This window comes from Ictidomys tridecemlineatus, chromosome 11, assembly GCF_052094955.1.
Source record: "Ictidomys tridecemlineatus isolate mIctTri1 chromosome 11, mIctTri1.hap1, whole genome shotgun sequence".
NCBI lineage: Eukaryota > Metazoa > Chordata > Mammalia > Rodentia > Sciuridae > Ictidomys > Ictidomys tridecemlineatus.
In genome coordinates this window covers 54,150,063-54,222,151 of record NC_135487.1, presented here as the reverse complement: position 1 = coordinate 54,222,151, position 72,089 = coordinate 54,150,063, and the positions used below count along the sequence as shown (strand labels likewise).

Below are 72,089 nucleotides of genomic sequence, written 5' to 3'. Positions count from 1 at the left end.
CATGATTCTTCAAAAACTTCTAGAATTAATAAATGAATTCAGGAATGTAGAAGGATATAAAATTAACACCTATAAATCAATTGCATTCCTATACATCAGTGATGAATGAACTGAAAGAGGATTTAGGAGAACTACCTCATTCACAATAACCTCAAAAAAAGAATAATAAAATATTTGAGAATCAATCTAACAAAAGAGGTGAATTACATTGAAAAGAATAGAATCTTAAAGAATGAAGTTGAAGGCCTTCAGTGAAGCAAAGATCTCTCATGTTCTTGGATAGGCAGAATTAACATTGTCATGATAGCCGTACTACCAAAAGCACTACACAGATTTAATGAAATTCCTATTAGAATCACATTATATTCTTCTTATAAAAGTGGTGAAAGAAGGCATCCTTATCTTGTTCCAGTTTTTAGAGGTAAAAATCAGTCGTGAAATTCATTTGGAAAAATAAGAAACCTGGACTAGCCAAAGTAATCCTTAGCAAGAAAAGAGAAACAGGAGGCATCACAATACCTGACCTTAAATTATACTACAGAACTATAGTAAGAAAACCAGCATGGTACTGGCACCAAAACACAAATGTAGACCAATGGTACAGAATAGAATACAGAGAGACAAACACACATAAATACAGTTTTACGAAAAGAGTTTATGTCAGTAGTTTCTTCTTATTTCATTATCCTATTGATCTTCTTATTTCATTATCCTATTACAATATAAAAAAGTATTAAAACCCCCCAAAGCTTTTATTTATCTTGTTCATATCTATCCATATTATGTCTAATAGATAAAAGGTAAATATTAATTTAAAAACAATAAATAAACCACTGTCAACATAAATAGTATAGTTTCCATAACAAAATAAATATAGTGAGAGGAATGACATTGTTTTAATATTTTTTTAAGCTTCTTCGAAGTCTGACTTAATCGAAGTTAACTAGGCATATCCACTTCAGCATCCAAGGAATTACACTATGCAAATTTAGCTGGGGGAAAAAAACCCCAACTCTACCTAGAGTTTAGTTGAAAAGAGGAATATTTTAATAGCATTTTCAGATTATTATAACTGATCTTTAATACTACAGCAAAATGCAAGTGGTAGTTACGTCTAAATTATTTGCAATGGGTAATCTGACACTATGTGAATTATTGTCACATTAAATTGCATTATTTGATTTATAGTCTGAACTTTTTACTTATATATGATGCTGTAAGATTAAACATCAATCATTTGGAAATATTGGTTGATATTCAGCAGTCAATGATTTCTGTGGGTTATCTACATATAGACACATTTAATGAGATAGAAATCATCAATAAATCATATTTGTTATTGGACTCAGCAAAAAGTTTTCAAGTATTGTGAAGTGGACAAGTTCACACTGTTGGATAAAATTCTGTCAAAATTCCAATCTTTCCTGAAAGCTCAAATTTTATCATTGACAACAAGAATTGTTCATTATTTTTTCATAAAGTGACAGATTCATTTTGTTCATTTGTTGTGTGTGAAAATAGCTTCCAGATATGAAAGTCTGGATAACCACAATTGGTCCGTCTATTGTTCCATGAAGAAAACAGTTGAATAAAATCCCATAAGTGCTTTTCCTTAAGACAGTCACTTTACTTTAGAATGTGAAATTGTTTTCTTTGTATAGTTTCCAATTTATAATTTAAAAAAAAAATTAAAAGTAATCTAGAGTCAAATTTCATTAAAACTTTTACAACTTCTTTAGATACAATCTTGATTGAAACTGGCATTTAAAAAAAAATTTTTTTTTTAGTTGTAACAGTGTGATGGCTATAACAGCTGGTTGCCACTGCTGGCCTAGAAATTTTATTTTCCATAATGTCTTTAACCTCCTAATTGGCTAATAATTGTTTATTCTGAAATTCAAAAATGCACCTTTTGCCTTTTTATAAAAATACATGGTTTATCCTGGAATTTTAAAATAATGACTTATTTGATGATAAGAAGTTTAAAGATGTTTTGAGAAACAATGGTAACAAAATAAAAGCACTGAGAACAAACTGAGCCTAAAAAGAAAATGTTTGGACCTTAAACCTACCCCTTTAGAAACTTCTAGAATATGTACGTATACATCCCATTAGCCATCATCTTCCAGATAGCCTTTTGAAACTCCCATGGTATGCTTAGAAGAGTGAAAAAGAGGAACAACATCTTCAGTTATTATTAAATTGTTTTGACTATCTGGACCTCCTTATAGGGTTTTCAGGAATATTCAGAACCTTCTAGATTAAACTTTGAGCACTGTTGGCTAAGAACCTTCTGGAAAATTCAGTGAGTTAGAAAATGCTACATTATGGTGTGCTAAAATAAGTTTCCTAGTCCTAGTTTTCACTTTTTTTTTCCTGGTAAGAAATTCAGGGCTTTTCAAATCCACATTTAAACAGAAAGATCCTTTTTAGTCCACCAAAAAAGAGCTCTGCATTACAACCTTGATTCAATGCAAGAGCCAGCTGAGGTGAAGTCACCAGAGGCCAACCACAGAGGCCAGGAGTAAAGCACACCCCAAAGTCTTCAATCACCACAGCTTTTGAATTGTTTGATCAGGCCCCCTCTTATGGACCTTCATCTATCACTTTTATGCCTATCTGTGTTCCTTTTTTTGAGATTTTTGTTTTTGTGTAATGTTGCCGGGTGTTCTGTCCTCAATTTCCTTGTCACGCAAGAGAAGGAAGTGTTCCATCTGATATGAAGCCATGTGTCAGCACCTGTTCTCTGGGTTGATTTGTTCAGCATTTCCATTTCTGTTTTTCCAATACTGCAAGGGCTTTTCTGTCAAGAGCAACAACAACACATCTGTACTCTGTGCCTGTTATTCTTTTTCATGGATGTCAAAATCCAGGGTCTGATGAGTGGCCTTGAGACTTAGCCCATCACTTGTGGAGTGTTCTTTTCTGATGCCCAATTTTTTGGTTAACTGAATTTGTGGTTAGGCTTTGCTGAAATATACAATTTGTTTTTGTCCATGTGGGTAGATAATATAGTAGCAAAATGGAAGTGAATTTCTCCCATGCTTAGAGATGATTATGTTCTTACTATGCAAAAGGACATCTTGTTTTAGGCTCAAATGCTAGAACATCAACATAATCCAGTGCAATTCTATCTTAAACAGCAACCATGTACTGAGACTTCACTAGTGACAGGCCTTGTGTATACACTGGGATGTTATCTTTGATAAATAAATTTGGAAACAGGTAACACAGGAAGATTGGAGCACCTGACTTGGTGAGGGCAAGAGGTGTTAGGCTTTTGTGGTATGTGAGTTAGTATAATCCATAAGTTTTGTTGTGGTTGTTGTTTTGTCATAGTGAAAGATGGCAGTTGAAATTTTTCTAGGCAGATAATCTATTTTATAATTATGCAAATTACTTCTAACTCATGTGGCCTTAATAAGTGGCTTTAAGAATCAGGATATGTAAGATTTTAACTTTCATGGGTCAGTATAACATCTGGTACATTATCCATTAAGTATTGTTTTTGCCCAGAGAAGTATACAAATGCAATACTAGCAAATGCCAGCTACAGACTTTGCTGTACTGACCAATTAGTACTTAATTCGGTTTTGTAGGCAAAGTAGAATAACATTTTTCTTAAATCATAAGGAAATATCAGACATATCAAAATTGAGGAACATTTTAAAGGATATTGGGTCTCTTAAAAAATGTGAATGTTATAAGACTAGGATCAGAGCTCAATGGTAGAATACTTGCTTAGCACATGCAAGGCTCTACCTAAATTTGATTCCTTGGGGGGGGGAAATGATATAGAAGAGAAAAGGAGCCTGAGCATCTTTACCAGATTAAGGGATTAAAGAGAAATGACAACTAACTTGGTGCTTGATCATGGATTGGATTTTGTAATGAATAAAAAAGAATTCTACACAGGATAATATTAGGATAATTTAGAAAAATTTAAGTATGGAATATATATTATTTAATAGTATCAAATGCTATCTTTCCTGACTTTGATATGTAAGAAAATATCCTTGTTGTTAGGAGACACATTATCTATGCTATACTTTTATTAGTAAAATTCACTATTTTTACACTTTTTTCTCAAGTGATTGCTCAATGAAATCATGTGTATATTACATGTTAACATACAGATGTGAATACATGTTTTCATGAAGAGAGAGAGAAGAGGAAATGTGATTGGGTACATTCAGAATCGTATGGCCATTGGTGAGACAGATTAAAAAATATGGCAAAATATTAACAATGGGTAAACATAGGTGAAGAATTGTGCTTGTGTGTTGCTTTCTTATAATATTCCTGAATTTTTTTTTCTTATTAAGACTTAAAGTTGTAAACAGAGTAATCAAAAAACAATCTTCCTTTTCTCTCTCCCCCAGGGTGGAAGGACTGGAAGGGAGGACTTATTGGGCAGGACCTTGGAAAAATAATTTCTCCTTTTTCTTTGTTTTTCAATCAGATATCTTGTCCTAAAACTGTTATAGCAGCTGACATGCTCCTGTTGTGGAACTTTGCTGAGGTTCTAGCTGTTAATCTTTAGTGCCAAGACTTGGTAGGTAGCATTAGAATATTTTTGCCAAATTCAAGAATTAACTATTATTGCACAATTATACCTTGTAATAGATTTTCCCTGTTACAAAAATTTGAAGCTTGATTTTAGCAGCCAAAGTGGCACATCCTCAAAAGTGTGAAAATATTTTGTTCATAATTAAAAAACTAACGTGGTCCCTAATTTTAAAGACAACATTTTATTTGGTAAAAGTAAAGAAACAAATCAAACAAATTATGGGAAATCCAAAGGCTCCAAGATTATTTAAATGCATTTTGTTTCTAAGTATCACAAAAAGGTAGAACTGGAATATTTAAAACCATTTTTCAGTGTTCTTTTAGAACTGAAGCCAAGAAAAATAAATGAATAAATGAAAGAGAGTAAATGAAAACAAGCTAATTAGCTGGAAGAAGCAGTATGTTTCTTTAAAAGAACTAATAAAGATATTAGAAGACACATTATTCATAGATGAAAAAGAAAATGAGATTTTAAAGACTAGAAGGAAATGGTAATCATCCCTATCTAGTTATTCTTAAAGAGGATGTTAGAAAACAGGGAGATGTTATAAGCAGGAAAGGAATCTGGGAAATTAAGTAACAAACAAAGAAAATACTGGGAGTTCCCATCACCTTCTCAGAAAGAATTAGGTTCCAAGAAGCTATTGAGGGATGTTTTTGTATATTTGTTTTAATAAGTTACACATGACAGTACAATGACCTTGACATATCATACATTTGAATCAGATGGGATATAATATCTCATTTTTCTGAGTATACAGGTTCCAAAATTACATTGGTCATGCATTCACATATATACACACAGTAATAAAAATGTCTGTTGGGGAGGGGTTGGGGAGATAGGAAGGATTTTTTTTTAAAGCAGCAATTGAAGCTTTCACAATGAGAGCAGTTATGAATATTATCCTACACACAACAGCTAAAGTAGGAAGCAACAAAACAAAGTTAGATTTCACAATGAGAGCAGTTATGAATATTACCCTACACACAACAGCTAAAGTAGGAAGCAACAAAACATAGTTTTGAAATGAAAGATCCAAAAATTCCATTAAATAATAAACTTGGAAAGTTGCCGGGTGAACCTCACAGTGACAACATTATTGTGGGTAGCATGCAGCCATTGAGCATGCCTGAAACTTTGTCCCCCAAGTTTGGAAATATGACTTTGAATATAGTCCCAGCTAAGAAGAAAATAAAAAGCAGATGAGAGAAGAAAAAAAAAGTCAATAAATTTATTTTAGACCTGGGATAAATACTGGTCCAGTGGGGAAATAATATCTGGGTAAAATTATCCAGTAGAAAAAATACTGACAAAATTTATTTTTTTATTGGTTGTGTGTGGTATGCCCAGAGCTCATTGACATCATGTATTTCACTACAGTACCATTAAGAAGACAATGGCAAGATGAATATATACAAAAACAAGTGGGTAAAATGAATGAAAGCTTTTGGCTTCATTATGTGCTAGGGGAACTAAAAGGCCAATCCAGGAAGCATATTAAGCTATTATAAAACAACTTGGCCTTCCTAAAACATGTGTTTCGGAATAGTCAGGGGAAAAAAAAGAATAAAACAGTAGGAGCAAACCTCATTATTACATAAATAGATTTAACAGAAAACAAGACCTAAACATGCAAAAATAAGAAAAAAGTTATTAGATAAGCACACAACAAAGGCCTTGGGTCATCACTAGATCTTGGAACAACAGGTGTAAGAAAAAATCAACAGGGATTTTTCTCCAGGTGTCTATCAAGGATGATATCGAGATGGAACAAATGTGAGGGATAGGAGCACATTTTCCAGAGAGCTGGTTTCCCATGTGAGAATACAGTGAGGTCTCACACACCATTGTCCATTAGCACAGCACAGAAAGCATAGAGAGACTTTTCCCTACCTGTGGTAATTTATGTCACCCTTGGATGACTGTCCTGATTGTTTTCTCCCAGTTGAATTTTTGTTCATAACTTGTGTTATCAGGATGACTGTCCTAATATGCTTATCATCCAGAAGTGGACAAATCAATCTTCACTTATACTTAAATAACTTCACATTTCTGCTCTAGGCTCTAAGAAAATTATTTTGACTCTAGAAGCTAGGGATAAACTTTTCTTATTTGTTTGAAAGATTACAGAAGCTGTAATCAAGTATTATTTCAGAGGTTTTCTGCTTCTGGACTCACTTTCCCACTGGAAACTACTGTGAAGCTGGAAATTTTATATGAAATAATAGCTTCAGCTATTCAACAAAATGCAGCATAAGACTGTGATTCCAGAATAAAAGAAACATCAGGTAAGACCCTAAGGCACCCTAGTTTTCTCTCTGTTGGTACTGTCCATTGTACAGCACTGGGAGACAGAGTCCAAGCCAATCACCTACTTTCATTAAGCTGGTAAGACAAAGACCAGAGTTTTGAATGCTGAAACACATAGAATGTGTTGGACATGACCCTGGAGAGTAAAGTGATGTGCAGAATAGCCACAAACCTACAGTGGTACTCTAATGTCTTTGGTTAAACACTAAGTTGCATATGAACTAAGGAAATCTCCTTAAGGGCTGGAAAAGAAGGACTACTGAGGAATTGCAAGCTAAATGGAAATCCTTGTTATTATATGGTACAAAGTAGAAGTTTCAAACAGATAAGTCAGAGACCTCAGTGAGCACCTCAAAAATTAAGATAGTATGGTAGAAGACCAGTAGGACAGCTCTGGTCCTAAGGTAAGAGATATTCATGACCTATTCTAAAAAAACAAAAACAAACAAAAAAACCTGTAAACATGTCCCCACAGAATCAAGCTGATTTAGTAAATTAATGGGGCGCCAGAACAAAACACAGCACTCTTTAATGAAGATAACATGATCAATATTATTTATGCCATGTTATCAACATATGTAGCAAACAATAAGTTGCTACAAATGCAAATAAATGGGAATATGTTATAACCAAGAATAAACTAGTAATCAATGTAAACAGACACAGAAAATAGAAATGCTAAAATTAAGAATGACTTGAGAGAACTATTATAAACATTTAAAGAATTAAAAGAAATAATGAACAAAATGAGTGAAGAGCCAGAAAATGTTAGCAGAAACAGTGATGTCATAAAAATGGAAATTCTGGTATTAATATATTTTTGACACAAGAAATTGAGTAGACAGGGTATTGTAAAGAGAAATGTTAATAAACTTGAAGACAATTAAATGTTACTTATTTTAAATTAATAACAGAAAAAGCTGAGGGGAAAAAAGCAATTTCTAGCAGTTAATCATAATGGAATTGCACTTCTAGAAGAGACATAGTTTGTGGCATAAAAATTTAAAGAAAACAATAGTAGCACATTTCAGTAGCACAATTCAATGAAGAATTTCTAACCACAAATAAAAAGGAACTAACTGAATCCTGAAAGAAAAACATACCTAGGTAAATTATAGTAACACTGTTGAAAGATAGAACTTTAAAAACATCTAGAAAAAAATGCATATTACATGAAGAAAAATAAGAGATTGGTGAATATCAGTCAGGGATAATGCAAGGCAGAAGACAGTTAAAAGACACCTATTAAATTGCTAAGAGAATAAGAACAAATCACTGCCAACCCAGAATAAAACAATCTCTGAAAAAAAAATTTTAAACATGAAGGCAAATAAGGACTTTTTCAGACAAACAGAAGCTGATGGAATTTATCTTCAGCACATCTAATCAACAGAAATGCTAAAGGAAGTTCTTTAGTCAGAGGAAAAATAGCGTTGGAAGGAAATTAAGATATACGCAAAAAAGTCTAAAACTTTGAAAATGATAAATATGTTGGCAATATACGATATTTTTACTTCATATTTTGTTTTACTTAAGAGATAATAAGTAGTTTAAAGAAAAAATAAAACTAATTTAGTGTGGGAATTATAGCATAGAGAATGAATTATATGATAACAGTGGGGTAAAGATGGGAGGAGAGTAAATAAAATTACACTGTTTAATATCTTGCATGATCTATGAGGAGGTATAATATGAATCCATGATGGGCAGTGATAAGTTAAGGACCCATACACATTGCCTAAAACATCTAGTAAAATATAATAAATAAAATAAAGAACAATATTTAATAAGCTAACAGATGAAATACATTTGAATACTGAAAAACTTCAATTAGAAATGAAGGCAGGAAAGGAAAAGAAAAATCAAATCCAATAATAAGAAATCAAACATTAAATTTTGATTTCAAATTCAATCATATGAATGATTATAGTAAATCTACTAAACACTTCAGTTAAAATACAGAAAGTGACAAGATGGATTATAAAAAAAAATAATGGCTAAATATTAAAATATTGTTCTTACAAGATGCCCTTTACATGTAAGCACATGGTTTAATCAGGGTTCTCCAGACAACCACAACCAATTGACTCTATCTATCTGTCTAGATCTTATGAGGAATTGTGTTGCCCAATGATGGGGGCTGATGAGTTCTATATTATTTTTTTTTTCTGCAAACTGGAGGCCCAGTAAATCCTGTGGAATAATCTAAGTCTGAGTCCAAAGTCCTGAGAACCATAGTACCTGATGATGGTAATTATAGTTTAAGGACAGGAGAAGACCAATGTCTTAGCTCAAGCAGGCAGGAAGCAATAAAGAGCAGATTCTCCCTTTCTCTATTTTTTTTGTTCTATTCAAGATGTTCGTGGATGGGTGAATGTCCAATCTCATTGGGGGTACGGCAATCTGCTTTAACAAGTCCCCAAATTCAAATGTCACTCCAAAATGCAAGTTGGAAATTTTACACTATACCCAACAACTGAATATAGTATGCATTTTTTTTCCTAGTATGCTTGGTAGATTCAACAAGTATATTGTTTTGTATACTTCACAATAAAACAAGTTTCAATGAATTTTAAAAGATTTAAAGGACAAAATATATTTTTTATAACCAAAATAAAATTACATGAGAAACCAATGACAAGTTAATATGGGAAATTTCCCCATATGCCAAAGAATAAATCCCATGTGTTATTAGGATGTATTTTTAATTAAATAAATATCAGCCTGGGAACAGGCAACATGGCGGCCGGCGAGGAGGCAGCTCTTTCAATACCTCCGCAGTAACGGGATCAGAGAGACCCATAAATACACCTACATGCGACGTGCTGAAGAACTTCTAGCAAAATTCCGCTGAAAGGAGACCTATCGGGAATTAGTAAGTCTATTTGAGGGGTCAGTTTGCCTCAGACGAGTGAATCTCTGCAATGCGGACCAGGGGCACAATCCCGCCGGCCGCCGCCGAACTGCCACTGCCCACGCGTTGCAGCGAACATAAGAATGGCCGCGGCCTGACTGGGTCCCCACCGGCCTGGCTCTGTGAACTGCCTCTGGCGGTTTGGCGCTGCAAACGACTCCCCCCCCCACCGCCAGTTTGGCGCTGCAAAAGACAACCCCCCCTCCTGTGAACAACTCCCTCCCACTGGGCTCTGCGAAAGGACCGCCCACACGGCAAAGGGACAAACGGGCCCCGCCCACCCGGCTCTTCGAAAAGCCCTGCCCGCACAGGGGAATCAGGAGTGGCACAGGACCCACCGCGCAGAACTCCCGGCTACCGCTCCCACCAGTGCTGACAACTGAGGTATCTTACACCAGCTTCCAGGGGCGGGGCTACCAGAGGACAAGCAAATTTGCTGGGGGTTCTCAGCCCCAAGCTCTACAAACTTAGGGTTCGAGGGAATGGCAAACAGGGAGAGTGTGCCCAGGCGTCCATGAAAACAGGGCTCACAGGAGCAGCAGACCTGGTGTGTAGCCAGTATTATGATGAGCGTTACCGGTGAGCGGGGCCTAACTTGAGGAAAAGTGGGGAAGTGACTAGATACAAGAGAAGGCCCTAGGCACTCAGGATTGGAGACCCACCCAGTCTGGGAGGAAAAGCTGCTGCACAGAGACAGGCTCCCGCCTACTGAGAGGAGAAGCTTAGCTCGGAGGGCACAGCTCCACCTAATGGAAGAATAGTGAATCGAACTCTAAGACTGCATTTATTAAATTTTTGTTTGTTTGTTTGTTGTTGTTGTTTTTAAAAAATTTTTTTAATTCATTTTATTTTATTTTTAAATTTTAATCCTCATCTTTATTATTACTATTATTATTTTTTTAATTCTTTTTAATTTTCCATTTTTTCTTTCTCTATCTTCTTTTCTTCTGTCTTTTCATTTCTTTTCAATTCTCTTATTCCCCCTTCCTTGAATTCTACCTGCTTACTCTCATTCTCTTTGGTGACTTCTTCCCTTCCCTGCTAATACCTTTCCTCCCAAGCATCAAATAAATTTATAGGAGTAAACAGTAACCCAGCAGTCAAACAGAACAAGAAGCAAAATGAGCAGCATGAAAAAGCAAGGAAGAAAAGGAGTACAAACAATGCAGGACAGCCTAAATATTCAGGAGGATCTAGAGTCATCAGAAAAATGGTCATATAAAGAACTCAAGGAACACCTTAGACAGATGGAATGGAACCTTAAAGAGGATACAAGACAGCAAATTCAAGCAGCGAAAGAACACATTGAGAATGAATTACATAAACAGATAAAAGAAGAAGATAAGCATCTTTATCAGGATATAGAAATTATAAAAAAGAATCAAACAATAATCTTAGAAATGAAGGAAATTATAAACCAACTTAAAATCTCAAATGAGAATATCACTAATAGAGTGGAGTAAATAGAAGCCAGAACATCAGATAATGAAGACAAAATATATCATCTTGAAAAGAGTCTAGCCAACTCAGATAGGCTGGTTAAAAATCGAGAGAAACATACAAGAGAAATGTGATAATATAAAAAAAAATTAAGAGTCATTGGGATAGAGGAAGGGATAGAGATTCAAACCAGGGGAATGAGTAACCTACTAAATGAAATAATTACAGAAAACTTTCCAAAAATAAAAAAGGAAACAGATATACAAATTGTAGATGCATACAGGACACCGAGCATACAAAATCACAGTAGACCAATGCCAAGACACATTGTTATGAAGATATCCAATATACAGAACAAAGAGAAAATATTAAAAGCTACAAGAGAAAGGAGGCAGATTACATTCAGGGGTAAACCAATAAGGTTAATAACGGATTTTTTATCACAGACGCTGAAAGCGAGAAGATCCTGGAACAACGTATTTCAAACACTGAAAGACAATGGATGCCAACCAAGAATTCTGTATCCAGCAAAATTAAGCTTCAGGTAGGACAACAAAATAAAAATCTTTCACGATAAACAAAAACTAAAAGAATTTGCAGCCAGAAAACCCGCATTGCAAAGCATCTTGAGCAAAACACTACACGACGAAGAAATGAAAAACAATAACCAAAGCCAACAGTGGAAAGTACCTCAGTAAAGACAGACGGGGGGGCGGGAAAGCTAATCATGGAGAAACAAACTAAATTAAAAAAAAAGAGAGAGATAAATAATCAAACATGGCTGGAAGTACAAACCATACATCAATAGTAACTCTAAACATTAATGGTTTAAACACTCCAATAAAGCGACATAGGCTGGTAACATGGATTAAAAAAACAAATACAACAATATGCTGCCTCCAGGAGACACACCTGACTGGAAAAGACATACACAGGTTGAAGTTGAAAGGTTGGGAAAAAATATACCACGCACACGGTCCTCGCAAGCAAGCAGGGGTGGCCATCCTCATATGGAATAAAATCGACTTCAAGACTAAGTTAATCAAAAGGGATAAGGAAGGACATTATATACTGTTAAAAGGAACCATTAAACAACAAGATATAACAATTATCAATATTTATGCACCAAATAATGTTGCTGCGAAGTTCATAAAACAAATTCTCCTCAAGTTCAAGAATCAAATAGACCACAACACAATAATTATGGGTGACTTCAACACACCTCTCTCACCATTGGACAGATCCGCCAAACAAAAGTTGAATAAAGAAACTATTGACCTCAATATCACAATCAATAAACTAGACTTAACTGACATATATGGAATATATCAACCATCATCAAGTGGATATACTTTTTTCTCAGCAGCACATGGATCCTTCTCAAAAATAGACCATATATTATGCCATAGGGCAACCCTCAGTAAATATAAAGGAGTGGAGATAATACCATGCATTTTATCTGATCATAATGGAATGAAACTGGAAGTCAATGATAAAAGAAGGAAGGAAAAATCCTACATCACATGGAAAATGAACAATATGTTACTGAATGATCAGTGGGTTACAGAAGACATAAAGGAGGAAATAAAAAAATTCTTAGAGATAAATGAAAATACAGACACAACATATCGGAATGTATGGGACACAATGAAAGCAGTTTTAAGAGGGAAATTCATTGCCTGGAGGTCATTCCTCAAAAAAAGGAAAAACCAACAAATAAACGAGCTCAAACTTCATCTCAAAGCCCTAGAAAAGGAAGAGCAAAACAACAGCAAATGCAGCAGAAGGCAAGAAATAATTAAAATCAGAGCGGAAATCAATGAAATCAAAACAAACTATTGAAAAAATTAACAAAACTAAAAGCTGGTTCTTTGAAAAAATAAACAAGATTGACAGACCCTTAGTCATGCTAACGAAGAGAAGAAGAGAGAGAACTCAAATTACTAACATAAGGATGAAAAAGGCAATATCACAACAGATGCTACAGAAATACAGAAGACAATTAGAAATTATTTTGAAAACCTATATTCCAATAAAATAGAAGATAGTGAAGACATCAATAAATTTCTTAAGACATATAATTTGCCCAGACTGAGTCAGGAGGATACACACAATTTGAACAGACCAATATCAATGGATGAATTTGAAGAAGCAATCAAAAGACTACCAACCAAGAAAAGCCCAGGACCGGATGGGTATACAGTGGAGTTCTACAAAACCTTTAAAGAAGAATTAATACCAATACTTTTCAAGTTATTCCAGGAAATAGAAAAAGAGGGAGCTCTTCCAAATTCATTTTATGAGGCCAACATCACCCTGATTCCGAAACCAGACAAAGACACTTCAAAGAAAGAAAACTACAGACCAATATCTCTGATGAACCTAGATGCAAAATTCCTCAATAAAATTCTGGCGAATCAGATACAAAGGCACATCAAAAAAATTGTGGACCATGATCAAGTAGGATTCATCCCTGGGATGCAAGGATGGTTCAATATACGGAAATCAATAAATGTTATTCACCATATTAATAGACTTAAAGATAAGAACCATATGATCATCTCGATAGACGTAGAAAAAGCATTCAACAAAGTACAGCATCCCTTTATGTTCAAAACATTAGAAAAATTAGAGATAACAGGAACTTACCTTGACATTGTAAAAGCTATCTATGCTAAGCCTCAGGCTAGCATCATTCTGAATGGAGAAAAATTGAAGGCATTCCCTCTAAAATCTGGAACAAGACAGGGATGCCCTCTATCACCACTTCTATTCAATATAGTTCTCGAAACACTGGCCAGAGCAATTAGACAGACGAAAGAAATTAAAGGCATAGAAATTGAAAAAGAAGAACTTAAATTATCACTATTTGCGGATGACATGATTCTATACCTAGAAGATCCAAAAGGGTCTACAAAAAAACTACCAGAACTAATAAATGTTCAGCAAAGTGGCAGGATATAAAATCAACACACATAAATCAAAGGCATTTCTGTATATCAGCGACAAAATTTCTGAAACGGAAATGAGGAAAAACACTCCATTCACAATATTCTCAAAAAAAAAAATTAAATACTTGGGAATCAACCTAAAAAAAGAGGTGAAAGATTTATACAATGAAAACTACAGAACCCTAAAGAGAGAATTGAAGAAGATCTTAGAAGATGGAAAAATATACCCTGTTCATGGATAGGCAGAACTAAAATCATCAAAATGGCGATATTACCAAAAGTTCTCTATAGGTTTAATGTAATGCCAATCAAAATCCCAATGGCATTGCTTGTAGAAATAGATAAAGCAATCATGAAATTCATATGGAAAAATATAAGACCCAGAATAGCAAAAGCAATTCTAAGCAGGAAATGTGAATCAGGCGGTATAGCAATACCAGATTTCAAACTATATTACAGAGCAATAGTAACCAAAACAGCATGGTACTGGTACCAAAACAGGCAGGTGGACCAATGGTACAGAATAGAGGATACAGAGACTAATCCACTAAGTTACAACTATCTTATATTTGATAAAGGGGCTAAAAGCATGCAATGGAGGAAGGATAGCATCTTCAACAAATGGTGTTGGGAAAACTGGAAATCCATATGCAACAAAATGAAACTAAATCCCCTCCTCTCACCATGCACAAAAGTTAACTCAAAATGGATCAAGGACCTTGATATCAAATCAGAGACTCTGCGTCTGATAGAGGAAAAAGTTGGCTCTGATCTACATATTGTGGGGTCGGGCTCCAAATTCCTTAATAGGACACCCATAGCGCAAGAGTTAATAGCAAGAATCAACAAATGGGACTTACTTAAACTAAAAAGTTTTTTCTCAGCAAGAGAAAAAATAAGAGAGGTAAATAGGGACCCTACATCATGGGAACAAATTTTTACTCCTCACACTTCAGATAGAGCCCTAATATCCAGAGTATACAAAGGACTCAAAAAATTAGGCAATAAGACAACAAATAACCCAATCAACAAATGGGCCAAGGACCTGAACAGACACTTCTCAGAGGAGGACATAAAATCAATCAACAAGTACATGAAAAAATGCTCACCATCTCTAGCAGTCAGAGAAATGCAAATCAAAACCTCCCTAAGATACCATCTCACTTCAGTAAGATTGGCAGCCATTATGAAGTCAAACAACAACAAGTGCTGGAGAGGATGTGGGGAAAAGGGTACTCTTGTATATTGCTGTTGGGACTACAAATTGGTGCGGCCAATTTGGAAAGCAGTATGGAGATTCCTGGGAAAGCTGGGAATGGAACCACCATTTGACCCAGCTATTGCTCTTCTCGGACTATTCCCTGAAGACCTTAAAAGAGCGTACTACAGGGATACTGCCACATCGATGTTCACAGAAGCACAATTCACAATAGCTAGACTGTGGAACCAACCCAGATGCCCTTCAATGGATGAATGGATTAAAAAATGTGGCATCTATACACCATGGAGTATTACTCAGCACTAAAAAATGACAAAATCATGGAATTCGCAGGGAAATGGATGGCACTAGAACAGATTATGCTTAGTGAAGCTAGCCAATCCCTAAAAAACAAATACCAAATGTCTTCTTTGATATAATGAGAGCAACTAAGAATAGAGCAGGGAGGAAGAGCAGGAAGAAAAGATTAACATTAAACAGAGACACGAGGTGGGAGGGAAAGGGAGAGAAAAGGGGAATTGCATGGAAATGGAAAGAGACCCTCATTGTTATACAAAACTACATATAAGAGGTTTTGAGAGGAATTGGAAAATAAACAAGGAGAGAAATGAGTTACAGTAGATGGGATAGAAAGAGAAGATGGGGGGGAGGGGGATAGTAGAGGATAGGAAAGGTAGCAGAATACAACAGTTACTAGTATGGCATTATGTAAAAATGTGGATATGTAACCGATGTGATTCTGCAATCTGTATTTGGGGTAAAAATGGGAGTTCATAACTCTCTTGAAACTAATGTTTGAAATATGATATATCAAGAGCTTTGTAAGGTTTTGAACAACCAATAAAAAAAAATTAGCCTGGTTCAGTGGCATGTGCCTGTAATCCCAACAGCTCAGGAGGCCAAAACAGGAGAATCATGAGTTCAATGTCAGCCTTAGCAAAAATTGAGGCACTAAAACAACTCAGTGAGACTCTGTCTCTAAATAAAATACAAAAAGTGGGGCTGGGGATGTGGCTCAGTGATGGAGTGTCCTTGAGTTCAATCCCCTGTACCTCCCAAAATAAATAAACAAATTTTTTTAAATATCAAAATTTATACTAATAAGCTAAAGCTTATCTTTAAAGAAAAATTTATACTAAATGCTTACATTAAAAAATATTAAAGACTTCAAATCAGTAATTTAATTTCTGCCTTAAAAGTTTGTTTACTAAGTTTTTTTATGTAGTGCAAGGGATCAAATCCAGTGCCTCACACATGCTAGGAAAGCACTCTACCACTGAGTCACAACCCCAGCTCTACCTTAAAATATTGAAAAAAGAAAATTAAATCCAAAGTGAGTAGAATGAAGGAAATAATTAAGATGAAAGTGTAAACCAATGAAAAGAAGTTAAAAAATTAATAGACTGTTTGCTACAATGCTTTTAAAAAAGACTTAAATTATTAATATTAGGATTGAAGCAAAGGATCTGCTTCCAGTACCTAGAGTTGTTATTATTAAACAGGCAAGAAAATGCTAAGAAAAATTATATGCTAATGTGTTTAGAACTTCATTAAAATGTACAACATTATTTGAAAGAATAGAATTATTATAGGTGATTGAAGGAAAAACTGAAAATATAAGTGGCTAATATGTGACAAATAAATTATATTTATTACTAAATATTTTGAACATGCATATAAAAATCTTTAACAAAATATTAGCATATTGCTTCCAACAATAAATAAAAGGATAATATACTGTGTCTAATAAAAGAAAAATTGATTAACCATTAAAAAGTCAGTGTAATTCAAAATATTAAAAGAATAAAGGGGCTGGAGTTGTGGCTCAGTGGTAGAGCACTTGCTAGCACGTGAGAGGCCCTGGGTTCAATCCTCAGCACCACATAAAAATAAGTAAATAAAATAAAGTCATTATGTCCAACTACAACTAAAAATAGATAAATAAATATTTTTATAAAAGGATAAGGAAGAACTCTGAATATCTCAATAAATGTAGAAAAATCCATTTGATATAATTCAATAGCCACAATTGAAAAAAAACCCTCTGTCACCAGTTCTAGTTAACATTGTACTGAGGATTCTTGACAGTACAGCAAAGCATGAAAAAATAGTTAAAGCATGTTTTAGTCCACTTTTTTGCTGCTGAGACCAAAAGACCTGACAAAAAAATTTAGAGAAGGAAATGTTATTTGGGATTTATGGTTTCAAAGGTGGAAGTCTGTAGACAGCAGACTCCATTCTTCTAGGCTGCAGGGAAGGCTGAACATCATGGCAAAAGAGTGTGGTGGAAAAAAAGATATGTCAAGAACTATTTAATGTTTTGAACAACCAATAATAAAAATTAAAAAAAAAAAAGAAGCTCAGGACATAATGATCGGAAAGCAGAAAGAGAGTGATTCTCACTAGGACAAAGTATAGACTCCAAAGGAACATCACTTGGGAACATCCCCAGCCACATCTTACCTGCCTAAAGTTAGTATCCAGTTAATCTCTATCAAGGGATTAATGCATTGATCATGTAAAAACCTCTCATCACTAAATCATATCATCTCTAAACTTTTTTGCGTTATCTCTCACAGAAGCTTTTGGGGGACATCTAATATCTAATAGCAAAGCAGTATAGATTACAATAAAAGAAATTGTGCCCTTGTGAGTAGAAAAATATATGGTAGCTATAAAACCCCCAGTAAATATAAAAAATAATAAATCTTAATAAGTGATTTTATCAGTGATTTCATGATCTAACTTTAAAACCAAAAAAATCATTTTTAAAAAACTATAAAGCAACAGGATGGAATTTTTAAAAATATGATTAATAGCAAGAAACAATACACATGCTTTGGGATAAGTTTACTGAAATAACTCACAATTTCTATACTGACAACTGTTAAATATTGTAAGAAAAATTAAGGAAACATATATATATGTAACAATAACCTCAGAGATCAAAAGATTCAATAATATTAAGATATAAATTATTGTCATATTGATTCATTAATTCAATGCAATCTGAATCAAATTCCCAACAGACATTTTTTGAGGGTGGAGAAATTAACAAACAGTAAACAAAAATGGAAATGAAAGTGCAAAAAGTCTTGGATAACCAACACAATTTTGAAGAAGAAAAAAAGAATAAGTAATTATTCTTTGTGATTTCAGGACTTTTTGTAAAGCCATGGTTATTCACACAGTTTGATATTAGCATAAAGATAGAAATTGACCAATGGAATGAAATAGCCCAGAAACTGAGCCAGATTTATATATATATACATATTGTATGTGTGTGTATATACATATATACATGTATATATGTATCATATGCATATACATATACCAATTTGTGAGAATACTTCAATGTAGAAAGAAAAGTCTTTTTAGAAAGTATTAATATGATGATTGGAAAAATATAAACTAAATTTTTACTTCATAGACTTAAGTATACAAGCTAAATATTTTAGATGAAAACATAAGAGGATATGATTTGGGGGAAAATAAATGTGTTTTAGATAGCCATGATAGTGCAGAAAACAATAACCATTAGAAAATTAATAAATTATATTTAACTTAAAAAGTTAAAATATCTTAATCAAAAGGGAAATTAAGAAAATGTATAGGCAAATCAAATCATGTATACATACAATAGTCAGTATGTATACATGCCCACATATACGTGCATATACGTGGTGCATATAATAGAAAAGAATCCCTACAATGTAGTAAAAAGTAAACTAACCTAATTTAAAAGTAATTTAAAATCTGGAGATTTTCATCACAGAAGAAGATATCTGAATGATCAATATGTATTTGAAAAGGAATTTAACTTCATTATTCACAAATTAAAATGATTAAAGTAAAAAGTCCAAAGGCATCAACAGTGAAAATATGGAATATCAAAGTATCTCACATATTCCTGGTGTAAAAATAAAATGGTACAAGCATTCTGAGAAAATTGCAATTGTCCTTTTACCCAACAATTTTATCCCTGAGTATTTATTCAAGAGAAATGAATATGTGTCCACAAAAACACTTGTACCCTAAGAACATTCATGATAGTGTTATTCATGATAGCCAAACCTTGAACCAGTCCAAATGCCTATCTACAGAATGAATGAACAAAATTACAACTTACTCATATAATGATCTATTAGCCAACCACTCGAGAGACGTGGACCACTCAAAATGTGCAACATGTTCTGTGCCGAGAGAAAAGAGTTATGCACAGAAGGAGAGACTTTGTTCATTTGATTCCTTTTTACATGACATTCTAGAACAAACAAAACTAACTTATGAAGAAATAAATCAGGGGGCTGGGGATGTGGCTCAACCTGTAGCATGCTCACCTGGCATGCGTGGGACGCTGGGTTCGATCCTCAGCACCACATAAAAATAAAGATGTTGTGTCCACCGAAAACTGAAAAATAAATATTAAAAAAAGAAAGAAATCAGAATACTAGTTGCTTTGAAGAGGGGAGATTATGAGTGGAGTGGATGGGGTACAAAGAAACATTTCGGGGTGATAATTATTGATGTCTGTCTTGATAGACGGTATAGATCATAACCTGAACAGTTTCACTTATTTAAACTCATAAAATGCTTACACTTAATATCTGTGAATTTTACTTATATTAACTATATTTCAATAAAAGTTTTTAAAAGAATTAACTTCCACAAAATATTAATAAATGTGCTCTGATCAAAATAGCGATAGGTACACTGAAAATAAGTTGAGGTCCAGCTAAAGTAAGGATCATAGTAATTTGCCCAATAGTGCTGTTCCAATTGTATTTCATCTCTGCATTTTAAATTAATACATAGAAAGTTGTTTGCTACTATATGAGCCACCCACAGCTGATAAATTTGGCTTTTACGTTGGATGATGCAACTGAAACAGAAAAGATTGTTATGTGTCTGAAACATGCTGAAATCTTAGTGATATAAAGCCCTACATTTACAGGCAGAGGCAGGGTTTGGGGGCACAAATCAATTAGCTGAGTAAATGATGGTAGGATTATGACTCCATGCAGTTCATTTGCTAAGGAATATTAGTTAGCTATGTATTGCTAGAGGACAAAGTCCACATATGGAATGAGTGAATGTTTGATTTGTAAGGGGAAAAAATGGAAAGAACCATTTAAAGTGAGATCTTGATAGTTTGAGATATGTTGAGATGGTATGAAAGGTATACCTTAAGTGAGAGTTGGTTCCATGAAACAGTGCTTTTGCTTTTCTGAGAGTCTAAGACCTGGTTTGACTTTCTTTTTTTTTTTTTTTTTTTTAATTGATTGTTCAAAACATTACAGAGCTCAAGACATATCATCTTTCATACATTCGACTCAATTGAGATTTGAACTCCCCAAATACATAATACAGACTCACTTCTGTTACATACTCACGTTTTTACATAATGGCATATTAGTGACTGTTGTATTCTGCTACCTTTCCTATCCCCTACTATCCCCCCTCCCCTCCCCTCCCCTCCCATCTTCCCTCTCTACCTCCTCTGCTGTTGTTCAGTTCTCTCCCCTTTTTTCCCCCCACCCCCTTTCCCCTCATAACCTCTTATAATTTTGTGTATCACTGAAGGTCTCCTACCATTTCCATATGTTTTCCCTTCTCTCTTCCTTTCTCTCCCCCCATTCGGGATAGAAGAAGGCACAGAGATTCAAACCAAAGGAATGGTTTGACTTTCAATGAGTGCACTTTGTGAATAATATAACCAGAAGCAGGAAAGCAGTCGTACCCTTTTCCTTTAATCTTTTAAACTATGACTGATTTAGAAGCACACCAGAAAATATTAAACACTATTCAACTAAGTGAAAAGAACCAGTCTATAGTAGATGGTACAAAATATTTATATTGAACAAAAGTCAAGAAAAAATATATGCATGTGGGAAGCAGAGTGAAGGAAAGTGGCCCCCACATTTATTATGTTGGAGAAGGGAGAAATAGAAACCATCTTCTCTCTTAGAAAGAGCCTGAGGATAAAGCATGTTTCATATTGGCCAGGCATTTGAAGATGATACCCCATCCACTGTTCTAAGTTTTCCCTTTATCACAGTCATTAAAAGCCTGAAACAGCATTTGTTGAATAATCTTGGGAAATGTTTGATTTGGGAAGGTGGAGGAAAAAGAGTAGCCATTATTTTTCAGTAGCAGCCAGAGACTGACATACAGATTTGACAAGACAACAGATGTGGAAATTTGCTACCAGATTACAACTATCTTCCTGAGAATATCTCACCTCAGCTTGACAGGAAGTCCTGATTAGTGATAAGACCTTCTATGTAATCCATTATTTTCTGGATTTCTTGAAAATCTGTCACTGGTACTCATGTCTTTACTACTCTAGGAATTCCATAATTAAAAAATCTTCCAATTCTGTGTATTTAATCCCTATTACTTGACATATCTCATATGATTTCTGTCTACCTTAGCAAAGCCTAATTAAACCTAAGAGAAGTATTATGGACTGCAACATCCCTGATAATTCAGAAACCTTATTTTATGCCATCTACTAAGCTATTGGCTATAATGGTGCATCCAGCAATGGTTTGATCCATGTCCTTGTGATGTTTTAATTTAGAGGGGAAAATCAGACGACAGAAACTAATTTTAAGAGCATCTCAGATGATTCTAATGTACAAATAGTATTGAGAGGCACAGCTGAATTTTATCTTTCCATCAAACCCACTTTTCATCCTGAGCTCCCCCATTTTACTTGTTTGTATGGGCTATCATCTGAATGTTCATGTTCTCCCAAATTCACATTCTGAACACCTTCTCCATGGTGATATTTTTACACAGTGGAGACTTGATGAATTGATTACATCATGGTGATGGAGCCCTCGCAAATCGAATTAGTGTTTTTACAAAAGAAACCCCAGGGAGCTGCCTTGGTCCTTTCAACATGTAAGGACACAATGAGAAGGAAAATACACTGGGTGACTACACACTATATGATTTTAGTCCTAAGCAAAATAAGGGTGATCTGTTTGCTCAATAGCTGGACGTTATGAAGAGAAAGAGAGATTCAGAGGTGACATTTGGATTTTAGCAAATATGGTCAGTTCAGAAGAAAATGTAATGGCCTTTTGGACATGTCTTTATTCAGCAATGGACTTGTCTTCATGTATGACTAAGTATTAAACATAAATGCCAAGGCTTAGTGAGTCTTTCTTTGGCTGAAATCTTGTAGAATTTTCTACTTTTGTGGATCACATCTATGAATCATAAATATCTTAAATCTGTTTTGGAAGCTGTGATTTTCCATTGTAAGGGAAGATCTAACTTCAGTTGGAAAAATGTTCCAAAAATCAGTTTTAATGAAAGCCATAAGTAATACAGAAAAATCATTTTAGATCCCCATTCAAGGTTTTTCTAATTCTTTCAGGTGAGCAAGAGTTTCAGAAGTAGACTTGTTAAGATAAAACATTAACCCTTTGAGAGGATTTATATAGGAATTCAGTGAATCAACACAATCAATGTTGTTCCTAACTGTGCTTGTTAAGGTAACGAGAAACTTAGGATTCCCAGAATGCTTTCCTACACTAGAATTAGGAATAACACAATCATTAGCCAACAGCCTGTTATCAGGGGTGTTAATATAAGTTTATAGATGTTGATCTCGGAAAAAGTGAGTTCTATTATGTTTTCCTACAAATATATATATATATATATATATATATAATCTATTAATTTTCCATTTAACATCTCCATTTCTCTCTAAGTTATACCAGGAATTTTGTTTGTGGCTCACTACATCACTGGCTATTATGTACAACCTGTCCCATTCACAGAAATACTGAAATATACTATAGTCTCTTCAGAGAAGAAAAAATACGCAATAAAGACTGCACAAATATGTCACCACAACACAATATCCAAAGGGAGATGTTATTCATTCAACATTTAGTAGCAAACAACCCTGTGCAAAGTCTGTAGCAGAGTCTGTGGAAATAGACAATGGAAATATAAGCATAAAACATGATCTTGGCATCATAAGCTTTAGTCTATTAAAGGGAATCAGCATTTAGTAGTGAAGTTCTCTCTTCCCTTCTTTTTCAGGCAAAAGTCAGATGTTAATAATAGTTCAATGCCTCTTATCTCTTCTAGATAATTTCCATTTCTTCCCTTACAGGTAGTCTTACCAATAAATTTCTTGATCGTCGTCTAATTCCATTTTGGGTCTGCTAATTGGAGTTGCAAAAATAATGCTAATTTATATTCTGCTATTAAGGGTAAAGTATTTTAAACATATTTTATCAAGCTGGTTTATATTATTGTAGGATTCTTCTGTAATCTCTTCTATTTTCTTTCTATTTGTTCTGTGGATTATTTTGGGGTGGTGGGGTATTTGAGATTGAACTCAGGGACACTCAACCACTGAGCCACATCCTCAGCCCTATTTTGTATTTTTATTTAGAGACAGGGTCTCACTGAGTTGCTCAGTGCCTCACTTTCCTTGAGGCTGGCTTTGAACTCTCTATTCTTCTGCCTCAGCCTCCCAAGCCGCTGGGACTACAGGTAATGCAGCCACCACATCCAGATGTTCTATAAATTATTGAGAGAAGAGTATTAAGTCTCTTTCAACCCTTTAACTCCATCAATTTTATTTATGTGTTTTAAAATTAGTTGTTATGTGTGAAGATATGTTAGATTATATGCTGATTTTTTTTGATGAATCTACTGCCGTTTGTCATTATGCAATATTTCTATTTATTCTTGGCGCTATTGTTTGTATTGAAATGTACCTTGATATTAGTACAACCACTATATATTTATTTTAGAATTTTCATAATATTTATTTTATGTTCTATTACTTTTACCTTATCATTATCTATGTTTGTGATGAATTTCTTTTGTTGATAACATACATTGTGGTCATGTTATTGTATTCCATTAACCTTTATCTTTTAGTTGGAATGAGTGTACCTTTTATATTAACTGTAAATATTTCATCATTGGAATTAAATCTCCGATATTATTGTTTTTTTCAAGTTCTTCCATCTGTCCTTTCTTCTTTATTCTTCTAATTTTACTGCCTACTTTTGGATTGGATTTTTTTCCCGTGATTATATTTCATCATTGGCTTATTAGCTATGCTGTTTTGTTCCCAGAGTTTTCCCTGGGGTTTACAACATACATGTTTAATTTATTTCAATTTACCTTAAAACAATATTTTATCACTTCATGGGTGGTGTACAAACCTTACAACAGTATTATAGTTCTGCTTTTTCTTCTCCTCTCATTTCTGCTCCCATCATCACACATTTTAATTTTACATATTTAGATTTTTACTTGTTATGGTCAATTCTATTTTTAGAGTGATTTAAAAAATGAAAAAATATCTTTTATATTTACCTTCAGCTTTGTTATTTGAAAGTGTTTTGCATTTATTTGTTTTGATAAAAGTTTCTTTCTGAGAATATATCCCTCTTGCCTGAGAGACTTCCTCCTACGTTTTGGTATCATAGGTCTTGGCAAAAAATATTCTATGTTGAAAGAAAAACTATTTTTTTTTTGCCTTTTGAAAGATGTTTTCACTGAGTGTAAAATTAAATATTCGAAAATTATCTCAATACTTTCAAGATGTCAATTCTTTGTTTTTCCTCTTACCTCTCACCTTCTCTGGTGAGCAGTCTCTTATAATCCATATCTCTTTTTCTTTTCACTGTATAGTATATATCCTTTTCTGTGCCTATCTTTACTCTTTTCTGTTCTTCTTTGAGGGGTGGAATTTCCTCAATATTCCTGTCCTTCCACGTGGCAGCAAACCTCTGCCTAGTCTCTGTGTGAGTCATACAGGTGAAAGTTTTGCTTCTCCTCCAGTTGTAGGAACTCCCTGTTAGCGCTAGGGGATTTAGGCAAGTCTTTTGCCTACCATTTTCCCATGGGAATAGAGTGTCTTCCTACACTTGAATCAGCAGTGAGGAGTCTTTACCAAGTCTTAGTGTTGACAGGGGGTTCCCACCCTTCTCTCCTACAGCAGTCCTTTGTCCATTGAGAGAGAAGTCAAGCAGGGGATGGAGCTTTGTGATTTTCCTTTGGTGGGATCAGATCTCATCCTGTGTACTTATACCCCAAAGGGAAACTCTCTCTGGAATCCTGACCTTCCCCCATTCAATGCCAACTTCCTTAGCATCTAGGCCTCATGGAATCCATACGAGGATGCTAGCCTATATTAATGTTTTTCAGTACATTAACATTTTAGCTGATTTTTCCTAACTGCTCTTGTCACTGCAATGTCATTCATATATTGGCAGTCACTGGTGGTCCATGTCCAGTGGTCCATCTCTCCTTGGTGGGACCTGTTCATCCTTGTTTTAGCTACTTGGTTATTATACAATTTCAAATTTTTCCAGTGAGCTCCAAAAAAGTTATGATTTTTTATTGTTTCTCTTGAATTTTCTTGTTTTTAACACAAAACACTGCCTTTTCTATCTTTCTACATTCTAGCTTTATAAAAATAATTTATCCTGGGTTAGAAATAATTGGCAGTGATAGTATTGAAACATAACTCTATTGTTTTATTTTAATAGACTTGGTTTTCATTAATAATAGCATTAGATCTGTGAGTTGGTACTTTTTAAAATACACAAATTCTGAAAGTCAGGTGCAGTGGTGCAGGCAAGAGGATCACAACTTCAAGTCCAATGAGATCCTATCTCAAAATAAAATTTTAAAAGGCTGGGGACGTAGCTTTGTGGTAGAATACCCTTAAACTCAATTCCCAGTAAAGCACCCGCGCATGCACATGCGCATGCACACACACACACACACACACACACACACACACACACACACACAGAAGTTCTTAACACTGTTTCTGTGTTTCTTGTTTCATTTGTTACAGTAAAGTGAAATGTGTATTTCTGGGGAAGGCACAGAAAAGGCACACACAGTTCTTGGTGTGAAATTCTTGAGAACAATATGTAACAGGTACATTTTGTTATTCACATTGTTCACCTAAGAAAAAAAGAGAAAACAATACTCTGTAGGATGGATAAAGAAGGCGTTAAGACTTAAAGAAAAGGAAATTGACTAAGGTTTCCCAGAATAATCACAATTAGTGAGGAGGCAATAAAGTAAAGATGTGAACTGAAGTGGTCAAGAAAATGCTGGCACCAAGCCTATGATATCTGTATGATTTTTTTCTTTTCTTACCAGCAACACATGGGGAAGAAAAGTATACTCAGTCTCCTTCTGAATTCACTAGCAGAAAGATAGTAAATGGATTCCCAGTATGTAAAATGCTTTTAATATCTGGTCTTTCTAGATTGCTTATTGTACCATAAACCTGGAATTCATTTATATACAGGGCATAGCCCACATGAAAAATCCATGTAAGTTATATTATTTTTGAAGTACAAGTATGAGTTATTCATGAACAAAAATGACTCTTGCAATAATAAGCAATGTCTTTGTGTATTGCTCAGAACATCAAAACCTGAGAAGATCCCGAAGGACTTGGGGAGCTGTGAAGGTCATCTCAAATCTTTCCAAGGGAACAGAAACACATTGCCTGTTTTTTGCTCTCATCCATATCCTTTTTAATTACTGGAAAGTTAATTATCAAGTAAGATATCTGATTCCAATGAATAACACTTTTAAAATCTCAATGGATATCTCTGATTTTAAAGTACATACACGTTCTACCGTGTGATAGTGCATAGATTTGCCTAAGACATGATTAGGGTTTGAATAAGAATTATTGAGTCAAAACTCAGAATTCATGCTATTGTATCACCAGTTCTTTAAAAATACATCTCTCTTTTCTCTAAAGTTTGAAAAGCTATCTAATAATAACAAAATAATAATAATAATGTCAAAATTCCAGGAAATCAAAAATATCTGGCTAACAAATGCAAATACAACAGGAGAGAAGTGTTTCAAATTGTTTCAAAGTACAGAGGACAAAGAACATCAAGTAAAACAGTGGATTTTTCTTGTGTACAAGATATTGATGCTGGCTCTTATGGAATGAATCATTAATCTGATTTCAATAACAGCAGGTACAGGAAATGAGGCACTGTCTTAGGCACTTCTTTCTTTGTAGTTTTACTACAATAAACATAATACACATACAAAATGATAATCTCTCTAAAATATTGGCCAGTGCTTGACCTAAGCACAGACAACATCAGACTTTGATCAGCTAGACCCTACCCTCTGAGTCACCAGAAGTCTGATCTTACGCAGCCTTTCATTGTGATTGGCTCAGACTGAGTAGAACTGAATCTGCAGATTAAAGTTATCAAATTTATGAATCAGAAGGAAGAGCTATTCAGAGGAGGTCTGATCACAAAAACCAAGGCTGATGAAAGACTTAATTGATTTACAACTAAAATTTAGATCTCTTTATGTGTTTCATATTATTTATACTTTAAAGTGGGATCATTTGCTTTTCACATCCATTCGTTAATATTTCTTCAAATGCTTCAGGTACCTAAAATAATGTCTTTAATAAATTACTCTGGAGGGTTATTTTCAATATTGGTTATATATAGTTCTGTATAGTTAAAGAAAAATTATTTTGTTAATTTGAATGATTATAATTTTTTTCCCCAAACTAAGTTGAATCTGACACATATAAACTAGGAGACATCTCTAAATTTAGTTAACATCATTCCTTGTTTTGAGGGCATTCATTTCCAATTACATACATACATACGTCACCATTAGAAACCCTCATACCCTGACCCATATTTCTCAGCTCCTAGCTTCACATATGAGAATCTTTAACACTGATGAAATCATTCAGTCTGCCAAATAAGTTCAAAAGCACCTCAAGCAGACAGACCCACTGGTACTGAACCTGTCTAGAAGGGCTTGAGAGGGGCAAGGGGCAAGGTTGCCTGTAGGAGCACAGCAGGACAGAGGGTGGGGACTTGGTGTCATCCTCCCCTGGAGACTGATGTTGAGGGCGCAGAGTCTTGCTTTTTGTTTTCTCATTTAGTGACGGGGCTTCTGAGTAGTTCCTTTGCCAGAAAGATAATAATCAGCCAATATTTTGACAATCCCTCTGGATAACAACCAGTTTTCCTCTCTGAGTCAGAAGACCTTTTCAGATGTCTTGAATAAGCTCATAGGAGAATCCTGTTTTAAATCTCCTGATGCCTTTAATTGGTTTCTTATCAGGAAAAGGGAAGCTTGACACATTATATTTTCTAACCTTAAGAAATTTTGCTCATAGTCTTTACCAATCAATTAGGTCAATAGAAAAAAACTACTAAAAGCTGTATGGTTCTGTAGAAAATGAAAGTAAGCTGCAATTAGAAGATCAGTTGTTTTCTATTTACTAGCTTTTTGATTTCAAGTCAATACCTTGACTTGTCTCAGTATCATTATTTATTTGGGTGTGTGTGTGTGTGTGTACTGAGGATTGAACCCAGGGGCACTCAACCATGAGTCATATCCCCAGCCCTATTTTGTATTTTATTTAGAAACAGGTTCTCACTGAGTTGCTTAGCACCTTGCTTTTGCTGAGTCTGGCTTTGAACTCTGGATCCTCCTGCCTTAGCCTCTGGAGCCTCTGGAATTACAGGAATGTGCCACCACACCCGGCTACATTTTTTAAATCTCTAAAATGGGGAGAAAATGTCTGGTGTACATATACCACAGGGATGTTGTAAATAGCAAATGAAAGAATGTGCATGATACTCTTGGTGAATGGATCGTGTATAAACATATTTAATGTGTCTAGCTGTGTATTCACTCATACTATCCTTCGAATCCAACATTCATTTTTCTCATATGTTCCTAGTTTAGATTTTTGCTCAATTAAATCATTCTTTCTCTTACAGTAAGGATGGAAAAGAAATTTTGTGTCCCATGTCAACATGGTAAGTGATAATGACTGCCTAAAATATATATTGAAAAGAATTCTTCATTTGTTCTTTCTAGATATATATGAGAGTAGAAGGTATTTTGACATATTATATATACATAGAATAAGTATAATTAATTAGGATCCCATTCTTGTGGTTGTACATCATGTGGAGTTACATTGGTTGTTTATTCATACATAAAGATAGGAAAGATGTCTGATTCATTCTACTATCTTTTCTATTTCCACCTCCCCTCCCTTCCTTTCATTCTCCTTTGTTTAGTCCAGTGAACTTCTAATCTTCCCCTTCCTTTTTGTGGGTTAGCATCCACATATCAGAGAGAACATTCAGCTTTTGTTTTTTTGGGATTGGCTTATTTCATTTAGCATGATAGTCTCTAGTTACATCCATTTACTGGCAAATACCATAATTTCATTCTTCCTTATGACTGAGTGATATTCTATTGTGTATATATACCATTTTTTCTTTGTCCATTCATTGTTGTTAGATACATAGGTTAGTTCCAGAGTTTGGATATTGTGAATTGAGCTGCTGTAAACACTGATGTGGCTGTGTCACTGTAGTATGCTCATTTTAAGTCTTTTGGGTATAAACCAAAGTGAGATACCTGGGTCAAAGGATGGTTCTCATTCCAAGTTTTCTGAGGAATCTTTGTACTGCTTTCCAGAATGGTTGCACCGATTTGCAGTTCCACTGGCAATGTATGAGTGAACCTTTTTCTCCACATCCTTGCCAATATTTATTGTTACTTATAGTCTTGAAAATTGCCATTCTGACAGGGATGAGATGAACTCTCAGTGTAGTTTTGATTTGCATTTCTCTTATTTCTAGTGATGTTGAATATTTTTTCATATACTTGTTAACCATTTGTATTTCTTCTTCTGTTAAGTGCCGGTTGAGTTCCTTATCCCATTTATTGATTGGGTTATTTGTTTTATTGCTGCTACTTTTTTTAGTTATTTGTGCATCCTGCAGATTAATGCTCTCTATAAGGTGCAGATGGTAAATTTTTTTCTCATTCTGTAGCTCTCTGTTCATGTTCTTGATTATTTCCTTTGCTGTGAAGAAGCCTTTTAGTTTGATACCATCCCATATATGGATCCTTTTTTTTTTTTGTAATACTTTTTTTTAGTTGTAGATGGACACAGTACCTTTTCATTCATTTATTTTTATGTGGTGCTGAGGATCAAACCCAGTGCCTCACCTGTGTGAGGCAAGCGCTCTACCGCTGAGCCACAACTTCAGGCCCCATGTATTGATTCTTAATTGTCCTTCTTACATTTAGGAGTCTTATTGAGGAAGTCACTTCCTAAGCTGACATGGTATAGAGATGGGCCTACTTTCTCTTCTAGTAGGTACAGGGTCATTGGTCTAACACCTAGGTCCTTGATCCATATTGAGTTAAGTTTTGTGCAGGGTAAGAGATAGAGGTTCAATTTCATTCTGCTACATATGGATTTCTAGTTTTCTCAGTACCATTTGTTGAAGAGCTGTCTTTTCTTCAATGTATGTTTATGGCACTTTTGTCTAGTATGAGATAACTGTATTTATGTGGGTACGACTTTGTGTTTGTTCCACTGGTCTTCATGTTTTAGTGCCAATACCATGCCATTTTTGCTTCTATAGCTCTGTAGTATAATTTAAAGGTATGGTGATGTCTCCTGCTTCACTTTTGTCACTAAGAATTGCTTTTTGCTATTCTGAGCCTCCTATTTTTCCAAATGAATTTCATGACTGCTTTTTCTATTTATATGAAGAATGTCATTGGAATTTCTATAGGAATTGTACTTGATCTGTATAGTGCTTTTGGTAATATGGCCATTTTAACAATATTAATTCTGCCTTTTCGAGAATATAGGAGAACTTTCATCTTTTTCTAATTCTTTCTTTAGTGTTTTGTGGTTTTCATTGTAGAGGTGTTTCATCTCTTTTGTTACATTGATCCTCAAAAATTTTATTTTTTAAGGCTATTGTGAATGGGATCGTTTTTCCTGATTTTTCCTTTAGTTGATTCATCATTAGTGTATAGGAATACAATTGATTTATGGGTATTAATTTTATATCCTGCTACTTTGCTGAATTCATTTATGAATTCTAGACCCTTTCTGGTGGAGTGTTTTGGGTCTTCTAAACATAGAATCATGTCATCGGCAAATAGGGATAGTTTGAGCTTTTCTTTTCCTATTCATATCCTTTTAATTTCTTTCTTTTGTCCAATTGTTCTGACTAGAGTTTTCTGGGACTATGTTGAATAGGAATGGTGAAAGAGGGCATCCCTGTCTTGTTCCAGTTTTTAGAGGGAATGCTTCCAATTTTTCTCCATTTAGAATGATGTTGGCCTTGGGTTTATATTGAGAAGAATTTTGATGAAGTTTAAGTTTAAATATTCATAGTAACTAATATATTTCCTATGGAGAACAATATAGGAAGACCAGTAGCCATGGTCCACATTTGCAATAATTTCCTTAGAATTCCAGATTATTATTCCTATAAAGTAGACATAGTCTTTTTATGGTAATTAAGAATACAGCCTCTTTGAATGACCATAATAAGTTTCTGAGGCTATTTTTCCTTTAATTTTGAAATAAGAAAAGTACAGTGGACAATAGAGTGATCTATCTGTGAATGAACTGAAAAGAAAGATAAAACTTAGGTTTTCTGACCAGTGAGGTAAAAATGTCTCACTTGCCTCACTCAAGAATAAAATATTTTCATGAAAAAAGACTGTTCTTCAGTAAAGGGAAATGAATATATGTGTGCATCTCCTGTGAGAACCTCCTAACATGTTGTCAGGGACTATGAAGAACAAATTAAAATCACTGCCATTTTTATGATTACAAATTAATGTTAATGTATGCTAGGAAGAGAGATCTGAGATGCTCTTCCCCAAAGTGAGAAATTGAAGGAAAAATATGACAATGTAGAGTTTGGACAACTAGCTCTTAAAATGAGCTATTAAAAAATGGGCCATGCTAGTATACAGACAAAGATACAGTGAACTCTTGATCTAAAGATTAAATGACCCCAAAATATCTGGTTAATGTATTCACCCTATTAATATTCATTCATTCATCTATTCATTCAACAAATAATATGTGAGCACTATATGTCACAAAGTGTGGTCAGTGATGGTAATGCAATGATGAATTAAGCAAGCCTGGATTTCCTTGATTCACAGGAATTACATTTTCACAAACTATCATCAACCAGATAATTACATTTATGGGAATAGCTTCAAAGGTCATATTGCAGGGTGCTAAGAAGATTTCAATGGAGGGCTTTAATTCTCTGAAAGTAAGCAAAGTTAAAGCCAAAAGTTTGTAGTGCCTAAACATGTGAAGGGAAAGATTTAGGAAACATTTTCTAGTTAAAATAATTTTTATATGAGGGGCAAAGAACTAAAATAGCTAACATCCCTAATTAAGCCAGTTTAGACTTTAAGAAAGTAATGACAGATGGATAAGCAGGTTAGTTAGAAACTGAGTCCCCAAAGTGATAAATATTTTTGATGCTGGTATGTTCTGCATTTTCACCTAAGACTAGGAGATTTTCAGTGTCTTATCGCTAGGTTGACTTCAGTGGCATGATTCTTCTGTTTGGATTCTCTTTGTTCCTCAGGCCCCTCGGGAATGAGTCATAAAATCCTCATATATAACAGGAATATGGAAAAGGCTTTCTATATTCCTGTGACACAATGGCTACCACCTAGGAATCTGTCCATGCATCATCCTTCACACACATAGAGATTATCAAAGAGAAGACAATAAAACCCTGTAGGGGCAGCCAACATCCAATGACTGGTAGACATGGTCATAAAGATCTCAAGTTGGGACAAGTCTAAAATGGCTTCCCTAGCTTCAGAGATCCCTGCAGAGTCAACTGATCCCCTCAGTGAGATTGTCTTGAAGCCTACCGCCTCCCTCAATCCTGCCTCCTTCCTATTCCTTCCACAAGTAGTGGATCCAGGTACTTCTTACTAAACTTCGAGCAAGCTAATCTCTGTGCTATAGGCTAATTTCTGTCTTCACCCAAGTCATATGTTGAAGTCCTAACTCCATATGTGACTGTATTTGGGAACAGGACTTTAAGGAGGTAATTATGAAGTCATAAGAACAGGTTCAGAAAAGAGCTCTCATTGGAACCCTACTATGCTAGCACCGTGATCTCAGACTTTCAGACTTCAGAACTCGAAGAAATTTTCTGTTGTTTAAGCCATCCAGTCTCTGGTATTTAGTTATGGTAGCCCAAGCTAACTACATTCCATCTCAGTGTCTAGTTCACAATATGCAACAGTGACCCTTTTTACCACCACGGACTTTACCGTAAGAATGGTTCCTTGCACTCAAATGAAAGTGATAGCCCTCACTGAAACAAAAACAAAAAAATTGTATACATAAAGATTTCGATATCTTTAAGTGGTGACTTGAAACCAAAGCTTTCTATTTAAAAAGAATCTTCTCCACCCAAATTACTGGAAGAAGATAACTGCCTGGTGAGCATGAGGCTATTCATCATATTCATGACTCAGGGAGATGGTGCTGCTGGGTCCCCAGAGTTTCTGGCAGGTGGAAATGGAGAGATTGTCATTTCCAGTATGCCATGTCCCCAGTGGAGCTGAATCACTTGAAATTCCAAACACCTGCATTGTCTTCCCTAAGGCTTCTTACCATCAGAATGCAAGGCACTGCTGAGCTCTGAGACAGAAGATAAGGAAAGTCCACTGAGCCAAGGAAACAACAAATAATTTGGTGGAAGCCTCTGGAAATCTAGCATTTCCAGTCAAAGTGAGGAGAAATAAATGTTTTACTCTAAATTATTTGGGGGTATATATGGGAAAGGAGAAAAACCTGAATCTTGCCTTCTAATCATGACTTCCTCACATGAAATTTCTGAGCAGATATACACAAGGATCAATACCACAAAAAGTACTGGTTCATCATTAAAGCTGAGCTAGCACTTGCCACTGGGATAAAAACTTTGGTTTGAACTAATTTGATCCAGCTGAGACTACTGGAAGCTAAACCAGTGTCTCATTTCCACCTTAAACCCAAACCCAAATTTTAGTATTATGTTTTCTCTAATTAGAAGAAAGGTAGAAAGAAATGAAAGAGATCTGAAGGAGCCTGAGCATGCCTCTGCTCATCCTGCTGCCTCTGGAAAGCCACCTTCTACAGTACTCTATCTGACACCCTATAGAAACCCTTACCCTTCCAGACCACTGAATGAAGATGTTCTGATTTCCACAGGTGGAGTAAGTTACTCCTTACTTTGCCCTTTTACCTTAAATACGGCCGCACTGTACATTTCAGTATCTTTATAATTTCTCATTGGGTTCTTTTAATCACAGCAGAATTTCTTAGGGGATAGTAACATGCCTTGTTACTCTGTCTGTAAGCATATCAGGGGACCTGATGAAGAATAGGTGCTGTATATTCAGGTACCTGAAAACACGTCTGGATCCAATGGTTCCTTCCAGCCTCAAGGCCCACAAAACACACCAGTCTTTCACCTACCCCGACTGCCCCACCCCATCCACAGTACAAGACTCCCTGACCTACAGACATGCCTTGGAGAGCCATATCTCCAGCATGCGCTATGCCTGAAATGTTCCCCCAATGTCTTGAACTGTGAAAATCTTCACTTAACCTCTGAAGCCTTTTTCACACACCAGTTCTTCCTGTCAGTCTCCTTTGCCTCCATATCAACTCTCACTGATACATTTTGTTGGTACATTACTCTATTCTTTCTTAGCTTTCCACTCTTAGAAGGTAGAATTCAGGTTGCACTCCCTTCTCTGTCCCTTCTCTGCACTCAGACCAACACATGACTTTCTGCTTTTGTCCCCAGTGAATCTACTCCACCTTTTATATCCTCTGTGCACAAACATAGGAAGCATCTTAAAACTCTTTGCCTGTGACCATTCTCTATGTCTTTTGGCCCCACTGTCTGTGTTCACTACTGTTCTCCTAGCCCAGTGCCATGCCCGTCTTTTTTCCCTGGAGGGCTCTGTTTCCTCTTGATCATCCTGTAGTTTCACCCATGGTCACCACGGATCTTCCTTCTACTCTAGACTCCTGGATGCTCTGAAGGCAGAGGCTCTTTCTTACTTGCCTTTCTCTTTCATTAAGCAAACACTTCCAAAGGCCTAGCATGTGTGGGCTCTATTCTAGGTTTAAAGACAGAAATATAAATAAAACTCAGTTCTTTTCATAGTGTTTGGCATACTGTAGAATTTTCAGATATATTCATGAAATAAATGAACGACACAAGGAATTAATAATTTTAAAATGCACAGATTACTGTCTTTCTCTTTTATCTCATCAACTTTCTCTTGGATAAAATTGGCCCGTGGCCCACATTTATATAATCAATTAATTTTTAGCAGTTTTCAATTCAATGAGAAATGAGTCTTTTCAACAAATCATCCTGGGCCAACTGAATTTCCAAAATACAAATATTAACATTAACCCTTATCTTATATGGCACAGACAAAATATAACTCAAAATGGATCATAGAACTAAATTTGAAATCGAAAACAATAAAACTGGAAAAAAAACATGAAAGAAAATCTTTGTGACCTTAAAATTAGGTATTATACAAAATGCACATAACATAAAAGAAAACAAAATAATCAACTGAATTTTTCACTTCACAACAACATAAAGAAAATGAAATTATAAACCATGTACTAATGAAATATTTGCAACACATATATAAAGAAAAAAAGTACCTGTTTGAGGGATATAGAAAAAGAAAAAAAATTACCATATAATAAGACAAAGCACTTCATTACAAAGAGAACAAAAATTGAAAAGAAATATTACAAAAGAAAGTGTACAAATTGCTTAAAAGCATATAAAAGAGAATTAACATTACTAGGTCTCAGGAAAATTCAAATTAAAAACAATGAGAGACTATTACATGCCCAATAAATCTGATGAAATTAAACTTACTGAACATTCAAAGTGTTACTAAAATTGTGGAGCAGCTAGAACTTACAAAACTTGTTGCAAAAAGGGTATAAACACTCCAGAAAAGTTTCTTTTTAAAAAATAATTACTTTATTTATTTTTAAATTTTGGTTTGTTATATATGACAACAGAATGCATTACAATTTATATTACACATATGGAATACAATTTTTTTAAAATCTCTGGTTGTACACAAAGTAGAGTCACATCCTTCGTGTCTTCTTACATGTACCTAGGGTAATGATGACCATCACATTCCACCATCTTTCCTGCCCCTATGCCTCTTTCCTTCCCCTCCCTCCTCTTTTCCCCTTTGCCCTATCTAGAGTTCATTTAATCCTCCCATCCCCACCCCTACAGCATATTATGGATCAGCATCCTTAAATCAGAGAAATCATTTGACATTTGGATTTGGGGGATTGACTAATTTCACTTAGCATTATATTCTCCAGCTTCATCCATTTACCTGCAAATGCCATGATTTTATTCTTTTTTATTCTGAATAATATTCCATTGTGTATATATACCACATTTTCTTTAACCATTCATCTACTGAAGGGTATCTAGGTTGGTTCCACAGTTTAGCTATTATGAATTGTGCTGCTATAAACACTGATGTGGCTGTGTCCCTGTAGTATGTTGTGTTTAAGTCCTTTGGGTATAGACTGAGGAGTGGGATAGCTGGGTCAAATGGTGGTTCTATTTTCAGTTATTCAAGGATTATCCATACTACTTTCCATATTAGCTGCACCAATTTGCAGTCCTAACATATGAGTGTGCCTTTTCCCCCACATCCTCTCCAATACTTATTGTTTGTATTCTTAATAGCTGTCATTTTGACTGGAATGAGATGAAATCTTAGAGTAGTTTTGATTTGTATTTTTCTAATTGCTAGAGATGTTGAACATTTTTTCATATATTTGTTGATTGTTTGTATATCTTCTCCTTAGAAGTGTCTGTTCAGGTCCTTGGCCCATTTATTGATTGAGTTATTTGGTTGCTTTTTTTTTCTGGTGTTAAGATTTTTGAGTTCTTTATATAGTCTAGAGATTAGTTCTTTATCTGATTTGCATGTGTTAAGAATTTGTTCCCAATTAGTAGGCTCTCTATTCACCTCACTGATTGTGTCTTTTGCTGAGAAGAAACATTTTAGTTTGAATCCATCCCATTTATTAATTCTTGATATTCTTGCACTATAGGAGTCTTATTAAGGAACTTGGAGCCTAATCCCACATGATGGAGATTTGGGCCTACTTTTTTTTTTTAATAGACACAGTGTCTCTGCAGAAATGTTTCTTAAAACTTAAATTGTAGAAATAAAATAAAGATGAAAAGTTAAGACACAGACCTAATATTCTTAGCATGTATTCAAGGGATGAAAATAATACATAAAGGTTCCTAGAAGTTTTATATAACATTTATTTATTAGAGTTGAAAACTTTAAAATACATCAATGTCCATCAACAGGAAAATGTTGTAAACAGTTGTGGCATATTTGTGCAAAATAATGGAATAGTATCCAACAATGAAAAGACCTATTGATACCTACAACATGGTGAACCTGAAAATCAATGTGCTGAATGAGAGAAGTCAAACCCAAATGAGTGAATGCTGTATGAATCCATTGATGATGAAATTCTGGGAAAAAAAGGGTAGAGTGGAGGGAGAGAGAGATTACAAAAGGATATTAGTAAACTGTTGGAGTGATAAAAATATTAATTTTCTTGATTGTGATGATGGTTTCACTATAAACTTGTGAAGATTCAACAACTTGTACCTGTACATGTGTGCACTTTATTGTATTTTAAATAGATCTCAGCAACTTGGGTGGAAAATCCTCAGTGGTTCCCTATCACCAAAGAGAAAGGTTAAAATCTTAATCACAGGATAGTGTATGATGTATAAGTCAAGCCCCTGCCTCATTCTGGCCTCATCACCAGCCACTTTCCCCATACATTTATGTTTGAGTATGACTAAATTGTATCTTATTCCTTAAAAACTTCCCTTCTTTGCCACTTGTTGGACTCATGCTTTTTCATAGGTTGTCTCCTCTGGAAAGCTCAACCATTTTCCAATTACCTGGAAAACACACACACATAGAAAACTATTCATCTCTCAACACTTAGCTCAGTACCTGTCATATAGTACTTGCTTCCTAAGAAAATGCCCAATAAATTAATGGGCTCAGATGTCTCTTCCTCCATGAAGCCTGCTTTGACTTTCTACACACATTCCCTATTGTTAATCACTCAATAATTCATTCATACTACTTCTACTCCTTGCTTGCTATGGGTCCCAAGCCTGTTTTCTGACTTGGGAACTCCTTGGGGACTGTCATATGCAGAATTTTAAGATGCCCTCGAAATTCTTTTTCTGTGGACACAGAAACTTTCTCCTAGTATTCAAATGCTAATTTAGATGTTGCTATGAAAGAGGTTTTGCAAATATAATTAGGTCCCAATTCGACTAACCTGAAAATAGGGTGATCATTCAAATGGTCCTGACCTAATTATTTGAATTCTTTTAATGCAACGGCTTCTCTCTAGCTGGTCACAAAAGTGGAAGTGATAGATTTGAGCAGGAGAAGAATTTGATATACCACTGGTAGCTTGGAAATGGGGACACCAAATGGCAAGAATTGTAGGAAGCTTCTAGATCTGAGAAGATCCCCTGCCTGACAGCCTGGAAGGAAATTGAGACTTCAGGGCTCCTATCCCTCAGAACTGGATCCAGCCAACTATCTGAGTGAGCTTCTAGGTAGTTGGCTAAGTGAGCTTCCCCACAGTGTCCAGGGAACTCAGCCCAGCTGTCACTTCCATTTCAACTTTGTGTTACTCTGAGCAGGAAGCCACTCACATTTGTGTCAGACTCCTGAACTACGAAATAGTTAGCTAATAAATAGGTGGTGGTTCAAGCCTCCAATTTTGTATTAAATTGTTATATAGCTACATAAAAATAATGTAGGGAAAGAAATTACATTTAGTTTCTCTTTATAATACATGACTCTTTATTAAATTCTCAAGTCTGTTTCTAAAAGAATAGAAAGAAAACTGAGAAAATGAGAGAGGGAAAATGAAGGTAAGAAATGAAAAGAGAAAAAAAAAGAAGAAAAGAGAACATTTAACTTCCAGAATAGTGGCTCTCAACCTTAGCTATAAACTATCATCCTATGAACAGCTTTAAAAACCTCTAGAGCCTGGGTCTTACCTCTGGTAATTCTGACTTAATTACTCTAGGTACGGTTTGGGCATGAGGCTATTTAAAATATCCCCAGGAAGGTGCCAAAAAGATTGAGAAATGTTGCTCTGGTGACTCTTTCATGAGTTGTCGTCCAGGGAACTGTAGCTCTTTTAGTACTTCTGTAGATGAAGGACCCAGTGGAGATTGGCTGGTTCCTCAAGGTCAATTTCTTGATTCCTAGATTTTCCTATTCTACAGTTAGCTCTTTCCAGGATGTTACTGCACCTCACTGCAGGAGACAGTCATTCTCTCCATTCACATGATCCTTAGTTTAGATTTAAATAATAATTCCTAGGTATTTTAATAACTTCTCATCTTCTTTCATATTGTAGCCTTCTTGAACCGTGATGATAACATAGGATTTTTCTCTGCTGGGTTCCCAACTATAATCTATAGAAGTAGCATCAGTAATTTTCTGGATAGAAAAAGTGAATGTCATTTTTTGACTACTGTCCTTACCTATCACCAATAGTGAAAAACTTTACTAAGGTGGTTTTTGTTTAAAAATAAATTAATTTACTTGTTAATCCTTGAAGAAGCACGATATAATAGAAAGCAGACCACACTGGGATTCTAGACTCTAATTCCAGCACTACCTCTTATTAATTGAAGGATATTTGCAGAATAATTAAACACTATTAATGATAGTGCATCATTATGAAGATGAAGGAGTCTGTATTTAGCTTATAGAATTGATATTAGATTCACAATATGATTACATGAAGATTTGTTTATTACAACAGCTTAGATGCAGAATCATCCCTAAGTCTTTGCAAAGAATTGGTTTCTGGATCCTCATGGATACCCAAATGCAAGGATGCTTGAATACCTTATATACAATGTAGCAATATTTGCATATCACCTACATATATCCTTCCAGAGCTTTCATTCACCTTATATTACTTCTAATATCTAATGCAATGTAAATATTATCTAAATAGATGTTATTCATACTGTTTAGAAAAAGGTGACAAGAAAAGGTCTGTACATGTTCAATACGGATGTGACTTTTTTCTGAATATTTTCAACCTGTGGTAGATTGAATCTGCAAGTGCAAGACCTGCAAATGTGAAGGGCTGAATTATAAGTGTGTGTGTGTTTGTGTGTATGTGTGTATACACAACACACACATATATTCAGTTTCAACAAATTCCCTTGAATATCTGTTATCTTGCTGGCACTGCAATGGTAATTTTTTTTTCAAAAAATAAGTGAAATATTTCTGCAAATGCTTTTCTTGGTATGGGCAAGAAGAATAGATGAATAGATGCTCTTTAGCTTGCCAATAAAACCAGGATGTGTAGTTTAGGTTGTGACGAATTACCTTGGGATACCATGAACTTGTAAACAGCAAAGCCTCTTAAATATTATCCTTGAGACCTAGAGAAGGTAATGCCAATATCATGCAACAGGGAATCCTTCATTCTTGTCATGAAAACTAGCAAGGGAAGGTACCAGCGGCTGGAAACCAGTGTTCCTAGAGCATCCACATCCAGTAGTTGCTGAGGCACAGGTAAAAAAGCCTGGTCTGTTTGGCCCAGTTATCAGGTTACCGTGCCAATCAGATGCTCTGGTCTAAAGTGGCTATAAGCCTGGGTAAGGTATTAAGTCAGACCACAGTGTTGCTTTTAGATCAAAGTTTCTCAGGGACAGCTAGGCTGCTCAGTTTCATTCCTTCATTCAGTCCTGCTCCTTGCATCAGGGTTAGCCTTGAGAATCTCCCCATCTGAACATACTATACAATAAACTACATCTGAGAGCCTTCTTCCTAGAGAATCCAAACTTTATCATTTGAAAAGGGGTAGGATTTGGAGGAAGGGAACACAACATAAAGTCAAAACTCTAAAACCTAGTTTTTAGATTTGGTGTCTAAATTTGTGAAATTTCAAATGGTTCTACTGCTTTTTAGTATGCATTGGGAATTTTTGCAGTTCGTCCCCATAAAATGTTTATAAATGTTACTATTATTATCCCCAATCTGGAGATAAGAAAACAGATTTATAAAAGCAACTTTTATTCACACTCATGAGTGAATCCTGGTGTGTCAGAGTCTGAAGGTTGAGCTATCATAGAAGCAGAATTCTTCCCAAGGTGAGAGACTTGGAAAATCTTCCCTAATTCAAGGAAGTAAAACCCTGCCTGGAAACCTGTTATCTCTCTTACAAAAGAAATTGTTGTTTAGCCACAGGGGACTTTGGTAATCACTGGTGCTCAGAGCTCCTGAGATTAGGTAGGACTCTCTTCACTACAGGCTCTGGGAAGGGAGGGCTCCGTTAGTCATGAAGAGGTGATATTTGACAAGGACCCAGGATCTGTGAATTATTTGACAAGCCATATGCCGCTAATTTTGATTCCAAAATAAAATATGTCAAAGGTGCACTCCAGGCAAATGCACATGTCTTATTACCCTGTGGGACACTGGTCTTGCTCGCCATATGGAAACTTCAGAATTACAGAACCATGCCAGTTTGAGGAATGAGAATGACTTTGACTTACACTGGGCAGGTAGATATGAGTGGCCCAGATCAAAAGCAAGATGGTAGTCTGCCTTAGTACCTTACGCAGGACATATCTGTTAGGGTCTGTAAACAAGTCAAGATGGCACCTGGCATTTTGCCAGAGGAAGTGGTTTGTGAAGTAACGCCAGCGAGCCATTAAGTGTGGAGATTCCTTATTGGTGGACTGCTGTATCTAGTTTATGTTAATTAAGATAAGCTGTGTGGAATATATATATACCCCTCCTGTCCTACAATAAACGGCTCCCACTCCTGCTGTATCAATCTACACAAGTTCCTCATCACCCCCCGGTTATTTTGCTGCAGCCGGACTGCAGAATATATCCAAATCTTGGCTTTATAAATTTTACCACTCCAGTCATGAAAAAAGACCATGGAAGACACAGATCCAAAGAAACCTACAACCCAGACCAGCTGGCCAACCCCCTACCTTTCCCTCACACCTTAGCTAACAGTGTAAACTGAGCTCCATTCATATTTTTCTATATTGGCTACACAGTTGGAAGGCACTGTTTCATCATATTTCCATGTGAATCAAGGGGAGGTAACAGAAAGAAACAATTCATGGAGATGAGATTCTGCCACCTCCAAAAAGAGATTCGCACAGCACAGAAAATGTTTAACCCCTCTGTTTGGCTCAGTGACCCAAGAATGAAGAAATGAAAAGAAAAAAAATGGAATTTCTCTCATTGGCATTCCTGCTTAGGAGAGAAGAAAGAGTGGTGCTCCAATAGGATCAGGAAGATGGTACCCCACAGGGGACAGAGACATAAGATATACCTCTGGGAAGTGATTAGAAACAGACAACCTTACATTTAGCAAAAAAAGGAGGTCTGAGTTGACTTCAGGACTGTCTGTGTTTCTACCTTCATACTCCTCTTCCTTCTCTCCACCTCCCTTCTCCCTCTTCCTTTATTCTCACCCCCTTACTCTCTTGTTTCCTCACTTTCTTCTCTTCCTTTTCTTCTTTCTTGCCTTAACCCAGTTCTTTCCTTCCAAAAGTATAACTTAATATATCTGAGGAGGAATATTTTGTAGAAGATAAGACTGGAGTTAGAGTAAGAAGAAAACTTGCTGCGCGTATTGAACGTGAGGGCCAGGATAAATAACATTCTGGCTTGCCTCAGTTTCCTTATCTGAAAAATGCAGGATAATTTTGGCAGCTACCTCCATAGGTTTCTTGGAGCGTTGAATAAGAGAATATACATAATTTTGTATAGTTCCTGGTTGAGAAAAAAATCATTTCAGGTTAGTATCTATTACCTTTATTTTGAATACTGAAAGTGGCAGCAGTGGTCTTATTCTGTCACTGGACTAGGTATTGATGATAGTGGACTGGTTCTAATATACCAATAATGCAAGAGGGAAACATAGAAACCGCCACATGAGGTTTCTTTCTTGGTCTTCTCAGGTCTCAGACAACATCACTGCCTCCCTGGGAAAAATTAGTTATTTTATGATTCAGCAATGATTCTTAACCTTGCAAGTCAGCAAAACCCACAGTGCTTTAAAACCCCCTTCCTTGGGTCTGTGATTGCTTACCCCTCCCTCCTGGGAATCTGATTCCATTTCTGGGGTGGATGGAGACATTGTTATTTTTTTTTTAAAGAGAGAGAGAGAGAGAGAGAGAGAGAGAGAGAGAGAGAGAGAGAGAGAATTTTTTAATATTTATTTTTAGTTTTCGGCAGACACAACATCTTTGTTTTTATGTGGTGCTGAGGATTGAACCCGGGCCGCACACATGCCAGTCGAGCATGCTACCGCTTGAGCCACATCCCCGACATTGTTATTTTTAACAATCTCCACAAGTGGTTACAATGCAGACTTATAAATGTGCTGCCAGGAGTTGACCAAACCAGTGTGGGTAATGACTAAATGTCTTTGGAGGCAAATCTTCTTTGAGAAGAAGCAGTTTTTTTTTTCTGTTGCTCTGTCTGTAAGTTCTTTGGCCAGGAGGTATTGCAATACCATGGGCTTTGATACCAAAAGATGGGGATTTTTTTTTTCCAACTCTTAAACCTTCTCATTTCTTTCCTGTGCATCTGTGAAATACCAATAAGAATAGAATGTATATCATAAGATCTTTATAAAGAACAAACAGTTATGCAAAGTGACCCTAGAAAAGTAGGCAGAGTTTTATACATCTAGGGTCTTTCAGACTAGAAATGCATTTGGATTTTATATTTTTTATTATTTCTATTCTCAGAAAACTATGCATGAAAAATCAGGGACTCTAGCTGAAGGAAGGTTGTTATGGTTTATATATGAGGGCTCACCAATAGCTCTTGTATAAGACAATGCAAGAAAACTTAGAGGTGAAATGGTTAGATTATGAGAGCCTTAATCTAATCAGTGCAGTAATCTCCTGATGAGAATTAACTGGGTGGTAATTGTAGGTAGGTAGGGTGCGGCTGGAGAAAGTGGGTCTATGAGTCCTGCCCTTGGGTTTTATATTTTGCCGCAAGGAAGTGGAACACACTCTCTCTCCCTGCTTCCTGGTGAAGTACCCAGCTGCTTTTCCTGGGCCACACACTTCCACTATGATGTTCTGCCTCACCTCAGGCCCCGAGGAATTCAGTCAGCTGTTTATGAACTGAGACCTCTGAAACCGTGAGCTCCCAAATAAACTTTTCCTCCTTAAAATTGTTCTGGTCAGGTCTTTTGGTCACAGCAGTAAAAAATAATAATAATAATAATAATTAATTAATTAAAATAAAATTTTAAAAACCTGATTAAAACATAGAATTAAACATGTTTACACCAAAGGAGTAAAGTGGCATTTACAGTAATGAAACAATTCCCTCCAACTCTTTGACAAGATACAGAAGTGAAGATTGTACTTTAAAAAATCCCAGGTACATGTCTTTAAAATTTGTTGACTGTAGGAGTAACTTAAATATGAAAGTAGGGCATAGCAGCTCTCATCTAGCCTACAATATATTACCCCCTCCAATACCCCTACACATACTGCCAACCACCTTTGTTTGGCACATTCCCATGGTAACTGCCATACTATTTAACTCATGGATTGTATGGTTAATTTAGTGATATAACATTTTCCATGTGGGTTAAACTAGACACAAAAAAGGTTCAATAGCTTAGTCATGAAGGATAAAATTTCATGGAATTTTCAATAGTTTCCCTCAACCATGTTGCTTCATAATTTTAAAATAGATTTATTGCTGAAAATCAAGAGTTTAGCTCAGAATGGTACTTGAAATGTACTTGTCTCCTAAGGGAATTTTTTTTCCCCAAAAACAGCAGTCTAGCTGTAGGCATATTTTCACCTCTTACAGAGGAGTGATGGGATACAGCCAGAGGCCTGGCAGAAGTGTCAGGATTGCAAATGTGGAGCTGAATCCAATGCTAATGAAATATGGATGTGGAAGAATTTGAAAGCATTTACCAAATGATGCTAATAAGACTAGGTATTTCAAAATCACCTGGGATAACTTTGAAAAAGTACAGGTTTCCAAAGGCTCATCTCCTGCCCATTACAAAGATTCTGATTCCATTGGCCAGGGGAGAGGTTTGGAAATCTATATCATTTTTAAAGCTTCCTGGGCTATTCTAGTCTTCTCTGCTTTCATAATCACCTCCTTTTAGCAGTGCATACCATAATATGGTCTCCAAACTATTTGCATAGGATTAATCAGAGAAATTCCTGAAATTTCAGATTCTGAGGTCCTATTTCTGTCCTAACAGAGCACAAAGAAGGGTTATATCATCTAAGACATGAATTTTTGAGAAATATTCCCTAGTCAGTCTTATAAAATGGAGAAATTTTGCTATATAGCTGGATTAATTAAATACTATTTTTAGAAGTAAGCAGTAGAAAAACCCTGAAAAATTAGATGACTTGACCAAAGACACACAGTTATTCAGTGACAGTGTGTAGTCCTTCTCGAATGTTATGGGAAGGTGAATCATCTGTGCTCAGAAACATTTGATGAGCTTGTATATAACTGGTTGCAGTTAGATGTGAGAATTAGGAAGGAACCAACTAGATGGAAATCTACTGAAAAAGAATTTTTTTAAAAAAATGTTTAATAGATTTTTTAAAAAAATAAATGACAATGAATGTATTACAATTCTTATTATATAGAGAGAGCACAATTTTTCATATCTCTGGTATATTCACACCACTTTCTGTCTTTATACCTGTACTTTGGATAATAGTGGTCACCACATTTCACTGTCATTAATTACCCATGCCCCCTCTCTTACCCTCCAACCCCTCTGCCCTATCTAGAGTTCATCTATTCCTCCCATGCTCCACCCCCCACTATGAATCAGCCTCCTTATATCCAAGAAAATATAATTTGTTTTTGGGGATTGGCTAACTTCACTTAGCATTCTCTTCTCTAACTCCATCTATTTACCAGAAAATGCCATGATTTTATTCTCTTTTATTGCTGGGTAATATTCCATTGTGTTTACATGTCACATTTTTTTTATCCATTCATCTATTGAAGAGCAATAGATTGATCCCATGGTTTAACTATTGTGAATTGTGCTGCTATAAACATTGATGTGGCTGTGTCCCTGTAGTATGTTGTACCTTGCTCTTGGATAGGCAGAATTAATATTATCAAAATGACCATACTTCCAAAAACACTCTACAGATTTAATGTAATTCTGATCAAAATTCCAAAGATATTCCTCATAGAAATAGAAAAAGCAATCATGAAATTCATCTGGAAGAATAAGAGACCCAGAATAGCTAAAGCAATCATAACCCAGAAGAGTGAAGCAGGTGGCATCACTATACCAGAACTTAAACTATTCTACAGAGCAATAGTAACAAAAACAGCATAGTATTGGCAACAAAACAGACTGGTAGACCAATGGTACAGAACAGAGGACAAAGAGACTAACACACAAAATTACAATTATCTTATATTAGATAAAGGTGCTAAGAACATGCACTGGAGAAAAGACAGCCTCTTCAACAAATGGTGCTGGGAAAACTGGAAACACATATGCAGCAAAATGAAATTAAACCCCTATCTGTCACCATGCACAAAACTCAACTCAAAATAGATCAAGGAGTTAGGAATACAACCAGAGACCCTGCATCTAATAGAAGTAAAAGTAGGCCTTAATCTCCATCATGTGGGATTAGGCCCCAACTTCCTTAATAAGACTCCTGTGGCACAAGAATTAAAATCAAGAATCAATTTATAAATGGAATGGACTCAAACTAAAAAAGCTATTTCTCACAAAACAAACAATCTGAGAGGTTAATAGAGAGGCTCTTGGGAGCAAATCTTTACCACTCACACATCAGATAGACCACTTATCACTAGGGTATATAAAGAATTCAAAAGCTAAGCAAAAAAAAAAAAAAAAAACTCAATCAATAAATGGGCCAAGGACCTGAAAAGACACTTCTCAGAAGATGATGTACAATTAATCAAGAAATACATGAAAAAAGTGTTCATCATCACTAGCAATTAGAGAAATGCAAATCAAAACTACTCTAAGATTTCATCTCACTTCAGTCAGAATGGCAGCTATTATGAAGACAAACAATAATAAGTGTTGGCGAGGATGTGGGGGAAAAAGGTCCTCTCATACACTGCTGGTGGGACTGCAAATTGGTGCAACCAACATGGAAAGCATATGGAGATTTCTTGGAAAATTGGGAATGGAACCACCATTTGACCCAGCTGTCCCTCTCCTCCATCTACACTCAAAGGACTTAAAAACAGCATTAGAATTCTTATTACACATATACAGCACAATTTTTCATATCTCTGGTTATATATAAAATATGTTCACACCAATTCATGTCTTTATACATGTACTTTGAATAATGATATCTATCACATTCCACCATCCTTGCTAACCCCCTACCCTCCCTTTCCTCTCCCACCCCTCTGCCTTATCTAGAGTTCATCTATTCCTCCCATGCTCCCCCTACCTACCCTTCTATGAATCAGCCTCCTTATATCAGAAAACATTCAGCATTTGATTTTTGGGGATTGGCTAACTTAGCATTATCTTCTCCAAATGCATCCATTTACCTGCCAATGTCATGATTTTATTCTCTTTTATTGCTGAGTAAGTTTCCATGGTGTATATATGCTACATTTTTTTATCCCTTCCTCCATTGAAGGGCATTTAGGTTGGTGCCACAGTTTAGCTATTGTGAATTGTGCTGCTATAAACATTGATGTGGCTCTGTCCCTGTAATATGCTGTTTTTTAGTCCTTTAAGTAAAGACTGAGAAGAAGGATAGCTGGGTCAAATGGTGGTTCCATTCTCAGTTTTTCAAGGAATCTCCACTTACCATATTGGCTGCACCAATTTGCAGTCCCACCAGCAGTGTATGACTGTACCTTTTTCCCCACATCCTCACCATCACTTATTATTGTTTGTATGCATAATAGCTGCCATTATGACTGGAGTGAGATGAAATCTTAGAGTAGTTTTGATTTGCATTTCTCTAATTGCTAGTGATGATGAACATTTTTTTTTCATGTATTTGTTGGTTGATTGTACATCATCTTCTGAGAAGTGTCTTTTCAGGTCCTTGGCCCATTTATTCACTGAATTATTTGGGGTTTTTTTTTTTGTGCTTAGCTTTTTGAGTTCTTTATATACCCTAGTGATAAGTGGTCTATCTGATGTATGAGTGGTAAACATGTGCTCCCAAGATGTAGCCTCTCTATTCACCTCACAGATTGTTTGTTTTGCTGAGAAGAAGCTTTTTAATTTGAGTCCATCCCATTTATAAATTGATTCTTGATTTTAATTCTTGTGCCACAGGAGTCTTATTAAGGAAGTTGGGGCCTAATCCCACATGATGGAGATTAGAGCCTACTTTTTCTTCTAATAGATGCAGTGTCTCTGGTTTAATTCCTGGATCCACTTTGAGTTGAGTTTTGTGCATGGTGACAGATAGGGGTTTAATGTCATTTTGGTGCATATGTGTTTCCAGTTTTCCCAGCACCATTTGTTGAAGAGGCTACCTTTTCTCCAGTGCATGTTCTTGGCACCTTTATCTAATATAAGATAATTGTAGTTTTGTGGGTTAGTCTCTGTATCCTCTATTCTGTACCATTGGTCTACCAGTCTGTTTTGGTGCCAATACCATGCTGTTTTTGTTTAGGCACAACATCATGAGATGGACACAAACTCAAGTCAGTGTGAAATTAACTATAGTTGTAATTCTGAAAAGTAATTTTTGTAGTACGAATAAGTATGCCCCAAATTCACATTTTGAAATCCTATCCTACAAGGTGGCTGTACTAAAACATGGGAGGTGACCAGGTCTTCCAAGAAGAACATTGATGATTGGAATTAGTGCCCTATAGAAGAGGTACAAGAGAATCCATCACCTTCCCACCACATGAGAGTACAGAAGGTGTTATTTCTATGAGCCAAATCCACCAGAGCCTTGACCTTGAAATCCCAGTCTGCAGAACTGTGATGAATCCATATTGTCCACAAGCTCATCAGTTCATGGTAGTTTGTTATAGCAAAAGTGGAACAAGACAGTTATCCTAAAGGATTACTGATGATAAAGATGATCAGTGAGAGCTGGGTCAGGCCTAGAAGGCGTCTTTGAGGAAGTAAAACCTGAGCTCAGTTTTTGGATAAGCACAAAAATGAGAATAATAGCATAGTCTACGTGTGGGGAGTGCCTGAACAAACTGATATAGACCACAATAGAAATCAGGATGAAAATTTGAGATAACTTTAACACTTTCACAATTATTCACCCAAGAGTATTTGTTCATCTTCTTTCTTTCCTCACCTGTAAAATGAAAGCATCGACTGATATCATGTATGAATATGTGTCACAAAAAGCTAAGTCCCTGAATGAGACATCAATAAGTGATGGGCCTACCCTCCTCTTCTTCAAGGTGACGAAGGCAGTCACACATAATGCAAACTGTTCTTATTTTTTCCTCAGGAATAAGATGGCCTACTATGATCATTATCACCCTTCCCAAATGTCCTTGAAAAGGTCAGAGGAAACTATTACTTTTTTTAGACTTTTATAATGTGACTATGTGTCAGGGTTCCTAAATTAGCATCTTCAAAACTTAGATTTGGCTTCTTAAGCAATTCCTTCAAGACTGAAATGTAAATGCTAAGGTGTTGCCAGAACAGTACAGTACTAAAAAATGTTTACAGGATGTACATGTCAAACACACACACACACACACACACACACACACACACACACACACAGACAGACATGTATCACTTAATGACAGAGGGACAGTCTGGAAAGCCTGACCTTAGGCTATGTGTCCTTTTGTCACTTTGCCAATAGCACAGAGTGCACTTACACAAACCTGGATGGTCTAGTCCAATCATTCAATATTGCCTCTGATACAACCAAAACACACAAAAACACAGTAAACACAAGGTGCTGAGGCTGTTGCTGGAGTCGGCATGCTCTTGTACAGTAAACATACTTTTTAAAAATATTGTTATTTTATTTTTATGTGGTGCTGAGGATTGAACCTAGTGCCTCACGCATGCTAGATGAGCAGTCTACCACTGAGCCACAACCCCAGCCCCAATATCTGTGTAAAAGGAGTGTACTCTAAAATAACAAAGTACAATATAGTAAATGCATATATAATCATATACATATAATAATATATTAATATAATAATAGTTCTTTATTATCATGAGTAAGTATTATGTATTATACATAACTTTACATACTATATTTTCATATAATTGACAGTATCATCACAAACACGTAAGTAATGTATTGCTTAATGTCAACTTTGTTGCAAACTTAGGGACTGCTCTCATATATATGATCCTCCATTGACTATAAAATTATTATGCAGCACATATTTGTATGTATTGTACTTGAAGCTTAGGGAAGTCAAGTGCCATGATTAAGAATGCATTGCCAGAATATGTTTGAATATGTATATAAATTTTATATGTAATTAAATATAATTGAATATATTTTTTTAAATCTAAATATATTAAACATATTTAATTATTAAAATGCATTTATATGAAGTTACATTAAGTAATGTTTTGCTATGGATATAGAAAACTTCTGGATCTTTGACATTTTCTTGTGCCTACAGGATTCTCTCAACTACCTCACATATTTGTTTGGTTTAGGTTTTACTACCAATTTCCTCACTAGTAAGAAGAGACTGAGATCTACAAATCAGTAACAAGTCAGATATTGGCATGGCCTCACGGGGCATCTGGTGGGATCAAATCACTTTAGACTCCCGAAGCAGCAGATGTAATGAAAAGTGCAAGGGCTCTGTCATCAGATAGAACTTGGCTTGAAACGAAGTTTGGCTAAAGGTCCTTGCAGTGTAACATCATTGATGGTACTTATGTTAGTAAGCTTTCCATTGCTGTAACAAATTATCTGAGATAATCAACTTACAAAGAGAAAAAAGTTTATTTTGGCTCCTGGGTTTGAAGTTTCCTTTCCTGGTCACTTGACCCTGTTGCCTTTAGGTCTGTGGTGAGGAGGGACATCATGGCAGGGAGTACATGGTAAAGCAAGCTGCTCACCATAGGATGGTCAAGGAAGAATAAAGACAGGAAGAGGCAAAGGCCCCAATATCCCTTTCAAGGCATGCCCCCAAATAACTGGAAAGACTCCAATTAGGCTTAATGGTTTCATCACCTTCCTGTAGTGCCCTTGACTGGGAATAAGCCTTTGGGGGACACTTATTCACACCACAGCAATATTCACCTCCCTAAGCTCCGATGCAATATGTGTAAGAAAAGGGAGACCATGCATGTGCTATAAGCTTTGTTACAGAAATAAGTCCCATGCAACACGATTCTACAATGGTGCTCAATAAATCAGACAAAGAGATGTAGAAAAGGGGAAGAGATAGAAAAGACAGAGAAAGAGAAAGAACAAGGCACTTTGGGGACCTTCAGGAATGTGAAAGACAGCAGAGATTAAGAAGCCTGTAGACACTAGCATTGCATCCAGCAGCTCATGGCAGTTAGACAAGGCTAGTCCAGCCTAAGAGACAACAGATCTCAAGATGCTTTTCCCAGAGCCCCAGTACTTTAGTGCTTTATCTAGGCCACCGTCTTCCAACACCATGGTAACATGTATCACGAAACAGATGGGGAAAGAGGTTGTTGATGCTTATCCAGAGGGGTGGGAGTGTCGTCTCCTTAGCTACTCCACGATCCATAGCATCAACAATGATGTTCCCAGCTGGAGACTTAAAGGTCCCAAACTAGTTTAGCTTCATGCATCAACAGGGAAGTGCATCTTTCTCCCATGCTACATTCTTGTCCATGAAATGCTATCACTGGCCACAGGAAAACATGCGTTAGCGAAGGTAATTCTAAGAGATAAGGGGGAACTGAGGGACAAAGAAAAAGGGGTCAGCAGTGGTGGTTGGTGGTGGGGGGTGGTAATGAGAAATTCATCTACGGCTTTTCACAGCTATTCTGTTTCAGGAGATGATATTCGCCAATGTGCGTGAGGCTGAGGACTTGAATTCAAACATTTTCTGTCTCTTTATATTCCAATTCAGTGAGCATAGTTAAACTAATATTTAAGTATCATCATTTGTCCTCTGCCACTTAAGTTCATTAATATTCCTCAAGGTAAGAATTAAGAAGAATAAAAGATGCGTAGTTCCTGGAACAGCTGAAGCAAATTCTCTACATTCCTCTCTTCCCTTTCTAATACCTCAGACTGGAAACTTGGGCCTAGAAGGCTGAATTCACTCCCCAGCAATTTGAGTCATTCTTAGCAAAATAGCCTTCAGCCTTTCATTCAAAAGGTATGGATAAAACATTAAAGCCTTCTAATTAGAAAATAGTAAATTCTAATAAATGATGAACAACATTTTTATAGAATTTAATTATAAAAATTTAGCTTTTACCTTATAAAACATTTTTCTTTTTCTTTTTTTTCTCTTTCTGGAGTGTCTCTGAAAGCAACTTGCCCTCATCGGAGGCCACAGGAAGACATGCCCATGGGACCAAAGAGCAGATCACTGTGGCCTTTTGGAGTTGTTTCTTCAAGCAAAGATAGATTTTTTCATATCATTCTCTTTCAAGGGTTGCAGGAGAGAATCACCTAGAAAAGTTATAGACACGGTTTTCTTTAAAGGATCTATTTTTAAGCTATAGATGCTCAGGGCAGGGATCTCAGCATCCTGGTCTCCAGCATGAAGCCTCAGGTGCACCCGCTGATTCCTTCCTCCACTGCCCCCAGACTCCTCACATCCCACAAGGCATCTCGAGGGGGGGCACATACATGGTAGGATGGAAGAAGGTAGATTTCCATTCAGAACAGCCCCCTCAGATGATGAATTTGTACCCTGAAGAGTGAGCATTGCCCTCCTCTGTTGCTCAGAGCTGAGTAACGCATAGGAGCTGGCAGGCTGCAAGAACGCTCTGCATGGTGTGGGCTGCATCGTAGACAAACCCGCTCAAGTCCTGACGATTGAGCATGGAAATTTATGTATTATCTTTCAGCATGCCCACTTATCTGCCTAAGAGAATTTCCTTTTGAAAGCATACAAATAGAGTTAGTAGAGTCGGGGACGGAGTCTGTTCTTTAAGCATTGAGCTCTCTTTTATCCTGATGATACAGTTTCCTCTTGTTGAAAAAGCTACATTTAAGTGGTGGAATTTCAGATAAATCCTTGGAATGAAGTTACTGCTAAAACCATTCAGGTAACCTGACTATAAAAATTACAGAAATTTCCTTCTTGTTATGAGAGGGAAAATGAAAGGACAAACTAATTGAAAAGCATCTTACTTCTGATCTTAAGTTTAAGTCTTGCTTTCTCAGCTTGCTTGCTGACTTGAGGTCAGTCACTTAACCTCTCTGGGCCTGATTCCCAGTCCATAAAATAAAGACCTTAAAGGGTTGATTGGTAAGGTCTTTTCCTGATGAGAGATTTCACAACACTATACTCTACTTGCTTACATCCCTTCACCCCTACTATTTCTCCAGCATCTTACAGGAGCAACAACAGTGCCTGACTCTGTCATTCTGCTTCACTGCATTATTTTATTTCTTTCTTACAATATATTTATTAACTAGATAGAGTTAGAATGAACACATAGCAGATTAAAAATGTGGAGTTTTAGACATACTAAGCAATTTTTTCCATGTCATATGACCAGAAAGAGACAAGCTTAGCTCTGAACCTATCCATTTATCTTCAAGACCTGTGCCCTTAGTTTCTATGCTACACCATCTGGATTTTCAATAGTCAGTTCATGATGTCTTTCTCTGGGACCCTCTTTGTAATGGACTGCCTCAACTGTGTAGATGTGGTTCTGTGGGCTAAACAAAAGAAATGATACCAAGAACAGATACAACTCACCTGTTGTGAACAAGCCTTCAAAGGATCTATCAGGAGTATAATGATTCCCCAGACTGAAAATGTGGTAAAAGCATGAAATTTCTATCATCCATCTATTTGTTTGTCTATCCATCCACCTCTCTATATCCCCTTGCCATAGAGGTATCTGCAATATCTGCAGGACTAAGTTATGACCATTGATTTTTGATTTAGCAAATATTCTGTTTTCAGTGTATTGGCTAGGCAGCTAGTCTGTTTAGCAAATGAATTAATGTTTGAATTCCCAGAATAGACACAAATCCAACCATCTGAGAAAAAAAAAAAAACTTGACTTTTGTGAAAAGACCCACATTTGTTTTTAAGTCAAAGGCTCTTCCATGTAAAAACAACTCCAGAAATATTTAAGGTTCCAAAGTTTTAAAAAATATTTTTGAAAACAAAACAGATTTTTCTTCACAATCAGAGGAGAGATACAGATTAAATTTGGTTTAACTGTGATAATTTTCAGTGGAGGAATAAAGACTTCCCTGGATGAAATCAAGGTCTTAATGTTCATATGGTAGATGATTTACAATATCTCAAATTCTGCTATATTATATATTGTCCTCTGATCTTATTAGTTTTTTCCCAATGCAATGGGAAGCTCATCATTTTTTTAGCCAGAAATATAAACTAAGTCCTTCAAAAAAGTAAGCTAGTGAACTATTTCACAGATACAACTACTTTGACACCATTGAATTCCTTTTAAATATCTTTTTTGTTGTGTCTTTTGTTTTCTACTTCCTTGTACATTACACAATGTTTATAGACTAGCTATCTTATTAGCCATTGAATTTCTCAATGTTAAAATACATATTCTAGAAAATACTTCTAAACCCACTAAACGAGTAAAAATGACCTCTGTTTTTCATAATGTGAGGATACTGTGACAATCTAGAAGCTGTCCAAGGACAGAGATTTTTGCTAATTTGTTTTTTTGATGCTTTTTTTTTTTTTGGTACCAGGGACTGAACTCAGGGGCACTCGACCACTGAGCCACATCCGCAGCCCTATTTTGTATTTTATTTTGAGACGAGGTCTCATGGAGTTGCTTAGCGCCTTGCTTTTGCTGAAGCTGGCTTTGAACTCTTTGATCCTCCTGTCTCAGCTTCCCAAGCAGCAAGGATTACAGGCATGTACCACCACACTTGGCCTTAATGTTTCATAGGTACCTAGAAGGGTGCATGGCACATAGTAGGCTCTCAAAAAGTTGTCAGTAGAAAGTTGAATAAATAATTATTGTCAGAATGTAGGCTTTTATGCAGAATTATGAAAGCAGAGATGTACTATATTTGGAAGTCATTCATGCCCAGTAAGTGGAGATTTACTTATTTGGAAGTGTCTTGCTGAATAAAAATAAAGACCTTCCCAACATCTTGAGGTTCTGCTGTCATCAAATTCAAATGACCATGTCACCCAGGTACTAATTCTTAAATCCCAGAATAGCAGACGATTTGTTCCAATCTTATATTCTCTCTGCCAATACAGAGTAACTGGCAGATTCTCTCCATAGAATACTATATTGGGGTCATTTAAATAACAGAACATATAACTTATTTCTACCAGCTTAAGAAAGGTAAGGGATTTTATTGTGCAGTTCAAGAAGCCACTTAGAGCAAGAAAAGACAGCACATTCAACCAGGCATCAGCAGAGTCCAGAATCAGAGACTGTCTCTGGAAACATGTGGAAGTTCAGTTTCTCTGCATTTGCTTTCTGTCTCAGTCAAATGGGTCCAGTGCCTGTCACAGGACCGAGCACATAATGGATGTACTGCAAATATTTTTGAATGGACAAATGAATGAGTTTTATCTCCGCTTTTCGAACTGTATTTGGGAGAAATGGCTGCATCAAATGGCTGGTCAGCACCACCTGCTCAGTAGCATAACTTTGCTTCAGCTTTAGAATTCTTAGCAAAAGAATCTGGTAGACTGTAGGATGACAATGGATTAACTTCTGGGGAAGAGGTCTAGTTCTTGTCTAATTGGTTGCTTTTAGGTAACTCAGGTTACATTGTCCTATCCCATTAACAGGTGCAGGGACAGACTCACAGAAAAGGGGGTGTTTCCTGAGCAGATGTTCTAAGAGGCATCTGTTACAATGATGGTCTCGTGTTTACTAAAGCAATTTTAAAAATCCTTATGCACAGGCCATTCTGCAATGTGGCTTTATTAGTTTTCCCCACAAGGATGAGAGTCCATTTTCTGTACCTTGAATCCAGGCTGGATCTGTGACTTTCTCTGAGTAACAGAGGGTGAGGGAAGAGATGCTGTAAATGTTCTGCTGCCCCACTGTGTGAAGCATCCCAGGTTTGCCTGTTGTATACAGGTGAGAGTAACCACCACTAGATGTGAGAGCAAGGCTGTGTTAAATTTCTTGGCTCTGACGGTATTTTAAACCTCTAGGTTTTGGGGTGGTTTATTATGCAGAAATAACTGATGCAAATTTCCATAGATGTTAGTAACTTTTATTGTTCTTCAACTATCCAAGAAGAGATTAAAAGTTAAATCTTAAATTGGTACCATAGATTATCAATTGAATACTTACTGAAGTGAACCTGATTTAAAAAAAAAATTGGAAAGAATTGAAATTTTTCCTGGCACTTCAACAGAAAGTGACTTAGTTTTTGTCTTTTGGTTCCTATGCTTACTGACCATCCTGATACTTGAGTTTCCTGGACCTTAGGTCTAATTATAAGATGCATGGGGGCAATAACACGTGCATTTCAGAAAGAACTATGAATATCATCTCTTCAACATGCACAACCATTTTTTCGGGACTCCTCTGAAAATTAAATGGGGTAATTCACACAACATCTACTTAAAAGGTACAGTTTAGGGTAGGTTCCCACTGTAACAGGTAGGTACTATGAAGTCAGAGGGGAAGTTTTGGGGGCACAATGCAAAGAGCTTTCACAATAAGAAAGTACACTCCTATGTGTCATTCTGTCCCTACATGTCACCCCAGAAGATAAATCTGCTTTACCACCCTGTCGCAGGTGTGCTCTATCTAGCAGAAGTGGCATCTGGCTCTTGTTCAGACAAATAACCCCAGACACCATTTAGTGTAGCATTTTTTGAGCTCTGTCTTGGAAAACTTTACCCTTAATAAACTCTTTGAAAATGTGGTTTGGTGATCAAATTTGGGAAATGCTATCAATTATATCATGTCTGAGAGATTAGCAATTTTATTTTCTTACATAAATGACCTTGAGAAACCAAGCAGTAAAAATACACAGAAAAATAATAATGGCAAACTTTGTCTAAACAGTCATTTTCCTTTTGTTTGTTTTAAAAAATGAAGTGATTTTTGCCATATAATACCTTCTAACACATAGCAGAACTTGGGAGGCACTGTGAAAAGACCAGAGAACCGATGGCACCCAATCCTGTTTATAGAGGAGGGCAATGAGCTCTCTGGGATGCAGGGACTTAGAGAGAGATAAGTTGATTCTACCCTAAGTCTCAGGTTATGAATTCACCAGCCCCTTATTTGCCTTCTCTGAAACTTCTTTGTGAAGGAGTGTCCTGCACCCTATTCCCCTATGTGTAACCATCCTCTTAGAACACATAAGGACTGTGGAATCCCTTCACCATCCTGATCCACAATGGAGAACCATCACAATCGGAGAAGCAATTCCATTGCCAAGTGCAAAGCAATGGCTCAGTTGGCCCCATCTATCTCTGTTAACAACCTAAGCATGCTGCCATGGCTTATTTATTACAAACAGGGCACAAAGGAAAACCACAGGCCTTCCTCACAGCCTGGATATTTGCATAAATCCTGAATCTCCCAGCAGAGATGTTTTCTTTGGCCCAGCTGGGTTTTGCTGAACTGTCAGACATGACAAGTGTGTTTAACCCACTAGGGAAAAGTAGAGATACAGCTTAGGGAGGAGGGGCGTTTAGGGTATATTTGAGGTATTTGAGAAGCAGGACTGCCTTATGGTTAAGATCATGGGCTCTGGTTTTGAGTGCTAGTTCTAACACCTGCTTGGGCAAGTTATCTATCATTTCTCACCTCTGTTTCCTCATCTGTGAAATGGAAATTATAAAAAGGTGTAACTTATGTAGTCAGTGCAATTATTGAGTAAAGCTTTATAAATATGGCTCAGTAAATGATAGCTATTGTTCCTAATAGTAACATTATTGTTGCAAGGCGTTTCTAATTTCCTCATTCATTCATTCAACAAATATCTGAGTCCTTTCTACATGCCTGGTGCTGTGTTAGATCCTGAAGTTGAGCTCTAACATCTACAGACACAGGATTTGGAGACAAAAGCAATGCATACCTTTCTGTTCAAAGAGCTCATTTTGTAATAAAGAGAGAAAATCAAGTTGGCAGTGACCTTCATTGATTGCAGGTGCTCTGATAAAGAGGAGCTAAAGAGAGATATACTCACAGGGCTGCACACAGGGTGTGGGAGGGCTTCATGGAGGTGTGACTCTGCAACTGAGCAATGGAGAAGCAAATGATTTCAGTGTGTAGTGGAAGTTGCCTCACTGAAAGCATTTCATACCTGCTAGCTTTGTAGAAAAAGACCAGGAATTAGGCAAGTGAGAATGGATGGAAGCCATACCAGGTAGATAGCAAGTTTGGGGAAGGCATGAAGTTGAAGAAAGCAAGACTAAAGGTGCAAGAGGCTCTTCACAGTCAGGGAAAAGCAGGGGTGAGACTGGCCAGATGAGGATCTCAGTTAGACAGACTTTCCTCCCATGCAGAAGGACTTGGCTTTAATAGAAAAGGTGATGGGGATTATTAAAGGATTTTAAGCAAGGGCAGGAATGTATACAGTTTCACATTTTAGAAAATTGTTTTGGCAGGAGTGTGGAGCTTAGATGGTGAAGTGGAGAGCAGGGAAATGAGACTGGGTCATGCCTAGCTGGGGTAAATGCTCCTCCAAGAAGCCTGCTCTGTATCTAGACCATACTAAATCAGCAGTGTGACACATCCTCCAACACCTAATATCACAGTCATTTATGAACATTCCTCTGATCTCCCACTATACTCCAAGCATGAGGGAGGATTAACTGTCACCAAGGTATTCTCTCTCCTTCACAATGCCTTGCCTAGGACAATTTTCCCTAAAATGTTTGAGTGACTTAAAGGATACACCATCACACAGATTTCTTTCACCTTAGAAAATCTCTTCAGCCAGAGGTCTATTCCCTTCAGAGTTAACAAAAGTCTCTAAGGATCATCCTATAAATAAATAAGACTGGAATAACGCTTCCAGATAAAAATACAGAATACCTAAATTTTAATTTCTGACAAACGATAAATGATTTTAGTTAGATATCATGCAAGTTTTGAGACTTTCTAATACTAACTCATGTTATTTTTACATCAGTAAATAAATGCACACCACACATACCTATATACACACAAATTTTATGGCTGTTACAGAAGCTTGGAGGACCGGGCATAGAAAAAATAGCCCAAAATCAGTTAAAAAAAAAAAAAGCAGTAGGAAAGTGATCATCAAACCTCCTTGGAACTTGCACCTGAATGCTGATCTTCTCTCCTTAGGGAAGCTGTTTTCTGAACACCAATAATCCCTGCCCCACTCAGGTCTCTAACATAAGCTCCATGTGCAATCGCAACCTGTGTTCCTGATTCAGGTGGCTCCCCCTGCTCCTGGCAGAGGTGAAGTCAGTCAGGCAGGGCTGCTGTCTACTCACTACCTGTATCTTCTCACCTTTCCTAGCGTCCCAACTCTACTGTCTAATATGGATTCCTGTCATATGAGGTGTCAATATATATCATCATAGTAAATCTCACTGCAGCCTGATAATTATAATTTATCCTATTTTTATATGAGGAAACTAAGGCTCTCAGAAATTAAATTGCCCCAAGTCACAGAGCAAGTACTGGGGATTGAATCCAGAGTCACCTTATCACTGAACCACATGCATTTTTTATTTTGATACCGGGTCTCCTTAAGTTATTTAGGACCTTGCTAAATTGCTGAGGCTGGGCTTCAAACTTCCGATCCTCCTGCCTCAGTCTCCCAAGTTGCTGGGTTTACAGATGCGCACCACCATGCCTGGTTTAGATCCCAAGTCTTTCTAATTTCAAAGTCCAAACCCCTTTTTATTATGCCTAACTCAAATTTAGCTGGGTAAACGTCCCCAAATTATGCAAACAACTCACCCTGACAAAGCTGCCACCAGCCTGACATTGTATATTGCCCATAACTAGGACTCAAATCTCTATGTACTGCCCACCAAGTAGAACCATACTGGGCTTGAGGCTGGCTCCTTTCCCCAGTTTCTAATTGAAGCAAAATCTGATTTGATATCCTTGCTTTTCAGTAGTCAACCCTGTAGCTGGACAGGTATCCTTTACCTCCAGTGCTTCTGTTTCCAATTTTTATGGTGACAGCTACCTTCCACTAAGCTCTTAGCATATCTCATAAGTGGGCTTGCTAGAATGGAATATTTAGGAAAAAAAAGTGTGTGAGTGTGTGTTTTCACATATTTACGGTTGGGAATTGAACCCAATACCTTATGCATGTTAGGGAAGTCCTCCACTGCTGAACTAAATCTCCAGCCCCAGAAAGGTATATTCATAACTCTGAACTGGGCTGGAGTCCAGGAGCTGGGGCTGGTTCCTGGCATTATGTCCTAAAGCCAACACAAAAAAATGACAGAAGTCAGATCCCTGAAAGGCATTGGTCTGGGAAAATGAAGAGTCAATCTGAGGGAAGGCTCTGACTTGGTCAGGTAGGACAAAGATGAGGAAATGAGTTAAACGTAGCAGAACTGTGTTGAGTTGCAGGCTGAGCCTGCACATGAAGCAGGGTAGACAAGACACAGGGAGACATTCCTTGTGGCACAGGTTCTATCTTATAGGAAACCTATCGTCTTGCCCGTTGGTGAGAAGAGAACCACGTACAAATTTTAGCTCCCTTTGTTTTTGAAATAGATACCAGAAAATAGAAAGTGGCAAAGGCCATAGAGGCAGGATTCCTTTGAGACTAAGACCAATTTAACTCCAGGAGGAGGCAAAGATGCAGGAGCGTGTACACGGATCTTGTTTCATGCAGTCCAGGGCTTGGTGGCTCTTGATGCTGTCATCTCCAATGGCATCAGCATTTCACTGAGCAGCCATAGTGTCGGCCTGCTGCCATCTCCCCAAAGAACAGGTGGGTTCTTTGAAGGGACAGACACAATGTACTATTAGTACTGTTCCAGTGAAACATAGAAATTATGCCATGAAAACTTAATTGCCACTTTATTCACTAATCAGCATTAACATAGAGAATATTTAAAGCTACAACAGATTGTTAGCAGCAGCCAGGAGTGAGGCAGCAGCAACTTCTAGAAAGCAATAAAATTAAGACCTATTATACTGAGAATGACTGAGTCAACTTCCTGCAGTGTGGGTGTGAAAGGGTTATACAGTTGTATTTGGCCCATTGAGAGGCATGTTGAGACCACCAGCTCCTTTGACTTCCCTTCCCCAGTATCCCTGAGGTATGTTCAGTTGAATTAAACTAAGTTAATTCAGTTCCATTCATGATTAATAAACAAGAGGTGGTTAGAACTGCTTCAAAGAACACACAGCACATGTCATCAAGGAGTTTGTAGAATGTTACTAAGTATCAAACAATAAAAGGATGGTTATAGTCAGACCATCATATTTAGGAAAGAGAACGAGCCTAGTTTGATTTCTGACTCTAAATTTTTTAGTGCTTTGGCCTTGGAAAGTTACCTAATTTCTCTGAGCTTGACTTTTCTCATCTTTAGAACAAGGACAACATTATGGTCCCAGCAAGGATATTGGAGTATTAAGTATAATAGTATTTGACCTCCTACAGTGTTTGGCATGGACTATGTGTTTGTTAACTGGTTTTAACCAAAGGAAGACAAAACAAACAAAAAACAGTGAAAAAATAAAAGCAAAAATAAAATACTGAGCGGGTTTTGAAAACATATAATTGACACTGTATTGCAAAGACAGGGGAGGCTTAATGGAAGAGGTATATGTGATGTAACCTGGAAGGACAAGGAGTCATTTGATAGGTGAGAGATTTTGAAAATCATCATAGGTGTTCAAAAAGTTACTGATGAATGATGGAGGATTATATTTCAGGCAGCAGAAACTAGTGACAGAGACACAAGGAGTGGCGATGTGGAATCTGTTACAGGAATAGCAGGATTAATTTGTCTGGAGAGTAAAGAATTGAAGACAAAAGTAAAGGAAGTTAGAAAAGCCATTGGGCACATGCAGTATTGAGCATGAATACCAAACTGAATTGCTGGTTAATGAGTGTCATGGGCAGCATGGGAAACATTGGAAATTTCCAAGCAAAGAAGAAACACATTTGGAGGAGTCAGTGGTGTGGAGAAGAGATTTATGTGAGGGAAAACAAAAGCCAAGCATGCCAGTGCAGTTTATGTACCAGTTTGAGCAGGCGATAATGAGGACCACAGGTGATAACAGGTAAAAGTAAGCAAATGTGAGAGATACTGCAGAATACAACCCATGAGAATTGGTAAGCAGTTGGATGTGGGGATAAAGGCATGTGCTATTTAAAAGTACTTGGGTACCTTGAATGGTGAGCAGAGGAAAACAGCGGGTAACCCAATTGCCAGAAAGTGGTGAGGGAATTACGCCATTAGGGAAAGACAGAGCAGATTGTTATGGAGGGATTAGGAACCAAGCCAGAAAGAGTCCCACTGGCCTTTACAATTTAGCACTTTTGTAGCCAGGTCAGACTCCATCCTGGGTGGTTTGTTTGCAGAGAGACTGGCTATGCCTTCCTGGAAATTTGTGGTGTCACCTGCAAATATGGATTTGAAGAACTTGATTTGTATAGACTATGCTTTCTAAGGACAGAGGGACCCTCCAGTTTAAAGGCCCATTGTGGCCTTTAAACTGGAATGAGCAATTAGGGAATAGAAAATGGATATGAAAACTTTTATTTTTAATATAGAAAAATAATTCAAGAAATCTCAGGGGCTAGGGATGTGGCTCAGTGGTTAAGTGCCCATGGGTTCAATCCCTGGTACAAACAAATGATAATAATAATAATAATAAATAAAGAGAAAAAATATTAATATTTAATATTTGGAATGAGACTAGGTTCTTAAGTACAATTTATAGGACAGTAAAAGGTGCTGGCAGAACAAGACTTTATCACTGGGAAGGTTAGCAGTGGTGTCTATTCAAGGACTTGCTTCTGGGTTATTGCCATAGGTCTTCATTTATACAAAGTAGAGTACATTATATGATATTAAACAAACTAACCCCCCACATAAGGCACTTATGAATTATAATAATCCCCTCTGAGGAATTTCACAAATAATTTAATAGTATCTAGCTCAGAATATGGTACAATTAAGAGTTCACCTATCCTTGATATACAAAAGTAAAGATTGACAATCAAATCAGATGTGACAAGTTAGTTAATAGTACTATGATTATTTTTAAAACTATTTTAATTAGTTGCAGCCACTCTAATTAGTTATTAATGTTTTCCTAGCTGTATGTTGTGCATATATTGTATAAGTATACTTAGATGGTTTGAGTCTGTTCATTTTTATATATGCACGAAGGACACAATATGTTTGTTTCTATACTAATTTTATTTAAATAGGTATAGTCCAAAGGTTTGGAGATCACAGCTATCAGTGATCTTCCGACCCTTAAGGCTTTGTAGTTTTATACAATTAATGAGATTGATTTTTTTTGAGAGAGAGATTTTGTTGGGGGAATAATGGAGGTACATAAAAGACTTGGTGTGCAGCGAAAACATGAAAGGTGTGTATTATTAATAACAGGAGGAAAGGGGACAGAGAGAGGAACGGGGAGCATTGAAATCAATCAAAGCAGTCTCAAGTTTATCCATAATGCCTAAGTGGCATGGAAGAAACCACAAATCTGTCCTATGCTAAGGGGTTGCCTGACTTTCTCATGATCTGATGGTACCCAGAGGTGGGAAGGAAGTTCTTTCATAGATGCCATTTCATACAGCACCTAATGCTTTTTTTCTCCTCCCACCACTCAGAAGCTGTTGCGATGGGCACATTTTTAGAATATTTAAAAATAAATTACTGTTAGTGGTAAAACACACAAACTAGAGAAATGCTGGGCAAGTATGTGCTTCAAGCTACACAGCCCAAGGCTGCTGTGTATAAAAATACTTTATGTCTTCCATTGGGCTAAATGGGGCTTTAGCAACTGGTAATTTTTGCATGTCATAGTCACTGCTAATTGTTGAATTAGAACATCTGTCAAAAATGGGAATATTTTTCTCAGACGCAGGAAAAATTAGCTCTTCTCCAAGACAGTACAAAGCACATCAAGACTGTTCACAATCCTATGCTAATATTTTCTTATTCTGACCATGATCTACAACTGGGAAACCTATTAGGTGACTTCCTGACCCCCTTTACTTAAAAAGCAGTCAAGGCTTTTGCAGACTCTTTGGATATCCCCAAGAAAATGACAACTACAACGTTGTCTAGCAAAAGGTCAAAAACTGGTCAATGTATGATTTAACAAGTTGCCTCCCTCCAACCAGGGATGTAAAAACTGTTCTAGTGAATTCTATATACAGCTTGACTCCAGTGAGTCAGAAGCTATTTGTGTACATGGCTTTGAACAAATCTTATGCCTTCTCTGGGTTCTATCTTCCATAAAACAAAGAGATGGGACCAAACAATGGTTTTCAAACTTTGAAATCTTTAGAACACTAATGCTTCCTCATGGCTCTTAGATGAGGTGCCTCATCTCTAAAGTGCCTGAATAAAATGGGCCAGCCCTTTTCCTCCACCTCAATAATTTTAGTTCTTCTTGTATCTACTTAGTGGTCCATTTAGGAGAGAGAATGATTTGACATCAAAAATATTGGGAAGTTCCTGCAGATATCCACTGTGATGGATCAGACAGGCCCATGTAAAGTGGAGCCAACATCTTCCGTAACACATTTTGACTAGACAAGAGGATGGCATCGCCAGACTCACTAGCCTATTACAGTCCTAAACCCAGATCTGCAGAGCCCCTCAGCCCTTTAATTTCCTCCATTCTTCTTGCTACAAATATCTTCCCTGCTCCTCCTCCCTGACCATGTTGTCCTTTTTCTTCAAAGCCCCTGCGTAAATTGCACATGTCATAAAGCCAGTCATAACTCCCTATTTGGTCTCTTTCACATCTGAGGGCTTAATCCACTAAACTTCTGTATTCATCATTTGCCCCCAGGCTACTTTAGATTATTGTCTACAAATCATGTTTCCCTCCCAAGAATGTAAACTCCTCCAAGGGAGTGGCCAGTGTTTTCATTTTCACATCCCAACATAGCCTAGCATAATGTTTGATGATGCATGGCAAACTTTGTGGGATTTTGGTGTTTGAGTGACTGAATCATTTGATTGCAAAATCAGACTTACAGGATGCAAGCACAGATCAAATCTCTGATGCTTTGTGAGATCCCAAAATTTAACCATACTCTTTCAGCATTAACATACTCAAATTATCCATCCATCCAGAAAAGCATTTATTGCTCTTGGGTTCACTATGGACTTTTTTTTTTCTTTGTTGCTATAGTCAGTCAGTCACCAGATATCGGCAATGTGAAACTCCCCTACATGTATATTTGTGGAGTTAATTCTCTCCTGTTTATTCACACTACTACTACTCTAGTGAGGCCTTGTCATCAAGCTGGAATTACTGTATTATCCTCCTAACTTGACTTTCCTTCTCCAGCTTGGTTCCCCTCAAATTTTTCACTCATGCTGCCTCCAGATTGATCATTCTACACTGGAAATATGAACATGTCATCCCTCTTTATAAAACCATTCATTTGTTCTCCATCAACTATACATACAGATCAAGAACATTAGTAAGGAATTTGTCTCAGTCTATTGAGAGGCTTAACAAAAATACCATAAATTAGGTGACTTACAAACAACATAAATTTATTTCTCACTCTTCTGGAGGATGCAAGTTCTGAGATCAAAGTGCTGGTGGATTTGGTGTCTGGCAATAGCGCACTAGTTCACAGACAATGCCTCCTCACTGGGTCCTCACCTGTTGGAAGGGCCAAGAGGATTCCCTCAGGTATTCTTTACAAGAGTACTAATGACATTTCCAAGGCTCCACCTTCTGATACCATCACTTTGAGGTTAGACTTTCAACTCATCAGTGGTCGAGGATACAAACATTCAGGCCATAGCAGCATGAAGCACCCTACATAACTTGACCTTTTTCTAATTTTCAAGTCTCTCTGTTTGATTGTCCCTGACACACATCTTACATTTAGTAACACTAAACTGCTTCTACTTTCCACTACAAACTATGCTGTTGGATGACTTTACCATTTTGCTCATTCTGTTGCCTCTGTCTGGCATCCCCTGACCCTCTTACCCCATCATGCTCAGTCGATTATTCTTCCTCTTTAAGGAGCAGTTTTAGACTTGATTTCTCCAAGTAGCATTTTCTTAACTGCATGATTTGGTGAAATAGATGGAGTCTCAGCTACTGTTATATTTTGAACATAAATCTAACTAAGCATTTGTTGAACAAAGTCAATACAAACACAAAGATGAAAATAAAATACAAAAGGAAATATGAATGACATAGAACTATATATGTAAAATATACAAGTAAATAAAAATATAAAGTAGTTAATTGTCATGTTTTCATGGTAATTCATGGGTGGCAGAACACATTCACATCCATCATCTCCTTTGAACCTCAAAATTATTTTGTGGCATAGCAAAGAGCAAGAACCATTTTTTTTTGAGATGGTCCTAAATGATAAGAGATCAAATGACTTTCCAAAAATTACAAAATACATGGCATATAGGAGTTCAGAATTGGTGCAGTGAGCATCATGGTGTGTATACACACAAAGTGCTCAGGGATTGTCAGCTACTGTTATCATCTCCACCCAGGTCTATGTATTCCATAGCCACACCATACATGCATGATGGTAGTAATGTGATTCCTGATCAGCTTGCTAGCTGGTACCACAGAGGAATAACCATTCTAGGCTTCCACAGAATAGCCTCATGGCCCAGAAATGTCTCAAAACCAAACCCACCATAAGAAGCAAGTGGGGAAGATGATGGTTCTAGGGCCATACACTCCTATCCCATTTCCTGAGGCGACATCTGATCTTCTTATCAATATATTATTGTTAATCATTGAGCTTGTTATTTTATACCTGCCTTCTTTTTTTCCTCTCTTTTCACATTTTAAAAAATAATTGGCTTTGAATTATGCCTGGAAATGAGAAACCCAGAGGGTGTGTTTATAGCATATGGCTTTGCACTAGGTATGTGTGTGTTCTTGAAAAGTAATGTGAATCAAATTCTGGTAGCGCAAATACCATTTTAAATGCCTGAAAGAAGCTCCATGTTTAAAGGACTCCTCTGGGAAATTATCAAGTGAAAATTCATTCCCTTCTTCCCAATCTGTCAGTATATTTGGATTTTCAATAAATTTCTTAATTGGTGTGCTCTAAATATACATGCTCAAAAATAAATATTTATAGATCTGCCTACCATGTATCAAGCATTTGTTGGTGCTGAGCATATTAGCACCTCATGGGGTTCACATATTACTGGGAAAGAAACAGTAAGCCATAATTATACAGGTAGCCAATCAATTAATTATGAGATACAGGTAGCCAATCAATTAATTATGAGTGTGTGTTACCAAAGAAAGCACCAGGTGCTCCTGCAGTTTGGAATGGGGAGACCTAGCCTACTTATAGCTATCAGAGAAGGCAAGAAGTTGTGGCACAGAAGAGGGGTGGTCTGGTGAAATTGGCTAAGTGGTGAGATTTGAGGTTGGCAGTGTTAACTAGGAGTCAGGTCTTGGCTTGAGATAGATCTATAATGAAATGTTGTCCAGACTTTTGAAGTCAAATCTTCCACCCAAGAAGAGGCAATCCTTGTCACGTAGCTGTGTCCCCAGCTCTTCCCTCTTCCATTTGCAATGCCTGACTAATGCAATTCTGGGAAAAGGTCCAATGCAAACCTTACCCTCCCAGATAGTTCTCTTCCCAAAGATTTAGCCAAAGACCAGTATTCTTTGAAAGTGGCCCATCAGTTGCTCTTCATCTCCTCCAATATTTAGATTAAAATCCATTCTTTGGAATGCAGGCTAAAAAATCTGATCCAAATTAATAAGTTTATTTCTTGGGAGTCTGCTTCTTTTTAAGGAAAACTTCCTAGATCCTGTAGTATACTTTCGGTTCAAAGGTCATATTTTTCTAACTAAATATCAGAACTTATAAACCACATGAGATTTCTGAATTCATAAGTTTGTCAAATTTTATTAGATTAAGGGAAAGTGAAAGTAGGCTTTCCTAGGTATGGCAAATACTGTCTGTGGCTTACTCAGCATCTCCTTCACCTCACCCCACCTTCTGTTTTTGACTGATTGAATCCAAATTGTTTCAGTTATCTGGTTGACATGGCTCTATCTCATATAGTTCAGGCTTTTCTTGAGCTATCCGCGATGATTACCCGTGATAACTATATTGCCCATGGCAGTTGGTTGATCTACAGGAAGAGGTCCGGTTCTGGCCAATGGTATGTAAAGGGTAATCTGCTAGGAGAGAATTCTGTTATGAATACAAACCAGAAGAATCCTGAAAAGCAGACTTTTTTTTTTTAATTCTCTTTTTCTTCTTCCTTCTTACAACTGGAGTTGGATGTTGTTGAAGTCATCTTGTGATCATGAGATTAAAAACACTAGGATGAAGGATAATATTCCAAGAAACATCGAAAGAAAAGGGAGTTTGAGTATCTGTTGTTATTACTGATTAGCTGATCCCATACCAACAACTATCATTCTGGGAATTTTTTTTTTTTCTTTCAGAAAAATAGAACCCCGTTTTCTATGATCTGAATGTGTCAAAGTAAAATTTTGAAGTCCTACTCCCCAGTGTGAAAGTGTTAGGAGGAGAAGCCTTTTGGAAGGTTATTAGGTCATGAGGGTAGGAACTTCATAAATGGGATCAGTGCTCTTACAAAAGAGGCCCAAAATAGACTTCACTGTCCTTTCAACCCATGGAAAAAAAGAGCAAGAAGGTACCATCTATGAACTAGGAAATGGGCCTCACCAAATGCTGAAGCTACCAAGGCCTTGATCCTGGACTTCTAGGGTCTTCAGAACTATGAGAAATGAATTTATATCATTGGTAAGGTACATAGTCTGTGATACTGTGTTACAGTAGCCAAATAGATTAAGACATTGCTCTATTAAGCCATTTGGGTTCTTGCTGCTGAGAACATTTTAAAATATTTTCAACCATCTGCTAGGGACTTTACATGTTACTAGATCTTTTCAATATTTGATCCTCACCATAACCATTTGACATAAATACCATCATCTTTATTTCATAGACGGAAATTTGCATCTCAGAGAAATTGTCCAAGTTCACGTGAATAGAAAATGATGATGGGAACATTTGCACCCCATTCTGTGAATTAAAAATCTAAGCCCTCTCCACTACATGATTCTGCATTATGGCAGTACAACTTCAAACTGCATTTAATATGCAGTTAAAAATAACATTTTTCAGGAACCATTTAATTATATAGAACCAAAATTACACTGAAAATAATACATGATGTCATTAATATGACAGAGAAAAGATCTTATTTTTACAGAAACATAAATTGATAAAAAAGAAACAGCAGTGGTATATGCCTATAATCCCAGTGACTCAGTAGGCTGAGGCAGGAGGATTGCAAAGCCAGATTCAACAACTTAGTGGGACTCTCAGGAATTTAGCAAGACTCTGTCTCAAAATTTTAAAAATGGCCATGGGGTGGGGAGTGTCGGGGGGGAGGGTTGTGGGGTTGGAGGGTGGGCAGGGCAGAGTTGCAGATGTATGGGAATGTAGTTCAGTGTTAGAGTGCCCCTGGGTTCAATCCCCAGTACTGCAATTAAATTAACTAATTAAAATAAACTAAAATAAGACCTTTCACAATGTGCTAGCCAGAGGTCAAGTGTGCCTCTGTGACCACCTGCGGATGACAAGGACTCTAATATACTTGATTTATTCAACATGTTTTCCTCTCCCTGCCCTATGCTAATACTTTATATGTGTTATAGCTTGTGACAATTTTAACAGCCTTCTGAGTGGTTATTATAATGACACAAACTTTGTTGATGACAAAACTAAAGTTTAGTAATTTTAAAATAATTTTCCTAAGGTTACACAAATTGGTATGAGGGTATTGTGATTAATGCATCCTGAATGCATGGTCTCATCCTCTCTCTGTGGTTTCCATGGTCTAAATCAGCCTTCTTCCCCCAAGCTTACTCCAACAATCCAGGCAATACTGCTACTTCCCCAAATGCATCACAGAACTCACCAGTGTTGGTGGTAGCAGGAAGCAAAATAAACATGCATAGGTATTACGTGATTTAGTGGAAAAAAACATAGGATTGGAATCAGAAAGATGAGCCCTCATGCTGTCACTAAGTGACAATGCAACTTTTATTTATAATGAACTTCAATCCCCCCCCCATCTATAGTCAAGGGATAATAATGCCACGATGCAAATTGTTTTGAAGATCTAAAAAAATAATCAATTAAGCTACTCTTTCTTCTCAGAGTCACTGCGCATGCTGTAACAACTGTACCATCGCAGTAGCACCAAAATGCTGAATGCCTTGGGCTTTGTGTGTTGAGCTGTTATAACAATATCATGGATTGGGCAACTTAGAAAATAGAAGAACATATTTTTCACAGTTCTGGAGCCTGAGGATTCCAAAAAACAGGGTGCCTGAAGGGTCAGGATCAGTGAGGACCTTTTCCTAGATTACAAATTGTCACAATTTTGCTCAGTCTTCACATTGGGACTGTTTTATAAAGGCAGTAATCCAACTCACAAGGTTTCTGCTTGTATAAACTAATCAAGTCCCCACAGTTTCCACCTCTTAGTATCACATGGGTGATTTTGTTTTAACATAGGAATTGGAGGGAGACAAAAATATTCTGATCCTAATCGTCTATTACCACCCCACAAATTTCACATCATTCTTACATGCAAAAATATATTCATCTCATCCCCAAGTTCTTAATTTGATCCAGTGTCAACTCAGAAGTCTAAAGACCAGATGATTATATAAATGCCATCTAAATCACGTATGGATGAGACACAAAGTTAAATTCATTAGGAAACAAAATCCTCTTCATCTGTGAGCCTGCTATGGTTTGGATGAGTCTCTCCTCCCACAAGTCCCTGTGCTAAGTGCTTAGTCTTCAGGTTTGTACAGTTAGAAGGTGGTCAAAATTTTAAGAGGTGAGATGTAGTGGAAGGTTTTTAGACCATTAGTGGTGTGTCCTAAGAAGATTCTGAAAGGTAGTCTCTTACTTTCTTTCACACCCTGGCCTAGAGTTGAGTGCTTTATTCTATCCCTCACCACAGGTTCAAAAGTAATGAGACCTATTAATCATGGAATGAAACCTCCACAACTGAAACAAAATAAACTTTTCCTCTTTTTAAGTTTATTATCTCTTCATATTTTACCACAGTAACAGAAATCTGACTAATACAGTACCTACAAAATTGCATAAGTTATTCAAAATGCAGTGTTAGGATAAGCAAAAGATGGACATTACCATTCCAAAGGACAGAAAAGAAGAAAGGGATTATAGGTAACTGGTAAGTTAAAAAACAAAGTCCAACTTTTATGAGCTAATCATTTCCCATAAGGTACCACCTCCTAATACCACATATTGTGACTAGTTTTTAATATAGGAATTTGGGGAGAATATAAACATTCAGACCACA

At 36.6% G+C, this 72,089-nt stretch overlaps 1 long non-coding RNA gene across 1 annotated transcript; it reads right to left on the bottom strand.

Annotated features, from left to right (window-relative positions):
- Positions 1-19,744: 19,744 nt before the first annotated feature.
- On the bottom strand, positions 19,745-53,381 carry LOC120890918 (uncharacterized). The gene is made up of 3 exons (XR_013427244.1): positions 53,225-53,381; positions 52,848-53,044; positions 19,745-19,815 (listed from the first exon to the last, which is right to left on the bottom strand). It is a non-coding gene; the product is annotated as an uncharacterized LOC120890918 (long non-coding RNA).
- Positions 53,382-72,089: the final 18,708 nt, after the last annotated feature.